This window comes from Aplidium turbinatum, chromosome 1, assembly GCF_918807975.1.
Source record: "Aplidium turbinatum chromosome 1, kaAplTurb1.1, whole genome shotgun sequence".
NCBI classification, from domain to species: Eukaryota; Metazoa; Chordata; class Ascidiacea; order Aplousobranchia; family Polyclinidae; genus Aplidium; species Aplidium turbinatum.
Genome location: NC_137472.1, coordinates 54,076,506 through 54,133,416, shown reverse-complemented (window position 1 = coordinate 54,133,416; position 56,911 = coordinate 54,076,506). Strand labels below are relative to the sequence as shown.

The following is a 56,911-nucleotide window of genomic DNA, read 5'->3' as shown; positions in this document are numbered from 1 at the left end:
AAGCGTTACGTAATATTTGAACGTTCCCTTATAGGAATTAACCTTTTTATTCAGAGATAAACTGAAGGCTACCGTACTGTATAACAACAAGGCTGATGCTGTAGTCTGCTCAACCAGTTGCCTACCACAGACCAGTAGACTGTAGGCTACGACAAACTAAACTAGTGCTGCCAATTCTAATATTAATAATCTTTATTTAAAGAAAAGTAATCTAAAAATGCAAAAATAATGTTCAATACATAAATAGTAAGCTGTTGCTATACTTAGCTACATTTTGCTATATTTAGCTACAGCTGTATAATTCCCACGAGCAAAGTCCCGCAGACTACACAAAGCCAACACTGTTTTCGCTTTAGCTGACTGAATGCAACAAGGGCCCAATTCCACCAGTTGGGCCCTTGTTGCATTCAGTAGCAGGGTGACCAATTTGGCTTTTTTGAAGCCAGATTTTGAGAATCTGGCTGTTTTTCAACTCCCTTGGCTTATTTTTTACAAAAAAAGCCAGAAAAATTAGGCTTTTTCTGGCTTTTTTTCATGTTTTATCGATTTTTTGTCAACTTAATAAAAAGCCAACATAATTTTGGCTTAATTTTATCTTTCCCGTTTTTTTTAGAAAAAAAATTCAGTCAGCGTCAATCGGAGCAGTAATTTCTAACTTATATTTGGTTGTAGTGTCCGACCCACAGAAATAGAATAGATATAGAAGGCTCATTCCCATTCACGCTCCACACACCGCGATGGCACCACTCGAGTTTGCCCGCCGCCATCTTTGTTAGCGCAACCAATCGTGAAAGCCTATTCAACCGGTACCTCTAAATACCCATTGTCAGGCATTGTAGGCATTGTCGGGCATTATCAGGTATTGTCAGGCATTGTCAGCTTTTTGGGGGGTTGTGGAGCATTTTCAGGGGTTGTCAAGCATTTTCAGGGGTTGTCAGGTATTGTAGAGTAGTCTAACTACTTTCAGGAATTGTTGGGAATTTCCAGGCGTTGTCGATCATTATCAGTGGTTGACAGGCTTGTGAGGCATTGTCAAACATTTTCAAGCATTATCAAACATATTCAGGGGTTGTCGAGCATTTTGAGGGGTTGTCAGGCATTGTAGAGAACGGTACGTAGCTACTTTCAGGCATTGTCGATAATTTCCAGGCATTGTCTAGGATTTCCAGGCATTGTCGCTCAATATCAGTGGTTGGCAGGTTTGGTAGTCATTATGGAACATTTTCAGGCATTGTCGAACATTTTCAGGGGTTGTGGAGCATTTTCAGGGGTTGTCAAGCATTGCAGAGTAGCTACTTTCAGGCATTGTTTAGGATTTCCAGGCATTGTCGATCATTATCAGTGGTTGACGGGTTTGTTAGGCATTATAGAACATTATCAGGCATTGTCGAACATTTTCAGGGGTTGTCGAGCATTTTCAGGGGTTGTCAGGCATTGTAGAGTAGCTACTTTCAGGCATTGTTGGGAATTTCCAGGCATTGTCGATCATTATCAGTGTTTGACAGATTTTTTAGTCATTATAGAACATTTTCAGGCATTGTCGAACATTTTCAGGGATGGTCGAACATTTTCAGGGGGGGCGGGAGGGGCGGACCGCCCCGGCGGCACGTCTGGGGGCGGCACTTTCAGACAACGATTTTTGATTTTGATTATAATCTGATAAAAAAACGCATTTCATTTTCACACAGGGCCGGATTTAGCTGATGGGGGCCCGGGGCACTTTTAGATCGGAGGACCCCGTTCAAAAAATTTTTCGCGAAACACCCCCTCGACGTCTACAGTAGCATTAATCCACCACTGCACAGCATTTTTCAGAAACTACAAACCTAAAAAAAAAAAAAATAACTCAAAATCACACTTTTTTCACGTATGGGGGCCCTTTAAAATTCGGGGGGTCCAGGGTACCTGCACCCTCTGCCCCCTTAAATCCGGGCTGGTTTTGCATGCTTTTTCTTGAAGGCGCGGCAAAACTTGAATCCGCCCCGGGCGGCACATTCCCTAGCTACGCCACTGCCGACAATGCCTGCCAGAAAGAATCTAAGGTACTTTTCAATGTCTGAGAACCCCTGACACCTAAAAATGTTCGACAATGCTTGAAAATTTCTGACAATGCCTAACAACAAGCCTGTCAACTATTCATAATGATTGACAATGCCTGGAAATTCCCAACAATGCCTGAAAGTAGCTACTCTACAATGCCTGACAACCCCTGAAAATGCTCGGCAACCCCTGAAAATGTTCGACAATGCCTGAAAATGTTCTATAATGCCTAACAAACCTGTCAACCACTGATAATGATCGACAATGCCTGGAAATCCTAGACAATGCCTGAAAGTATCTACTCTGCAATGCTTGACAACCCCTGAAAATGCTCGACATCCCCTGAAAATGTTCGACAATGCCTGAAAATGTTCTATAATGCCTAACAAACCTGTCAACCACTGATAATGATCGACAATGCCTGGAAATCCTAGACAATGCCTGAAAGTAGCTACTCTACAATGCCTGACAACCCCTGAAAATGCTCGACATCCCCTGAAAATGTTCGACAATGCCTGATAATGTTCCATAATGCCTAACAAACCCGTCAACCACTGATAATGATCGACAATGCCTGGAAATCCTAGACAATGCCTGGAAATTATCGACAATGCCTGAAAGTAGCTTATATACTCTACAATGCCTGACAACCCCTGAAAATGCTCGACAATCCCTGAAAATGCTCGACAATGCCTGAAAGTGTTCCATAATGACTACGGTACCAAACCTGTCAACCACTGATAATGATCGAAAATGCCTGGAAATCCTGGACAATGCCTGGAAATTCCCAACAATCCCTGAAAGTAGCTACTCTACAATGCCTGACAACCCCTGAAAATGCTCGACAACCCCTGAAAATGTTCGACAATGCCTGAAAATGTTCTATAATGCCTAACAAACCTGTCAACCACTGATAATGATCGACAATGCCTGGAAATCCTAGACAATGCCTGAAAGTAGCTACTCTGCAATGCTTGACAACCCCTGAAAATGCTCCACAACCCCTGAAAATGTTCGACAATGCCTGAAAATGTTCCATAATGACTACCAAACCTGCCAACCACTGATATTGAGCGACAATGCCTGGAAATCCTAGACAATGCCTGGAAATTATCGACAATGCCTGAAAGTAGCTATACTCTACAATGCCTGACAACCCCTGAAAATGTTCGACAACCCCTGAAAATGCTCGACCATCCCTGAAAAAGTTTTCCCTCAGCCCTTTTTGTGGCAATTTGTGCAGTTTATAGCTGCACAATAAGGCATTTTGTAAACTATTTGTAGCACGTATATCAACTTGAGAAAGCTCCAGCGGTGAATACCATGCGCTAACAAAGATGGCGGCTAGCAAGTTGCGACGGTGCCATTTTAAGCGCTCTATGAGCCTTCTATATCTATTCTATTTCTGTGGTCCGACCGAATGTCGTTTTGAAGCCGAAACGAGAAAATTTTCTAGTTGCTTATCTTTTCATTAACTATGTTTCTGCTTTGTCGCTGAAGTCAAAGTTCGGTGGAACACTATTTGGTTGTGCAATTTTAATATGTGTATGTTTAATGAATACTAATTGGCTTTTTCTTGGCTGTTTCAGCTATTTTTTACCGGCTTTTTCAGCTATTTTCTTCTGGCTTTTTTTAGGCTTTTTTTGTGACTAGGTTTGGCTTTTTTTGGTGAAGACAGGTTGGCAACCCTGTTCAGTAGAAATATTGACCGAGCATCATTTTGAAGAAATCTGATAACACAGGTTATTTTTGGTGCGTTAGAAGTTAAAAGTAATACAACTTTAAAAATATGGACGCCATTTTAAATGACACATAGACTCCTTTTAAGTCTGAAAACTGTCAAAATCTAATACTGTAAAGTAAATGGAGTTGGTTGTTTTGGGCATTGTACACAAAAAAGAAAATAAAATTTTTTTTCTCTGTGATCTAACACAGGGGTCCGCAAATACTTTTTGGTGCGACCCAAAAAGCAATCGTTCGAAATCTTCGCGACCCAAACGTTTTGGAATGCGCAAAACACTTTGCAAATTAATATCAATTCCAATACGGTCGTCCTCGCTTATTAAGACCACATCGGGACCAGACGATTTTGGCTTATTAAGCGGGGGACAATTTTCTACCACTCCTATACCTTCAGTTATTCCGGAATGGACCAAATTGGGCTTAATAAGCGGGTGGACCTATTAACCGTGTGCTTCGTCGTCGTGCAAGCCTCTTGGGCCGAGGGTCTACTCTATCCTTTTACCGCCCCAGATTCAAGATGTTCCCGGACTACACTGGAAGGCTACTAGAGAGCAGCCACTCTTTAGTTTCATCATCCATGATACGCAGACCTTCCACTCTGTTAGGTGGCTTGAAGATGGAGCAGTCATTGATGATGTGGTCTGCGGTCTGGTCCTCGGCACCACATTCACAAGAGGAGGAAGGGGCCGATTCCCCATTGGTGCATGGTTGAGCAGAAAAGCCCGACGCCCGTACGAAGACAGTTGAGGCGCACTCATGCTTGGCTTTGTAGTGTCAGGCCGATGGGGCATGTGTCGGCGTCGGGGATAAACGAATGGAGTCTGGTGGTCCTTGACTTCCATTCAGAATTCCATTTATGGTCCGCCCAAGTAGCCGCAGAGATGAAGTTTATCTGCTTTGTTGATCAGAAGTTGAGCGACTGGCACGAATGGGTGTCTTGATTTCAGTCGACGGGAGTGCTGGTTTGAGGGAGCAGAGATCTTGCGGTGGAGAAGATGGTTAGGCTCTAGTGCCCGTCGGCTAAGAAACAGAGCACTTGGCTGCCTCACGATGAAGCTCAGCAGGTTGGATGCCAGCGAGAATGGCAAAATTGTCCAATGGTGTGGGACGCAGGCATCCGGTAACTGTGCGCAGGGCGCAGTTTGCGGCAGTGTCGATGTTGTGGCTGTGAGCACTGCGAGACCAAACAGGTGCACAGTACTCTGCTGAAGAGTAGACAAGGGCTAAGGCTGCTATACGCAAAGTGTCAGCCCTCGCCCCCCCCCCCCCCCAGCTGGAGCCTGCCAGGCGCTTGAGTAGAGCAGCGCGGGATGTCATTTTCTTGCGCAGTGGCACCAAATGGTGGCAGTATGTATACGATCTGTTTAGTGCCTCCCCCAAGATATTTTGGTTCGGGGCAGAAGGACAGAAGTTTTCACTTGTAGCTCACGATCAGCTTCCCGATTGCGTGGGTGGAAAGCTGCCGCCAATGTTTTGGTTTCGCTGAGTTTCAGTCGCCAGTTCTGAAGATAAGCTCATGCCCTGCCTCAAGGTTAGGGTGTTGCAGGCGCCCCGACCCTCTCGGATTTTGCTTACCTTTTTTGTGGTACTGTGTTTAGATCAGTAGACCACAAATATGAAGTTTCATAAATTTTCATCGACGTTTACCTCCACCGCCGAGGCCATTTTGAGGCCCACTTTTTGAATTTTTTCATGTTTTTTGCCACTAGAGGGCAGTGTATAAGTTTTGCAATATTGGGGGTATATTTAAAAGATGCACTATGATGTTCTGAATTGTTAAAAAAAAAATTGGAGAAATGGGATAAGTATATCCAAAAATATTCAAGTTTTGTAACTAATTTTTTGCACAATACTGCCCCTAGTGGTGAAAAGAAAAATTAAAATATCTTAAAAACTACTCATCATATTGTTATGGAACTTGCATGTACCCCCCCATTTTCGTGGGTAAGGAATTTGATTTTAGCAATATTTTTGCAAAATATTACCACTAGAGGGCGGTGATTCTAATTTTGAACTATTTTTCTGTAAAAAGGCGATATTGTTGCATTTCTTGAGCTGTGCTATCTGAAGAATACAATTTCATGGCTTATGCACAACAAAATTTATTCAATTGTAATGAAACTGCATGCATGCCTGCACTATATCAATACATCCGAACAGGCAATGTGAGTCGTAGTTAACACAATTTACGCAAAGGCAGTAAATTGTGCATCTTCATTGTGTTGATAAACGACGTTTTCTAAGATTTGATATCCTTCTTTGATCCTCCTCCACCACTTGAATATATAGTTTTGCAGATTTTTTTCTTGTTTTGCTAGATGAAGAAAGTCGGATACCAGTTTTACCCTTCTCTCTGCTGAATCATTACAAACTCTGAGTGCACTTATGATACCATTAGCAGAAGCATAGCCATCATCTATTTCCCACTCTTTCAGGTGTTTGGCAAGAAAAGTTGAAATGTGCAAAAGTTCAAAAAACATTTTGCTGCTGGCATTTGCATAGGAGCACAATGACAATGAGTTATTATAAACAATGTCTGGCAGCTCTGGCTTACCGTATCCATTACCAAACCTGTTTGTAACCTGGCCATGGAAACTTGCATTTAAACGCAGCAGAGTTCTAGCCAAAGCTTCATTTTCATCCATAGTGACTTGTTTATCCCATAGAGCTAAGGGGATCAGCTCCCCAGTTGCATACCATGTGTGCCTACTTAAAGCAGCAACACTGATGATTTTGTCTATTGCATCATAGCTTTTGATGTCACTTACCAGTTGCAAATCTTCTCGGGGTGCTGATGCAGCAATTGGACAGTTAAACAACCATCTATTATAGTATTAAATTAATACAAAAGTGCAAAAGTCAACAAATCGCTCTATTTTTTGTATTTGTGACTTGGAAATGATGCCTTGTGGTAGAAAGCCTTGCAGCATTACTATCTTATAGCAATAGAGCTGATTTCCCATCCATCTTGCTCGATGGAGTACACCACATTTTCCAATATGTTTTCTGCATGCTAGGCAGAGAAGTGGTTTGTCTAGCTTTGTTTGAAGAGAAATGCATGCAGCATAGAGATGGCCTGAAAAAAAAAAGAAAAATTTGAAACAACAATACCCAAAACTTTTTCAAGCCATCTCTCTGAGCTGCATGCATTTTTCTTCAAATAAAGCGAGACAAACCACTTCTCTGCCTAGCATGCAGAAAACATACTGGAGAAGTTATAGTTACTCATGTGTGGGAAGCCCTGAAAGTCGAAACGTCAAGATCTCCAGGCATTGATTTAAAAGATTCCGGAACAAAGGATTCGATGCAACCCTACATGCTGCAGCTGTACTGCATACCAAAGATCCTCAAGAGTTGGGAGAAGTTGTAACAACCCAAAGCAGAAAAGTGGAAGCACTTACAAATTTTGAGAGAGATATGCAAAATTATCAGAGGGGTGACTACAAAGAACTTTTAGACCTGATGGCGGTGTACATTGGAATCAACAGCGGACAGTACAACTTCATGAAATGCGTTGCAGTCCATCGAGCAAGGTGTATGGGAAAGCAGCTCTATTGCTATAAGATAGTAATGCTGCAAGACTTTCTACCACAAAGAATCATTTCCAAGTCACAAATACAAAAATTAGAGCTATTTGTTTACTTTTGCATTTTAATGGATGGTGGTTCAACTGTCCAATTGCTGCATCAGCACCCCAAGAAGATTTGCAACTGGTAAGTGACATCAATAGCAATGATACAGTAGAAAAAATAAAAAGCTTTAGGTAGGCACACATGGTATGTAACTGGGGAGCTGATCCCCTTAGCTCTATGGGATAAACAAGTCACTATGGATGAAAAGGAAGCTTTGGCTAGAACTCTGCTGCATTTAAATGCAAGTTTGTATGGCCAGGTTACAAACAGGTTTGGTAATGGATACGGTAAGCCAGAGCTGCCAGACATTGTTTATGATAACTCATTGTCATTGTGCTCCTATGCAAATGCCAGCAGAAAAATGTTTTTTGAACTTTTGCAAATTTCAACAACTTTTCTTGCCAAACACCCGAAAGAGTGGGAAATAGATGATGGCTATGCTTCTTCTGCTAATGGTATCATAAGTGCACTCAGAGTTTGTAATGATTCAGCAGAGAAAAAGGTAAAACTGGTATCCAACTTTCTTCATCTAGCAAACAAGAAAAAAATCTGCAAAACTATATTCAAGCGATGGAGGAGGATCGAAGAAAGATACCAAATCTTAGAAAACGTCGTTTATCAACACAATGAAGATGCACAACTGCCTTTGCGTAAATTGTGTTAACTAAGACTCACATTGCCTGTTTGGATGTATTGATATAGTACATGCATGCATGCAGTTTCTTTACAATTAAATAAATTTTGTTGTGCATAAGCCATGAAATTGTATTCTTCAGACAGCATGGCTCAAGAAATGCAACAATATCGCCTTTTTACAGAAAAATAGTTCAAAATTAGAATTACCGCCCTCTAGTGGTAATATTTTGCAAAAATATTGCTAAAATCAAATTCCTTACCCACGAAAATGGGGGGGTACATGCAAGTTCCATAACAATATGATGAGTAGTAGGGTGTTTTTAGCGTAATACGCAAAATTCTAACCATTGTTAATATTAATGTACAGGGTGGTGTTCATTTCCTTTCAGTAAAAAAATCCTTTTGGCAAATTTTTGTTGAAATCCGTCGACATTTACTACTTGCGCAAGGAAGCTAAAGTTTAGGTTGTTTAGCCTATAATTTAGCAGCGGAATATAAGCAATTACCGGTACTTGTAGGCTACGTCACTTCACAGAACAAATAAAGCATTGTTACGTCACAATTGCAACACCTCGTAAAACTACAAAAATTACACTGTCAAGTCTGTTGTGCTGTTGCATTTATTTCAGTTTGCTTTTGCCTATTTGGAGTCGAGCACGAATTCCAACACGCCATCAAAACCATGTGATTAATCAGGTGAAAAAATTACACCAGAAATGGCAAAACTTGAAAAAATCTATCAATCGTAAGAGTGCGCTTGAGTTAATCAAACGGACAGACTTTAAGAAATCATTGGATCACCTATTCGATATAGCACACAGTAATGCTTTGGAAATGAGCAACATAGAAGAAGATCGCCAGTTCCTTCTTGCCCAGAGAGAAGAGGGACGCCTAGGTTCCATGGTTGGCGTTGATATGGTTCTATGCAGGAGAGACGAGCGAGTGAGGAATAGAGCATTAAAGGAGAGAGAGCGAGTTGAGGCGGAAGCAGTTCGTGTTGCCGAATCTACTAATTTAACCATACTGGAATCCAATGGTTCAGAAATGTATACTCAGCAAGAAGATAATCTCGACAAGTCTGGAGATGGGCGTCATCCATTAGCTGGTGGATCGACGTGCTCCGAACAGCCTGGGTCCAGTGCTGCAAGCTGTCTGCCGAAATTCCGACGAGGTAAAATTGCTGTAGTAACCCCCGAGATAGCAGCAGCATTGGACAGGACCAATTCTACCTCGAGGAAGGCCGTTCATATTTTAAATGCACTGGCGGTGTCCAAGCAATTGCTCCATCCAACCCGTGATCTGATGATTAGCCCAAGTTCAATTCACAAAGCTCGCCAGATCTATCGCCAAAAGCTGTCGGACGAAATTAGGGAGGCTTTTGACCCTTGCACCCCACTGACCATACATTGGGATGGGAAGATCATGGGTGATTATGAGCAATACAATCACATCAAAGTAGACCGTTTGCGAATTTTAGTGTCTGGCAAAGACGTTACCAAACTTCTGGCTGTACCAAAACTAGAATCGGGAAATCAATCGTCGAAGCTGAAACAGTGGTCTCCGAAATATATAGTTGGGGCATAGCGGATCTTGTACGTGCAATGTGTTTCGACACAACCAGTGTCAATACTGGCTGGCAGAACGGAGTTTGTGTTTTGATCGAAGCTTCTCTCAAGAAACAATTCTTGAATTTAGCCTGTCAACATCACATTATTATTAGATTCTGGACCGCTACACGGCTGACTGACACAATGTATTGCCCCCCCCCCCCCCCCTAATAAGCTTTCTAAATACGCCACTGCTTCTGATCATCTCGGTTATGGGTGAAACACGGTGTAAAGGTTGTTAGAGGAATAGTTGCTTTGTTGCTATATTTGCTTTGTTATCCTATAAACGTGCCTGAAATGCGTGCATATTAAAAGCACTGAATAAAGCTGGTTATTTGGTTGCGTGTTGTAAAGTTGCTTGTTTTATTGATTTTGCGAATTTTTCAACCTCTTTGCGCAATAAGGCGATGTGAAAATCAAAAAATTTTTAAAAATCAAAAATCGAATTATCACACAGGGTGACTATTGCTATGTAGAGTATTTCTGTAAAATTTCACGCAAAAATATTCAGTAACCTTAAACATGTAGTCGATTTTGTCTTTGGCATTTGTTGCCAGCACAGAGTTGCCAGGTACAAATTTTTTGAAGAAAAAACTTTGTTTATCTTTTTTAAATTGTAAAAATTTCCAACTTTAACAACCACAACAACAATTACATATGATGCGACTGCTAGTTGCCCTTTTAGGTAAAGGCTGGCGGTGTACGGCAAGATATTAAACAATCACCTGGCAACCCTATTTTTGCTTGGTTAGCAAAAACTGATGATATTAAAGCCTTTTTCACTTCTATGGCAAGAGTAGGAATGCACTGTGCATAAGATGACACTTTGGTTTTGTTGTAGTAATATGTATTACATAATCACACAACGCACTGCATTAATATTCGATTGTTTTCGCCGATTTACATTTGTTTTATGACAGATATAGTAACCGCAACTCTCCAATGGTAGCTTACACATCAACCAACCAACTTTATATGTGCTTGTAAAACGTGCACAAACGAATGAAGAATAAAGACAATGAACAAGAAACAATGGTGAATATCAAAACATTATACTGCAGCCAATGAAAGAAAGTAAGATTTCGTGTCTGCTTTCGGCAAGACCCTACGCGAAGCAATTCTCGGCCGAATGAAACCATACCGTCGTTGATGGCCAGCAACACTTCCACAGTTGTTAGTGACTTCCCAAATGATACGCTGCCTAGCCTGAGTATGGGCAGAAAAATGAGGGCATTCAAACTTTGTGTTTATCAAACCCTTTATTTCATCTATGGTCAAGTGTGAAGTAAGGATAGACTCAGTAAGCGTGGCATGGTCCCAATCAAAGAGAACAGTGAGTTGGCATCCAAATTTGATTTTGGTTGGGTAAAAGTGCGGACAGAAACATCACAAGAGTTACTGCCTTTGCGAATATTTTCTAACATGTTCACAGAAGAAGATCGCAGAGCAGGATCATCACTGAATACCAAGGCATTGTTACATTCAGATGTACCAGGTGCAGCTGGTTCGAAAGGAGGGTCAATTTCTTCATCAATTGCTGCAGAAAACTGCTGTTTTTTTCCAGTACTCTTCCTCTATCACTTGTGACTTCTTTGCTGCAGCGAAATCATCTCCTCGCTGTTGTTTGAGGCTCTTGAAAAACAAGTTTTTTGTGTGAATGATAAATGTAAAGAACACAAAATAATCCATGTAAATCGGTTCAGTTCGTTTTTATTTCTGACTATCACAACGAAAAACAATATATGCCAAACATAACTAATAATACTCTTTCGGACAAATGGCAGTAAAAATCAGTGATAGTCAAGAAAAATCTTCTCGCCATAGCACGACTAGCTTTAGTGAAAGCACAAGCTGCCTGCCTTTACAGACATAGAAATCAGAACATCTGAATCACTTTCCCACGAGAAAATGCTTTAGGAAAGCAAAAAATCCTTAAACCACCTACTATCTAGAGTTGGTTGCACTGCATCTGCAATGGTGAAGTGGGGTTGTAGAATTGGCAGTAACCCATTCTCCTTCTCATATGGCTCCATTCAACAAATGTTGTTAGAAGAGCCATGTCAATGACAACAACTGACCAACCTCAGTACACAACATGGGACATGTCTATGCATGACCCATTGACCCTGTTATCAAAGAATATACTTATAAAAGCCTCACATTTCATAGAAAATTACTAGACATAAAAGTTTGAAAAGATACCGTATGTAAGAGCTTACCATTTGTTAACTCTCTTTTGAAGCGTTTTCGTTGTCCTTTTGTCAAGAAGCCCAATTTGGTATAATGGTGTTTCTACTCCACGATAACGTTGGGAGAGGAGAAACCTCAATTGTTTTAGGAATGCGATCTTCATTTGAAAAGAGAATAGTAAACTTTTTTTCCAGCTTCCTGAAAAATTAATTCCTTATGAGAGCTATGTCTTTGCAAACGTGGAATTAATTATTTCAACACATTAAGGTTTTGAAAAGTGTCTGCTAGTTGGTTATTGTAGCCTACGTGTACTGTTCATTCATGCAAGCTATATGTTAGTATTTTTAACAACTACCCTTCATCCATACGAAGATATACGAGTTGGTCTATGTTTTATGTCACTACCAAGCTTAATTAAAACCGGTCAGAGAAAAAGTTGCAGTAATAAAGTACTTGAGTATCACCTTTAACAAAGTACAGAATGCAAGAACATATCGTAGTGTTGGTAAATCAGCAGTGGGAAGCTCCTTGGAGGGTCCAATGACAGAAGAGCTTTCCATGCTTCTTACTCTCTTTTTAGAACTTTTAGGCATGATTTAGCAGTTAACAATGCTACCCACAACAAGGTCAGCCTAATGAACTAAAGATAATATGTGAAGAGATTAATGTATTTTTTGAAAAATAAACATAGCCCACTTACAGTACACAGAACTAAGAATTTAAGTGCTGAAAACTTAGTTGTCTGAGCCTTCCGTAATACTATGAACTTTATTAGTGTCATTCTCAAAGCTACATATAAAAAATGCAGAACCACAAACAGCAACTTCACCTGAATAAGCAGTTCTTATTCCAGAAGACCTGATAATTACAGACACTGCCTCTTAGGCCTACTTTACACAATTTGGAAAACCTAGCCTAAACTAACTTTGAACCTAAGCCTGAATGATTTTTTAACAACCAAGCATAAAATCATAGCAAACATTTCGGCTGAACACAACTTCTTATCTGAATTTTGCAGCTTTATCTTCAATAATAATCAGCAATTCAGCATCTCAAGCTATAAATCTCTCAGCAGCAGACAGCAATCGCTTGCGCGCGCGTGTGTGCGGCACACAACGCGTTTTCCCTAACTAGCCATTCAGAGTGCGCTATCTGGATCACGTGGATTGATGCGTTGTGATAGCATTTTTTGTGGAATCACCTTGCAAGAATTAGAAAATACTAACCTTAAAACGCTTACATGTTTACGGATACTGGATTTTATTGCATAAAACTTCACAAAAATACTCTACACAACAGTAGTCACCCTGTGTGATAATTCGATTTTGTCCATTCAAATTTCACATCGCCTTATTGCGCAAGTTGTAAATGTTGAAATAATTTCTTGAAATTTGAAAGACATTGTTTTCTTACCAATTGTAACAACCTGGTGCCCTGTACAAATCAAACTTACGATATGAGAAAATTAAAAACACCCTAATGAGTAGTTTTTAAGATATTTTAATTTTTCTTTTCACCACTAGGGGCAGTATTGTGCAAAAAATTAGTGACAAAACTTGAATATTTTTGGATATGCTTATCCCATTTCTACAATTTTTTTTTTTAACAATTCAGAACATCATAGTGCATCTTTTATATATACCCCCAATATCGCAAAACTTATACACTGCCCTCTAGTGGCAAAAAACATAAAAAAATTCAAAAAGTGGGCCTCAAAATGGCCTCGGCGGTGGAGGTAAACGTCAATGAAAATTTATGAAACTTCATATTTGTGGTTTACTGATCTAAACACAGTACCACAAAAAAGGTAATCATGGTGAAACCAAGATTTAAATTTCATGGGGCGCCTGCAACACCCTACTCAAGATGTCTTCCAGGCTATATATATAACCGTGGGCTTAACTACTGTACTGCAATCGAAAGTATAAATTTTCTTGTAGCATTACCAAATTGTAGGCTACGAAGCTCAGCACATCAAAGATTATGATTGTATTTATTTTTGCCATACAAGTAATATTTATGGTAAGTTTAAACAGTTTTGCGACCCACTGTGGATGGTCTCGCGACCCACTATTTGCGGACCCCTGATCTAACAGACCACCAAATTTACAGATAGAAAAATCTTGAATTTACTTGCACAATTTCATATTCACAAAGTGATGTTACACAGACTACGGTGAAACAAAGTTGTTAAGTTTTTCAAAATGTGTCTCGACTTGTTGACAGCATGGCACAAAAAAGCTAAAGATTGATTTTTCATGTGCACGCCACACATCACATAGGCTACAGGTACTGTAAACATGGTATACTCAGTTGAGCCGCTTTTGGATGTACAAGCTAAAGCTAAGTCACAGTAAATAATAATACAACTTTAAAACACTACATTGTTAAAGCATGCGTACGAGTTGCAATAGCAGTTATTTCTGTAGTTTTGTTTGGATAAGCCCCTTTTTTAGAAAGCATAGGCTAAACGTGGGAAAGTGTGAACATCATATTTATCTAGGTTTTGGAACAAATAATTTTGGCGCCCAAGAACACTTCAAAACACCGCACTGGGGAGTGCTGGTGCTGCAAGTCAAGCTCGGCTTAATTTTTTTAAATTAATTTTTTTTTAATTGCATGGTGGTCTGTTAATACTGTTAAGGCTACAACCAACTTTAAAGTTTAGAGATGCCGTAAAAGATGTTGAGAAATTTGCTTATCTCTGTAGTTTGTTTACTCGGTAGGCGAACAATACTGCTGATTCAGCAGATCCACTGGTCCCCACCAGGTTGTGAACCATTGGTCCCCATGGCGGCCACTTGCACTTAGCATGGCATCAGTTGAAACTTGGACTAGACTTTCAGGTCTGCTATTTGCCATCACCTAACTAAAATGCAATGAGAATTTTTCCTATTAAACCACATTCCATAAGCACTTTGCTCTGGTACGAAATACAAATTTTATTAGATGTGAAAATTTTACTTTTTTGCCTCAAAAATCGTTTATACTGTCTCAAATCTTACACAGACTCCTGTCTTGTTCAAAAACTCGTAGATAAAGATGACGTTATATGTCGATACCACAGTCAAAATTTGAAATATCTATTTTAAATTGAAAGAGGAAAAAAGCTCCGGAGTCACTGGTCCCTATGATCCACTGGTCCAACATCTCCCCTACTTCTTACTCGGAATACCACATTTTAGATTTGTAAATGCTTTACATGAAAAGTTGTAAAGACCCAAACATGGATTAAAATTTAGATGCGAAAGCATTTTGAGGAACCTTGATGACTTTGAAGGGCTGTAATTTCTAAACGTCTCGAGATAATGAGCTGAAATTTTTTTGTTCTTTATACATCTATATGAAACTTTAGTGTGAATTTCAACAAAATCTAAGACGGTTGAGTTTGCAATTTTCCAAAAACCCGTTGAGTTCAAATGGAATGACCCAAAAGGTTGATAAACGTAGACTTAATAACGCTTGATTTCACATCATTGTTAGCAAAAAACACACATGTGTTGTGTATTATTAGTTTCTGGGCAGCCGATTCTTAACATGTTGTGCATTATGTTGTAAATCATTTCTGCATTATTTTAAGTTGAGTTTTCATTCTTGTGAAAAGGCCTTTGTCTGTAATGTGTGTAAAATCTTTTTTTAAGTTAAATATTTGAAGCGCCATCAGCTAGTTCAATTATGTGTTAGGCCTATATATTAGTTTATGTAACATGGAAATAAAAGACTTTTCTTTCGTTAAAAATTTGTTGAATATGAATATTAGGCTACTTTTCAAGATTTCACTTTTGTGCGCATTGTTTGTGCTTTTATGAATATTATATATAGTCAATCTGGGTAATGCGCAGCCATTTATCAATGTTGAGTACACTACAGTTCAAGCTTTACATGACAAGCACAGACGTCATTTGTAGTACGAAAAGAGAAGAAAAATAATTCCTCATACACAAAAAGGTACAAGCTGCCTTTGCCGGCGCAAACTTTTAACTACGTTGATTTAACGTCAAGAAATAAGAGTCGACAAAATGTAAGATTTTGCTGACGCACAAATAAACGATTAAACGAAGCGGCGTTCACAAATTATAACAAAATGGGCATTACATAGCTGCTTTAGCATCAAAACAAATCAGTTAGTTGAGGTCATTCGCCTAAAAACTCTGTTCATGGCACAAATTACAGGGGTTATCAATCAGTGGGGACATTCTTTTTAAATGCTCGAAACAAAGGAAATAATTTGTTTTCCTTGCTAATGCTTGAACCGTGAATGTAACACAAACAATGTGATATTGTAGGAAGATTTAGATAGGCTGGAAAATATGAAGTTATACCTTCCGTAATCCGTAGTTTATCTAACTAAACTGTTTTTTGTTTTCTTTCACAGTTTTATCTTCCGGAGTGGGACAGCGAAATTGTATCGCTATACTTCACATTAAGCCGCCGGCTTCACTGTTTTCGGTTGATTTACGACTAATTTTTGCTGTAATTGTTATTGTTTAAAACTTTAACATCTTAATAACACCGGTAAACTTTTAATTCTGTACTGCAACTGTCCAAGTCAATATTCTTAGTTAAGCGCGCTTTTACTGCACCGGACAGCAAATCACTCGTTTTTTACATTGATTCAACGTCAGCAAACGTTGAAGCAATTAATATACAAACACAACAGACCGAGCAGCCATTTTGTTTCACTGCCTAGCTCCTAATTTCAAAGCATCACGTGGTTACCACGCATTTAACGCGTGACTTGTTTTGTGGCCAAATGCGTAGTTTTCCATTTTCTTAAAGAAACAAAATTACTTCTCTATCATCTTTTAGTTTGAATAAAGGCTGGTGTGTGCATGATCGCTACACGTTGGAGCCGTTTTGATACAAGCTCTCTCTTCTTTGCAGCAGCGAAATTAGAAATCCGACTTTCAAAGTGAAAATGAAGCGAAAATAGGTGACGTATGAAAAGGAAGATTTTAGGCTGGATACCGTCCAATCCTTCTTTTGACTTGGTTTCCACTGAACAGCTGGGTAGTTTAGCTGTAAATAACCAACTTTTGAATATCAAATTTCTTTGTTTGTTTCTTATAAAGCGCATCGCTGCGCATTATCGCTGTTTCTCCTGCGCTGCGCATTACCCAGATTGACTATAGAATTTAACTTGCAAGAATTTTGGAAATCAGTATTCAACTATTCGTACTGTTCACCAATGTTGAATTTTTCACAGTTTGTTACCTATGTTTCAGGTTATAGGCTGTTTAACCTGCAATATTTTTTATACTTTGTAAGCTAACTGATTTTGTTTGGTCAACCATCGCTAATGCATCACTAATCCAAATCAATTATTCACTTCACCTTTTAACATGAATCAATGTGAAGCAATTCTAGTAAAACTTGAAGATTGTGAACCATATAGAATCGGCAACCAAGAACAAGTAGTGAAATTGAAAATTCATGAGAGAAATCACATTGGTGGTGTACAAGCCATACAAGTGTGATTTATGTGAGAAATCATTTCCTCAACGTAGTGGTTTAAATCGGCATAAGCGGATTCACATTGGTGAAAAGCGATATACATGTGACGTGTGTGAGAAAACGTTTGCATGGATCAGTAACCTGAAAGAGCATATGCGAATTCACACTGATGAAAAACCATATAAATGTGACGTGTGTGAGAAATCGTTTGTATGGGTCGGTAACTTGAAACGTCATATGCGAATTCACTCTGGTGCAAAGCTATATTAATGTGGCGTGTGTGAAAAATCGTTTGCACAGGTCAATAACTTGAAATGTCATATGCGAATTCACACTGGTGCAAAGCCATATAAATGTGAGGTGTGTGAGAAATCGTTTGCACGGGTCAGTAACTTGAAACGTCATATGCGAATCCACACTGGTGAAAAGCCATATAAATGTGATGTTTGTGAGAAATCGTTTGCACAGGTCAGTATTCTAAAAGATCATATGCGAATTCACACTGATGAAAAGCCATATAAATGTGACATGTGTGAGAAATCGTTTGCATGGGTCAGTAGCCTGAAAGGTCATATGCGAATTCACACTGGTGCAAAGCCATATAAATGTGACGTGTGTGAGAAATCGTTTGCACGGGTCAGTAACCTGAAAGATCATATGCGAATTCACACTGGTGATAAGCCATATAAATGTGACGTTTGCAAGAAATCGTTTTCATTGGTCAGTCACCTGAAACGTCATATGCGAATTCACACTGATTAAAAGCCATATAAATGTGACGTGTGTGAGAAATCGTTTGCACAGGTTAGTAACCTGAAAGGTCATATGCAAATTCACACTGGTAAAAGGCCATATAAATGTGATGTATGTGAAAAAGCGTTTTTGCGGGTTGCTTGTTAGAAACGTCATAAGATAATTCACTCTCTGGTAAAGTCATAAAATGCAATTTATTTGTTATTTCCGATTTCCACTGTGTTTGGTGAATGAATATTAAGAGATGTTTTGGTTAATCGAGATTATTTTATTAGCAATTCAAAGTATATCAAATCCTTTAATATGAATCAACATAAATCAATTCCTGTGAAGCTTACAAAATCAATAACCAAGATTATTGTTTGGATTATTTAAGTTGTGATTCGGATTTCAATTCATGTTTAAATAGTGCATCATGGAAATGAAAAATCGCATTTTCGCTTTTGAAAATTTGTGAAATAGTATATGTAAGGATTATATTTTGAAGCAATTCCAGTAAAGCAGGGGTTCCCAAACTGGAGGCCATGACCCCCTAGTGGGCCAAGAGCCTTTTTCAAGGGGGCAATGGAAAAATTTTAAAAATATTAATTGTTTTAATTTATCATCTCCAAGTACACTCCAACACTATATGTATGTATAATAAAAAAAATAAATTAAAGTTTAATAAATATATATATATGCTATAAGTTAACTGCATATGTAAAGCTAATTAATTTACTACTGTATCATGTTTATTGTGTGTTGTATTTATATCATTTTATCATGCTAATTACTGGTTACTGTATAAACAATTTTTTTAATTAAAGTGACATTCCCTAATTTTTTCAAATGGTTGAAAAAAATAGGGGGGCCAATGATTTTTCATAATTTTCAAATGGGGGGACGGTGTAAAATAGGTTGGGAACCCCTGCAGTAAAGCTTGAAGTACTTGACGATTTTGAATCACGTGGAATCAATAACCAAGAACAAGCGGTGAAATTGAAAATTCGTGAAAGTAGTCACACTGGTGAAAAGCCAGTGTAATTAAGTACATGTGTAATTTATGTGAAAAATCATTCCACAATGTAGTAATTTAAGTCGGCATAAGATGATTCGTCACTTCAGTGGCCTGATATCAGGAAGCCATGGATGAATCATTCTAGTTAAACGTCATGCAAGTGTGAAAGATATGTTTTTGTTATTTCTCATTTGAGATGCTGTTAATTCACTTACGTGAAGAGAACGCATCAATGTAAATGATGAAACAACTTATTGTACAAATGAAAGCCTTTGTAGCCATAAGTTGTGTTGGTGTGACAAGTCACTTGAAGATTATACTGTATTTCTTTTATATTGTACTAGTTGGTGCGTCATGGAAATGAAAGATCGTTTTTTCGCTTTTGAAAATTTGTGAAATAATGTTCGTTAGGATTATACTTCTGTGTGCGTTCTTTGTGCTTTCATGAATATAGAATTTTAAGCTGTGTTTCTTCTACAAATATGCTTGTTAGTATTAAAACTGTTGAGGAAAATGTGATAAATAGCATCATATAAGCTACTAATTACACAATGTTTTGTTTCCATGGAGGGTTAACATCCAACCCCATTCACCAACCCTTGCACACAACGTCATATGCAAGCATTAGCTGCACAGCATGCGGAAACATTGTTCATTCAACGTCCAACTGTGGTTCCTGTGAGTCGACTTGGCCAACCAAACCGATGTATGTTTGGCGAGCTGCATCCCAAGCCTTCGAGGGGTCATGCGTTCACTGGTTAATACGTTGTTTGCAAAGCAGTCTTAATTAATCGTGTTGATGAATGATAGTTTGCATAAAGTCTTCAAAAAAGCATAGAAAATCATGTGGAGTGCTGCCAATACAAAAAGACATTTTGACTCTTTTTTCATTTCTTCAATAATATAATAATGTCTAAAAGACATTATTAAAAAGTAACTACGGACATTGGCCAGTGTGTTGATCTTCCGATCTCTTCAGCATAGTAAAGTGAAGTCGGAAATTAAACAATTAAATTGATTGTCGTTGGCTTATTAAAATCACTCTTAGAAACTGCTATCTCAAAACTTCAACACAACTTTCCACTTTCACTTTACTGCGCTGAAGCAATCGGAAGATCGAAACACTAGCCACTGTCCGTAGTTGCTTTTTAATAATGTCTTTTAGACATTATTTTTAAAGAAATAAAAAAAAGAGTCAAAATGTTTTTTTAGACATTATTTTTCAACAAATAATGAAAGAGTTAAAAGTCCTGTAAATTTCACTTTAGAGGTTACTGTTATTATTTTTATTCACATGTTGATTTATGCATAGCAGTTTGTACCCTCTGTGGATCCTTTTCTTGTATCATGGACCAATCCTATGCAGATGTTTGCTGGTACACCCCCTCTTTTTCTTTGAATCTGGTCTAAAGCCCTGGCTACCAAGCAAGTACAGCCATGACAATGTTTTTTGGTGCTGGTTTCAAGGCAATGTTAATGTTTTGTAGTCAAGTTGGTACGGTACACGACAACTGGGCGAGACAAAGTGGGCGATACCAACCTGGGTGAGACCAGGTGGGCGACGGACCAAGTGGGCGACGGACCAAGTGGGCGACGAGTCAAGTGGGCGACGAGTCAAGTGGGCGACGAGCCAAGTGGGCGACGAGCCAAGTAGGCGACGGACCAAGTGGGTGACGAGCCAAGTGGGCGACGGCCAAAGTGAGCGACGAAGCGAAAGTTTAGCCGCTCAGAAAAAAAATATGACTTTTAATTTTTACTTTAAAATACAATGATTGAGTTGTGGAAGGGAGGCAATGAGAGTTCTCACGCTGAGTTTCACGAAGCATTGGAAGCAACATTTTCATTATATTTTGTAGTCTAGTAATAGCGCTTGCTGTTTGATATTAATTTGCATTGTGACATCATTTTGACACATTATTTTGCAATTTCCGGCGTCAGGGTTTATCGTGAAGCTTAAGAGAAACCTCTCAGAAAAGAGACAAACGAATGGCCATAGAGTGGTTCAAGTCAGTTATGAACGCTCCCTAACCGTTATCGAAACTTGTCAGTATAAAATATGACATTTAATTTTTACTTTAAAATACAATGATTGATTTGTGGAAGGGAGGCAATGAGAGTTCTCACGCTGAGTTTTACGAAGCATTGGAAGCAACATTTTCATTATTTTTTGTAGTCTAGTAATAGCGCTTGCTGTTTGATGTTAATTTGCATTGTGACATCATCTTTAAAATACAATGGTTGATTTATATATGTTTTTTGACATATTGACCGAATTGACTATATTTTTTTCGGACATTTTGCTAAAAAATTGGTCAATGACCGAAAAAACAGCGCACAATTAGTGTTCTTGACACTATAAATCATATGTGCACGGAAAATCCAATGTCTCATAGAGACTTGCTATTAACTTACATTTACAATGTTGTATGTGAAAGTACCAATAAAACTTTAATGGACAGGATCCACCACAGACTATGTGGGACTTCTCAAGAGGCAGAAGTCATAATTTCAACTTGGGCACTTAAAGGCAACTGATATTTTTAGACCGAATGCTCTAGTCTAGACCAGGGGTGTGCAACCTTTATTACAGGAGGGCCAGATATAAATAACTGGGTGAAACCGCGGGCCGCACGTTTATTTAACATATGATTTCTCGTAGTTGCAGGCACAAAAAAGTAGTTTTTTTGTTATTCATGTAATTCTTATGGCGTTATTAGGGGCTATCTTCTTTCAGATATAATAAGTTAAAACGCATAAATTTCTGAAGAAAACTGCTATTCAAATTTATTGTCACACCGTCTTTAAACGACTTCAGTGAGAAATTTGCAGCTGGCTTCTTTTCCCAACGGCTATTTTTCAAATTTAGTTTAATGGAAGTGCTCGCAATTCGAAGTCCATTTTCCAAGTGTTCGTCTGTCAGAACCGATCGATAGGGTGATGTGATGACGCCCATTTTAGAAAAAAAATGTTTGCACAAATACGTTGAGCCAAAAAGAGCCATTTCTGAAGCCATGAATTTTTTCAAATGTGGAAAGTCATCTTAGTTGAGATGTTTTCTGTGAAAATCGCCAAGATTTGTTTCTAAATACTTTGCTTTCAAATCCGTTTTTCTCTTGAAGATCAATAAGTTCAAGTTATATCTGCTATTGCTTTGTCAATGTCTGTGTTGAATGGCGAAGAGAACATACCAAACAAATGTTCATGAGATTTGAAGTCCTTGAAACGAGCCAAAGATTCATACAATGTTTTCAAGTTGGTCTGCAAATTCAGTTTTCTTCTCAGGATTCATTCCATGGTCTCTCAAAGTTGGAAAGTGAAAAAGATTTCCTGTCTGTACGTGAGCTTTCCAAAGTCGTAAATTGTTCATAATGCCTTTTATGTGACCATACATTATTACTTTCCACAAATAATTAAATACAATGGATTAGCGGTGGCCAGTAGAAGATTTCTAAAATGGTTAACAGAAGGTGTGAAATCTACAATAACCCGCTCCACAATGAATTTTTCACACGTACCAGACTAAACTAAATTGTAAATACGTTTCGCGGGCCGGACACAATTCAAAATTGGCACATCTTCGCGGGCCGCACAATTTTTCCTCGCGGGCCGCATTTCGCCCTCGGGCCGCACGTTGCACACCCCTGGTCTAGACGCTGCGGAGCCGCATCAGCAGTTTACAGAACACATTGTGACTGACAGTCATTACTAGGGCCATTTTGTTTATGACCTAAAAATTGAAAAATATGACTTTGTTTTTAGAGCATCAAAGTTATGCTAATCTCCGTAGTTAAGGATTCGTATGTAAGTTTTTACATGTATTTTTAACAATAACACACTCGAACAACTAACAAAAACTTCTGTTTCGATTGAAAATCACTACAAACATTCCAATGTCTAATGCATGTACCTACCAAACCAGCTACTTAGTAGTTAAGATCTCAGCACTGGCTGACCTAGTGACCTACCGCAAGTGTTTATAATATTCAGAAACTGGATTGTGTGTTGCAAAATAATGTGTCAAGATGATGTCACAATGCAAATTAACATCAAACAGCAAGCGCTATTACTAGACTACAAAAAATAATGAAAATGTTGCTTCCAATGCTTCGTAAAACTCAGCGTGAGAACTCTCATTGCCTCCCTTCCACAAATCAATCATTGTATTTTAAAGTAAAAATTAAATGTCATATTTTATACTGACAAGTTTCGATAACGGTTAGGGAACGTTCATAACTGACTTCAACCACTCTATGGCCATTCGTTTGTCTCTTTTCTGAGAGGTTTCTCTTAAGCTTCACGATAAACCCTGACGCCGGAAATTGCAAAATAATGTGTCAAGATGATGTCACAATGCAAATTAATATCAAACAGCAAGCACTATTACTAGACTACAAAATATAATGAAAATGTTGCTTCCAATGCTTCGTGAAACTCAGCGTGAGAACTCTCATTGCCTCCCTTCCACAACTCAATCATTGTATTTTAAAGTAAAAATTAAAAGTCGTATTTTTTTTCTGAGCGGCTAAACTTTCACTTCGTCGCTCACTTTGGCCGTCGCCCACTTGGCTCGTCACCCACTTGGTCCGTCGCCTACTTGGCTCGTCGCCCACTTGACTCGTCTCCCACTTGGTCCGTCGCCCACTTGTCTCGTCGCCCATCTGGTCTCGCCCAAGTGGATATCGCCCACTTTGTCTTGCCCAGTTGTCGTGTACCGGGTTGGTATTTTGCTTTGATTGCCGTCAACAATGAAACGCTGATCCGCACAGACACGGCGATACAAACGGCAGGAGTGCTGTTACTGCTGAGTCAGAAAATGATGGACATTCCTCTCTAACGGCAAACCAAAAAGGTGTGAAGCTTTATTCCAGAAACTTCAAGCCCCAACTGAGAGTCAGAAATTACATGAGCAAGTTCTTCCTCAGAGTTAGGTAGGAGGTGTTTGGCAGTCTGTTTTGATTTAGCATTGCAAATGGGTTTTGAGTGCAATTTATTTTGGCATTGTCCAATTCTGAAAAAAAATACTACAGAAACTGTTTCAACAGATTTGACAAAAGGTCGATTAACAGAGACTTAATATTGTTTGATTTCACATCATAGTGAGCAAAAAACCACACATGTGTGGTGTATTATGTTGTAAATCATTTCTACATTATTTTAAGTTTGAATTTTCATTCTTGTGAAAAGGCCTTTGTCTGTGGTGTGTGTAAAATCTTTTCTTAAGTTAAATATTTGAAGCACCATCAGCTAGTTCAATGATGTTTTATATGAGTTTGTGCAACATGGAAATAAAAGACTGTGCTTTCGTTAAAAATTTGTTGAATATGAATATTAGGCTACTTATTAAGATTTTACTTTTGTGCGTATTGTTTGTGCTTTGATAAATATAGAATTTAATATGCAATATTTTTGGAAATCAATAGTCAACTATTCGTAGCCTACTGTTCACAAATGTTGAATTTTTCACAGTTTGTTACTTATGTTTCAGGTTATAGGCTGTTTAACCTGCAATATTTTTCATCCTTTGTAAGCTAACTAATTATTTTTGGTCAACCATCACTAATGCATCACTAATCCAACTCAATTATTCACTTCACCTTTTGACATGAATCAAAGTAAAGCAATTCTGGTAAAGCTTGAAGATTGTGAACCATATAGAATCGGCAACCAAGAACAAGTGGTGAAGCTGAAAATTCATGAGAGAAGTGACACTGGTGAAAATCCATACAAGTGTGATTTATGTGAAACATCATTTCCACAACGCAGCAGTTTAAATCGGCTTAAGATTAGTCACATTGGTAAAAAGCGATATACATGTGACGTGTGTGAGAAAACGTTTGCACGGGTCAGTAACCTGAAAGATCATATGCAAAGTCATACTGATGAAAAACCATATAAATGTGACGTATGTGAGAAATCGTTTGCATGGGTCAATAACTTGAAACGTCATATGCGAATTCACACTGGTGAAAAGCCATATAAATGTGACGTGTGTGAGAAATCGTTTGCACAGGTCAGTGACCTGAAGCGTCATATGCGAATTCACACTGGTGAAAAGCCATGTAAATGTGACGTTTGTGTAAAATCGTTTGCATGGGTCAGTGACCTGAAACGTCATATGCGAATTCACACTGATGAAAGGCCAAATAAATGTGATGTTTGTGAGAAATCGTTTGCACAGGTCAATAACCTGAAACGTCATATGCGAATTCACACTGGTGAAAAGCCATATAAATGTGAGGTGTGTGAGAAATCGTTTGCACGGGTCAGTGACCTGAAAGGTCATATGCAAATTCACACTGGTGAAAAGCCATGTAAATGTGACGTGTGTGAGAAATTGTTTGCACAGGTCAGTATTCTGAAACATCATATGCGAATTCACACTGGTGAAAAGCCATATAAATGTGACGTGTGTGAGAAATCGTTTGCGCAGGTCAGTCACCTGAAACGTCATATGCGAATTCACACAGGTGAAAAGCCATATAAATGTGACGTGTGTGAGAAATCGTTTGCACGGGTCAGTCACCTGAAAGGTCATATGCGAATTCACACTGGTGAAAAGCCGTATAAATGTGAAGTGTGTGAGAAATCGTTTGCACAGGTCAGTAACTTGAAACGTCATATGCGAATTCACACAGGTGCAAAGCCATATAAATGTGACGTTTGTGAGAAATCGTTTGCACACTTCAGTATTCTGAAAGGTCATATGCGAATTCACACTGGTGAAAAGCCACATAAATGTGACCTGTGTAAGAAATCGTTTTCATTGGTCAGTAACCTGAAACGTCATATGCGAATTCACACTGGTGAAAAGCCATATAAATGTGATGTGTGAAAAATCGTTTGTACTGGTCAGTGACCTGACAGGTCATATTGGAATTGACACTGGTGAAACACGATATTTTGTGATTTGACACACGTGTGTGAAATTGTTTGTACGGGTCAGTAATCTGAATGATCGTTTGCACTGGTCAGTAACCTGTAATGTCATGTGCGAATTCACACTGGTGAAAAGCCATAAGTTATAAATGTGACGTTTGTGAGAAATCGTTTGCACGGGTCAGTGACCTGATAAATTATATTGGAATACACACTGGTGAAAAGCCATATAAATGTGACATGTGTAAGAAATCGTTGCACAGGTCAGTAATCTGGAAGGTCATATGCGACATCATTCTGGTGAAAAGCCATATAAATGTGACTTGTGTGAGAAATCGTTTGCACTTTGCACAGGCAGGGCTGCGATTTTTTGTTTTTTGTCGAACGACCAAAGTTTCTGCGTTTGTCGAATAGTAATATGACGTCACAAGAGTCAGATGAACGTTTGGCCGCGAGTTATCGCCTAAGGCAGCAAAATCTGTCATTTTTAAATTGGTTCAACGTCTGCAGACGTTTTCAATCGAGCGCTAGTTGCGTGATAGCAAAGGAGTATCAAACGCTAAGTTGTGTACCTACCGGACGTGTATATTATTTGTTTTGCTCCAGGAAGAGATTTGTTGCAAACGCAAAACTAAGGATCGCAAAAGAAAAACCTAACGCTATACCGCTGAAGTAACCTACTGCGTGATAGAGATTTTTTCCTTTGGCTTTTTTTTGGTCTCGCTTAATAGGCTACGTAGATGGTTGTGTACGTACCCGCACGCACACACGGATAGGAGCAAAATATGCAAGTCACCAAGAAACACAGCAAAGATAAAGCGAGAAATAAACTGCATATGTATAAAAGAAAACGGAACAATACTACGTAACAACGGCGTAATGTTACAGCGTTTAAGATGTGCCGAGAATGCAAACAAGCCTCTTCGTACAACATTGCAACAAACTAAATGCAATCACGTACGTTGCTGTGTTGCTACAAGAACGAATTAATTAATAACAGTGAAAGGAACGAACATTTGTAACAAGACAAACATTAATGCCAGAACATGGTTGCTGCTAGCTCTTGATTTGGCTGCCTCTGTAGTCTAAGCGTAAAACGTATTGACCTGGAATAAATTGCGACCTTAACAAATTAGGTATCGTTGGAAAGCTTAACTCCTCTAGATTAAGATTTTTACTCTCCTCCAACCAGAGACCCTAGGCAAAAAAGTTATGGCTGTTTTTTAAGCAGCACCTTGCGCCGCTAGTGGTGAAAGTGTATTTTCCCTTTTGCGCAAGTTTCTAGTCTCATTTTCAACTTTTTTCCCTACGTGTGTAAGAAAGAGACAACTCACATTTGACAAAATATTTTTATATTCAAATGACGTCACTCTGACGTCATCAAATTACAATTGCTTACCTATTACTACCAGCCCATTGATAATTGCAGATCCGATACATTTGTTCTAAAAGATCGTTTTTAGATAGAACAGAGCTTCATATAATGATTCAAGAGGGCATTTTGACCCCAGGTCCGGTTTAATGACGAAACGAAGCGCTACAAGTGGAGAGAGTAGCCTATATTATGGGCATTAAATATAGGGGAAGGTCGGGACCCATGATCATGGTGGGAGCCATAATCCACCCCCGTTTTTTTTAATATAAAGTACTTTTTTTACATTTTTTGACGCCATTATATTTTTTATGCTTGGATAACTTTCCCACAATCCTTTGGTCAAAATTGTACTAAAAATGAAGGTGCAAAGAGGATTTCTAGGTTTTGGGTTAAAAAAGTAAAATTTTTTGGCTAAATGTGTTTTAAAATAACTCATTTGTTATGCAAGAAATGTTCATGAACTTTTTTGTAGTGGTAGGTGATGTATTTATGATGAGATTAAGCTGAAAGTTTTTTAGGTAGCAATGTTAGTTCTTTTTCAGCTGTTTCATTTCTGAACGATCAGGTAGGGAGCCTTGAGTCACCTTGTGTTGGGACCTACAAGCCATGATAAGTGCCTGTGATAGTAGATGTTAAAGTGTCATATGACATCATTTTTTTGTTTTCACACCTTTCCATTAGGATATATCACAATTCTGACTTTTGTGTCGTTTTTTAATTATGCTATTTATTTTCATTAATTATGCTATTTATTATTAATTATGCTATTTATTTCATTAATTATGCTATTTCACATGAAAATTCTGACAACTCATCCCAAGGAATCATTTGAAAATTCTCCATCGTTTATTTCAAAATTTAAATCTTGGAAGCTGGCTTGAAGATTGATTTCATACATAAATAATACAACTATGTTTTAGAATTGTATTTTTGATATGGCGAAGTGATTTCTTTGCTAAAATACTACATTTTTTGGCTTATCGCAATTGTGGCTTATCGCTCCCCACATGTGGGGTGCGATAAGCCGCTTGGCGCATGTTTATGTTTTTGAGCGTAAATCAAACATTTGCTGAAATAATAACTTGTGCTTTTGCTGTAAAGTAGGTAGCACTACAAGGCATTGCAAAACCAATTTTTAGAGAAAAATGTTGAGAAACGTAGAAGATATGCATCTAAAAGAAAAAAGTGGCTCGCAGGTCCCGACCTTCCCCTACAAAAGTGCAAAATTTTCAAAACTTTATTTCAATAATTATGCCTTTGAGGAAATGGTTGTCAGTCGAGTGCCCAATGCGTGGCACTATTGTTCTTGTCGAAGGTGAAAATTCGACTCACTGCTAATGGATATGCCGTGTCTGAGGAGTAGGCTACAGCTCAACTATCCAGTGGAATCTTTCGGGTAGCCCAAATTTGGGCAATACACAAATATCCATCACACAAGAAAAATTGGCAAATCGTGCGTGGGTTTGGGCAACCATCCTATGTATTAACGCTGCAGGCGCCTTCCTGCCATAGGAGAATAAAGATCGCCATGAACTATGTGGTACCGTACAATTGTTTTCATTTGATATTGTTTTATATTTTATTATCATAAGCAAACTTAAGAAAAAAATTTCATACGTTTTCTAGCCTCATTTTCAGGCTCAGTCCAGCCTTTGCAGTAACGTCCCTGTATCACTTAATTGGTGTGAACTTCTATAAGGAGTATCTACAGAAGTGGATATGAAGGCTCGAAGCGATTGCCTTATTCTTGTCGGCAGCCGTGGCCGAGTGGTTAGCGCGTTGGGCTCGCAGTCGAGAGCGTGCATGTTCGACTCCAGCCACTCGCCACTTGCTGTTGTTTCTCTGGGCAAGAAACTTTACGATAATTGCCTCTACCTAGTGATCGATTTCGAGTAATGGGTAGTACCAAATTTAAAGTGCCCCTGACATGTTGGATCTAAGTATAGTAACTTTTTAAAGCATTTCCTAGCGCAGAATTACACTTGGCGAACTTTTTAATCTTAACCTCGTAGCTCGACTGGTTAGGGCGTAATTAATCAAACGACTGCTCCGCAGCGCCACCACAGGCGAAACTCCATATTTCACTGCTCTGGGACGACTTTGGTGGTATTACGTCATCCTAAGTGGACGTTGTTAGCAACGGATGAAACAAACGCTTCCTAGATGTAATTGGTGGATCACAGTTTGGTCGGAGTTGGTACAAGCGGTTGCTTTTTTCGAAGATTTATTGTTTTTTGCAGTTTAATAAAACTGTACTGGATGCGTTCCTACAAAACCTAAAATATACTTGAAGTGAAAAATGAAGAAATCGTACGAATCATCATTCATATTTAATTCATCATCACTATTCAAAAATAAATAAAAGTTCTCTCTCTCATAATGTGCCTTCAGTTGGCCATTGAAATCCTGTGTAACGGCCATCTGGAAAATTGTTTCGGATTCGCCAAACAATGCATGACTGCATCACAATCCGATTGTTGCTTCCGAGAGCATCACCTTGTAGTATACACTCCAACACATGCCTGTAGGCATTTTTACTTTAGTGGTATTAACAAAATCATCTTCAGTGAAGTGAACATATACGACTAGTTTTGTACGGCCCATCCCACTTTCGAACACTTGAAGAAAACTTTGATCATTTTCTTCTCAGTACCTTGTTTTGTGGAAAAGTGGGAAAAGAAAGCACACGGTCATTGCCACTGACAATGTCACATAAACAGCAATTTGTAGGCATTGCCTCAACCATAAATCAAAGGTGCTGTTTGTGAAATACTGTTGTTACACTGCAATTGGCTATAGCCAGATTAGGACAAATAAAAAAGTATGAAAATTGTAGCCCTATGAAACTGCAATTTCAATTGAATTGAGATGCTGTTTGATAAAAGTAAACTCAACCTATTTGATCGAAACCTGATAGTAATAATAAGTTCACTTTTTCATTTCGGTAATTCTTAATTTGCGCATGCTTTAAATCAACAGAGCCCCACACATTCACGTTTTGCAGTAGCCGTACCATACTTTACCAAGTCATCACAGAGAAAGAATGTATCCTTCCCGCTTACTGTGACGTCACAGCGGTGTTGCCGTCTTTATTTTCGCAAATGAATAAGTGCCAGATTCGCCGATGTCAACGAAAGTTTGCAAGCGTGTAACTTAGTAGCCTGTTGATATTTTTTACGATTTGCTGGTCAAAAAAGTTTGTTAGTGTCATCTTTTTGGTATCTTAGGTAAATTTAGCGAATTTATTTTCCTGTCAGAGGCACTTTAACCCTTAGAAGGTTGGGCTGCTGGAGTCTTTGCTCAGTTTGGGGGGGGGCTGTCGATTCTTCTTATGCTTTAGGAGTGATATCTCTGTTATTTTTTAAGGCACGGTTTCAAAATTTGGGATTCACTTTGTAAAAGTATTCACGCTGAGCATATTCAAAAATTAAAACTATGTCAATTTTAGAACTGCTCATATACGTTGAAATGTTGAGGTGACTTATGACTGTGATTGCAGCCTGAGTTTACACATTATTTTTTGCTAGAGTAATGAAGAACATGCATTGCAATGTTGTGATTAAATTTTTTTTACATAATTTTACATAAACAGTTAGGATTAACGAGACATGGGCCAAATTAATTACTTTCATCCAGCTGGTGGAAAAATTTTGAATAACAGAATATGAAATATTTCAAAGGATGTGCTGAGAAATGCATTATATCTCTCAATTTATAACTTTTAATCGCTCAAAATTTCAGCTCAATAGAGGTGAATAAAAGTTAGGAAAAGTCAAGAAATCTCGTAGTCGCAGCCTCAGTAGTTTTAGAGATACAACTGTTGATACAAAAAAGTTGAATTGACAGCCCCCCCCCCAACCTTCAAAGGGTTAAGTCATAAGTAAAGTAGACAAACGGAAACAGACATTGCTGTAGGCTGCAGGTGTATGTCGGAAGGCGTACACCGATGCATAGCGCTCAAGTCCGCTTTCCCGCAATGCAGGATAAAGATAAACAAACATTCTCATGACACTACCAGGGTGGTAGTTTGTAGTGCTTTAAACATGTGTTTTTTTTAAATCATAGAAAGTTTTGTAGTGCAGCTGGTACAATAAGCTACAGAAGACAGTTAGCAAATGTTATGTAGAGCATATTTAAAGAATACTTGTTTACAAAGACAGTTGAAAAGTTACCAGTAAGCTGTTTTTTTAACAAAGCCTGATGCGGTAGGCTAGATGTAAAGCAAGTATATGGGTAGTTGAATTAACAAATAACCATGAGCATGCTGTGATTATCCAGGCCTGATGCTAATAACGCAATGCAAGTTATCATAACAAGATTTATTAAACTACAGTAGAATTCGCCTATAGTGACACCTGAAGGGACCGCGGAAAAAGTGTCACTATAGACGAATGATGACGTCGTTGATAACTTCACTTGTGCAGTATCTGCGCATGCGTATCCCATGTTGGTTTAATTCAAACCCAGTCAACAAATCAATCCTTTATGGTTTAACCTCTGCATACGTTAAATCAATGTAAAAAGATGGATTTGCTAGCTGGGAACTAGCGAATGCTGATAAGGACAAAATATGATTCCAACTTAAACTGGAAATACACCGTAAAGTGTCCTTATACGGAAATTTTTGAGCCCAAGGGACAGAAATGTGGTGTCATTGTAAGCAAAGTGTTCTTATACACGAAGTCACTATAGGCGAAGTCATTTCTATGCAAAACATATGGTTTGCAAACGGGACTTTGCAACAGGTGTCACTATAGGCGAAGTGTCACTATAGCCAAAGTCACTATAGGCGAATTCTACTGTACTATCGGTGCCAAATGTCATTTTACGACAAACAAAAGCCCTTCTATTGTTAGACGTAATAAAAGCCTTCGCATCCTCTTTAGATATCCCTGACTTCTATGCTCGGTCGCTCATAAAATCAAAAGGGCAAGACGTTCCATTTTTTTATGAAATCATTTATTGAAACATGATCAAAATGTCGCAATCCTCATGGCAGTCTTGTACATAACTGAGATTGCAACAAGTTTCCCCACGACACTCTCCACATGCTGTTACGCACTTTAAGCCATGTTTTCTGCAGCTGCAAGACATTGTACCACATTGATTTTTTGTTTCTTCTTTGCATTTGCATCGTACAACGTTCAATAGCCATTCTGGTGCCGGATCTAAATTGGTCTTTATTGGCATAACTGCACATGCTGTGTCAGCTTTCCATCCCCACTGTGCGAGATCCAAAATTTCAGTGTCAAGATGCTTCCACTGACATACCTGAAACAACAGTTTTATATCAACTTAGATAAATCAAGTCTTGCTGCCATAAAATTTTTGATTTGTAGTGCACCACTTGTTTATGCTAGTCATGTTATAACGCAAGTTGTTTTGTTATAACTTGCATTTTTTTCCTTACGAATAAGTTACCTTCCTTACTATAAGTTACCGACAATAAACAATTCTTGAAAAATATCTTGAAGTGCTATAATCTATAGAGCAATGACGCTTTTACACTAAATGATTACCAGTATTGTGTTACAATACCATTAGGCTACGCACTATTATTTCACATGCAAATGTACTCTGAAGGAATGAAAACGAATTGCAGCTTCGGTGGGTGGCAATCTTTCAGGATGAACACTGAAAGGTGTTACAACCATCTGCATGTACTTGACATACGGTACCGTAGTTGGCCAAGTCAGTGGCGTAGCCAAGGGGGGGGGGGGGGGTTGGGGGTTACAACCCCCCTTTGGCACGAGTGTGACGTCACGATATTGAGAATGATGCTTTCAGTCTAAAAAAAATTGCCTAATTTTAAACAAAATTGCATTAAAAGAGCGAGTTTTGCCAATACCAAACATCTCAGCCAGGAATTAGCAACAAGAAAACATAGAGACTTAGCTTTATTTCCGAAAACTGCCGAAGAAAACATGATCTTATCCTTTTGCTATGCCGCCGGACAGGACCATTTTACAGGAATATTCGTACCCACATTTTTGTTGAAAATGCTCTTAGAATGCACTAAATTCAAAGTAATTTTTCAAAATTTTCTGGGGGAGGCCCCCCAGACCCCCCGCCGCTGGGTGGTCAAAACCCCCTCTTTCAAAATTCCTGGCTACGCTACTGGGCCAAGTGAATCTGCAGGTTTTGCACTAAAGCTTGATAGATCAACAAAATATTGCATTATTATTGGTGAATCTCATTCAGACTGGTACTCAGCAACATTTTCATTTCTTCTTATTTAATTAATTGTGCACCAATACAGTCCTAGTAACCAACCTTTTCAATAACAAATCTCTTCCAGCATCAGCTATTTGCTCACGTGTAGAATGTAATCTACCAAATACATCAGCAGATTGTTGACATTCGACCACAGTCTCTATATTACTAGTCTGGAAGGCTAACGAAAAAGGCAGTTGTCGTCGCTCGTGAAACAGCGCTCCTAGTGGTGGTAGAGTACATTATGAAAGCAAAGCACCAAAGGTATGCAAATACAGGCATATTGTCTACTATCAATGGTGAAATTGTGAAAGAGATTGTGGTTGCAGACTTGTTTTTAACTAATGTAGAATGTTTAGGATGTTAGTTACAGTATTTATCTAGAAAAATTCGTTTGGATTACTTTTCTGAGGCTTGGGTTAGCATGACTACAAGTAGTTAAAAGATGATGTAAGTTCAAATTATAAGGAATTGAATTTTGGCTTCTTCAGCAGAAGACCAAAACATAGGTTGTTGAAAGGCTGGTTAGTTGATAAACTTTTCTGCCAGGAATATTAGGCACTGGTTAGTTTAAAGGAAGGCACTTGTTGCCAATGAAAATTGACCTAGACTGAAGATTAAACAGTAGGCTACTTTTGTCTATTCAAAGTCTATAAATATATATGTACACTGTACAAGTTATTTATACTGAAGAATTTTTAAAAGATATTAATTACATTATGTAAATCTAGATAAGGCTATACTAGACATGTGCAAATTAGGCTATGATGCACTGGTCAAATCTAGGGATGGTAGAAGTAGGGGATTGCTCACTCAAAAAGAAGGTGGACAACTGGAGGGTCAAAGTGTTATGACAAAATTTGGTGCAACTACAGCTTGAGGTCTGCCGCGATATGTCGAATATCCAGATGCAGCGTATGCGATCTGGCTGCGTGTGCATAAAATGTGTATTGCCAAAATAAATGTATGAAAATATGTGATATCATGCTTATGTAATGCTGTACTAATCATAATAATGCAGCAATAGATTTCACGCTACAGTGGTAACAGTAGTTAACCTCACACTGCTGTAGCAAGGTTCTGTCGATATTCTAGCATCCTAAACCTCGCGCAAAATATAGCATTTCGTTTGTTAAAAATGAATTTACGTAAAAGCAAACAAGACTTTTTGCAGTTCTGTCAATTTTTTAATTTTGCAGTGACCCTCCAGCTGTCCATGTCGCAAGAAAAATCAATAAAGCGAGTTGTCTCGTTATTCCACTGTCCCTAGTCAAATCTATACTTGTCACAATCAACAATTTTGCTGTTCATTAAGAATATGTGAATTACAGTCAAAAAATTTCCCATTCTTGTGGCTAGTTTTCTAGGTTAGGCCCAATAAGTTTATTCTATCGGGAAGCTGATCGTGAGCTACATGTCCACAACAACGGAAAACCTCTGTCCTTCTGCCCCGAGCCAAGGTACCTTGGGGTGACACTAGACAGATCGCTCACATACCGCCACCATTTGGTGTCACTGCGCAAGAAACTGACATCTCGCGCTGCATTACTGAAGCGCCTGGCAGGCTCTAGCTGGGGGGCGAGGGCTGACACTTTGCGAATAGCAGCCTTAGCCCTTGTCTACTCTTCAGCAGAGTACTGTGCACCTGTGTGGTGCCGCAGTGCTCACCGCCACAACATCGACACTGCCATAAACAGCGCCCTGCGCACAGTGACCGGATGCCTGCGTCCCACACCATTGGACAATCTCCCCATTCTCGCTGGCATCCAACCTGCTGAGCTTCGTCGCGAAGAAGCCACTCTGTCCCTCGGTCGACGGGCACTGGAGCCTAATCATCTTCTCCACCACAAGATCTCTGCCTTCCCAAACGGGCACCCCCGCCGACTGAAATCAAGACACCCATTCGTGCCAGCCGCTCGGCTTCTGATCAACGAAGCTGATGAACAAGACATCTCTGCGGCTACTTGGGCGGACCATAAATGGAATTCTGAATGGAGGTCAAGCACCACCAGACTCCATTCATTCATCCCCGACGCCGACACACGCCCAATCGGCCTGACACTACAGAGACAGGCGTGGGTGCGCCTCAACCGTCTCCGTACGGGCGTCGGCCTTTTCCGCTCAACCATGCACCAATGGGGAATGGCTTCTTCCTCCTCCTGTGAATGTGGTGCCGAGGAACAGACCGCAGACCACATCATCAATGACTGTACCATCTTCAAGCCACCTAACGGAGTGGAAGGTCTGCGCGTCATGGATGATGAAACTAAAGACTGGCTGCTCTCTAGCAGCCTTCCAGTGTAGTCCGGGAACATCGTGAATCTGGGGTGGTAAAAGGATAGACCCTCGGCCCCAGAAGCTCAGACGACGACGAGTTTATTCTAAATTGCCATTGAATATTTATTGTTTGTCAGTTTACACTACAGACTGCAGATATACTGGCAAAAAACTTGTTTGTTTACTAGCCTACTGATAAAAATATAAAGTTGCATATGTTATCTCCTTTCTTGTTCCTCTTAAGATATTTTGCACCAAAATGAAGAAATGCATTTGACATGACACATTTGTAGCCTATATATTATGGGGTTCTTATTCATTACTATAACTATGGTTGATTTTGAGCCAATTCCACTAAAAATATGCTGGTGGTAATTCTCGTAAGCACACACATACGGTAAGCAAAATAACTATGTTTGAATTAAACACCGGTGGGCTAAAATATTGGTTACCGGTACTTCCTTTTGAATGCAAACAGCTAGCTTCATACAAAATGAAATACAGTATTTCTATATTTCTGATATGTCACATTTAGCATGTTACTCGTGGGCCACTCATGATATACAAAACAATTTATATGCTTAATACAAATAGAGAAAGTTCATAAATACAGTATATGTTTATTACAAACAGCAATAAGTGTAGAGAAAGGTTTTTTATTATATTGTTTTAAAAAGTCATTAAAATGTTGTCACAATGTATGGAGGCTCTTCAAGACATGAGTGAAGAAGAACTTATCGTACAATATTTTTTGATAAGGTATGTTAAACTACACTTAATATTTTTGCAGCTTACTCGTTAACAATTCTCCGCAACAGCATTATCTGTTAACCGGGTTATTGTGATTATTCTTGTATTTTTTGTTTTTGTCTTTTTGCATGTATGGTAATTAATATGGACTGATTGGTCTGATGCAAATAAATAGTACATAATAATAATATTATCAATATATATCAAATTTGGAAATATAGCCAATGAAATACATAATTGCAGGTTGAAAAAGTTAGCTTTCAAAAGCATAATATGCAATATACACCATTATGATGACAGTGCTACTTTAGAAGTGCATTAATTCAATAATTCCGTAGCTATATTTACATTTTGAGGTACCGGTAATGAACGTTCTTCTTTGGGTGCCAATTTTGCCTACTATATATAGCAATTGAACGTGACTTATTTTACCCAAAACATATGCATTACATTACTGGTATGCTAAAGAACTATGGCATCAAATGGTCACCCAAGTTCGGAGAGATTAATGGCACTTCATGAAGATGATGCATTACTGAATTTATTTGTATTTTACAGTTGAATGAAGATTTGGAAGGTGGAAATTCGCATATGACGGGGATATTCCCTTCGAAAAGTGGGGGTATTACACCGACATATTGCGCGCAATGAAGTTAACAACCTTAATTTGCCTAATGCATATCATGACTATTGTGAAGAAAGCTTATTGCCGGACTTGGACTGTGCAAGGTATACAGCAATCCATACAGAAACCCTCTACGAAGGCGCTTTTAAAGAACTTTTCTAGAACCTTACTATGTTGACGTGTATTGTTTTCGCTGTGATGGTCAGAAATAAAAAAAACTGAACTTAAGTGCTGTATACGTATGAGGAGTCATATTTTTTGCCACTACAAAAGCTGTGGCGACATTTACACTATAACGTGTAATAATTATCTCAATAGTGTTGCCAGATAAGGAATTCTGGTCTAATTTGAGAAAAGTTTAAAGCTGTTGAAAACAAAAGCCTGAGTTTTGTAATTTTTTTTTAGTCTTGGGCAAAGATGAAAACGCTAATCTTATTCCTAACCCTTACCTTGACCCTTCTTAACTTTAATCCTAACTCTGGCAACACCTGCTTGTAACCACGGCGTTAAGTGTGGAAAAATAGCCACTTCCAATTGAGTATATGGTGAGGAAAAATATGCAAACACTAATAAAACGTAACTTTAGTATTATAAACATTTCACTATAACGTTTTAAAATCATAAGACTACATGGAATCGCCAATAATATAAGACTGTATATATTCATTTTTTTGGAAAATTAAACAAAGATAATGAATAGGCCTACCGCTGCAACGCCAACATTGTTAGGCCTATGTGTTTCCGGTGGCTCCAGGTCCCCTGCTGCCATGGGCAAGCATATTAACCCTTGAAAGGGGGGTATCACGACTGCCACGTCGCTCATTGTTGCCTGGTTTCGGAAGATGTTTGAAGTTCCTTGATTGGGGTAGGATCTCTACACAAACATATAGAAAATCATGTAGTCCGGTCAAGCATCTATAGGAGCAGACAAACCTACACGATCAGCTAACTCAAACAACTGGGCATATTCCTCTGGTACGGTACACAGTCTTGGATTTTATGTACATTTATAATCTTGCACAAGCAATTCTTTGCAAGCCGAGCACTTTCTTCGGTGAGATACACTACGTCCAATGTGTCCACTAACAAAGCACGTAACATTAGCATCAACAGTTCAACATCAGATAAATCATCTATGCTAACTACAACAAAGAAATCATCAAGCCAATTGAAAGAGAAATTCACATTCAAATGACCGTCGCGACCCCCAGGTTGAGAAACGCTGCTATACCGGTATATGCTATATATACAAGTTAAATCTCAGAACTTTTAACCTTTGTGACTTTGTTGCTTTAAATTACTGAACCTGCATACTTACCAGTACCGTACTTAAAATTGTCTTGCTAATGCTCTTTGTTTACAAATTATTTTTGGGAGTGACTATTTTGAGTGCCACAGATTGAAACATATCAACTTTTTGTTGTAGGCTTATCACTAAATAAAACAACTTTATGCACTTTTTTAAAATATGTCAACTGAATTAGTTGATCAATCAATGTTTTTGGAAATGATGCTGGCTAAGTAGCATCTGCCAATTACGGTACTAATTTCAAGCCTAGCCTACTTCAGCTTAAAGCTTCCACAAATATTTAGTAATTATAAACCCTTCAATTATTAAGCTGCTGTATATACTTGGTACATTGAAACTTATGAACTTTAAAGACCACTACTTCAAACTATAAAGTAATCAATTCCTTAGCAATTTGAAAACTCACATCATATTTTAACTACTTGTAGTCATGCTAGATATTAACTGTAACTAACATCCTAAACATTCTACATTAGTTAAAAACAGTCTGCAACCACAATATCATGCAGTTTCACCGTTGATAGTTGGCAATATGCCTGTATTTGCATATTCTACCTTCCAAGCAGATTCTGTAATTTGACCACAGTCTCCATATTAAAAACTTAAGACCAACTTAGAAGGATAATCTGGTAATAAGAAAAAATAGCCTAGGCCTATTTAGCGGTAATCTGCAAATAAGAATTTAGCCTACTAAAAGTTAAAACAACCTGCAGTTGACATTACTCGGCTAAGCCTATACCTAGTGCCTAGACTTTTGGCTACGACTTGCAAAAGTACTCTACCAACACTTGAGGCGCTGTCTCAAATGCAAAGACACAGCCTTGCCTAGCAACGCCATTGAGTTTCCAGACTAGTATTATAGAGACTGTGATTCGACCTTCTTTAGGTAATTGAACATCTTTAGCTTTCCTAAGCAACAAGACAGATGAAATAATTAATCATTGTCACTAAATAATGTGTGCATACACTCCATACATTGACATTACAAACAAAAGTATTACATTTATTAGAATAATATTTAGTGGATTTGGTAATGACTGCCATCTGAATTCTTGCATATCTTTTAAAAGCTGATCAGAAAATGGTAAAAATATACTTTCAGACAAGCATGGTAGGCCTAAGCAGTTCAGAAATGAAGAGTGGGGAAATTCCAGAAAATACTGAAAGGAAGATTAAGATGCACTGCTACCCCAGCTGATTAATTATATTGGTACCTTGTTGATATATTGCAGAAGTTGTATCACATCCACTCCAAGCATGAGCAAACAGCAAGTAATTTGGCACCTCTAGTGAGTGGACAATGTCTGAAATCTTCCAGTAGCCTACTTCAGCTCTCTTTGACTAGAATCACTATTCCGATCAGTACTGAAGTAAATTGTGTTTTGTTTGTCACTCCAATGTTGACATAAAAGAACTAAGATGTCTGTATCATCAGCAGCCATAACCAGTACGGTGTTGATTGTAGATAATTGTAACACCCTATTCACAATCAGACTATCAGCATCATTTTGAGCTTGATATACAAAACAACCACGAGCTTTGAAATGCTCAAATAACAGTTTGATTAATTGCTCTTTGTTGTTTGTATTGCAAAGAAACATTTCACGACTCATTGTTACCAAAGCATCTTGTGAAATTGTTACATTTGCTGATAAATTGCTTCCATGCCTCCCTTGTTCGTAAGTCTTTGTTGACTTGTGGGATGAGTATCCACCAAACACAATGCTGATGATGGGGTATTTTTCATACCGTCTTTGTACAAATGCACAGCATTCTTTTAAAAACAACTTAGAAATCATTATTTCATAAAAACCTTTGTAAAGCTATGAAGAGAGAAAACTAACCTCAGACCTGGGAAAAAAATGGTCACACAGCACATTTGCTCTTTCAAACCAGGGATATCTAGAGAAGGGGATATAAAGGCTCGCAGCGATTGCTTTATTCTCATGAGAATCAAGTGACGGCAAATAAAAATCATGCAGAAGAAAAAAGTGTTTCCTATCGTTGTTAGGCCCACATTGACGACAGTTGTTTGCATGATTACAGTCCTTAACCATATGCAGGGCCGGATTTAGCTGATGGGGGGCCCGGGGCATCTGCACCCTCTGCCCCCCCCCTAAATCCGGGCCTGACCATATGCTGACGCAAACAATTCAAGCATTTTCCAGCTTTCACAATAACATCTCTCCGATCTTTAGGTGTCAAGCGCAAAAAATCTTTACAATTAGACAAAAAACGTTATTCAACTTGACCATGTGACGAACAATAAATACATGCCGGTAGGTCTCTTCGTCTGGTCTCACCACCGCGCGGTGCGCCAACAGCAGTCGAGTAGCCTACTGCGAACTCCCTGACATCACATTATCATGGAGTTTTACCGACGTCTGCCTAACCGGACATGGAGGCAATTTTCCTGTGTCAAACTTTTTAAATTACTCCGACTCACCAGAATCGCCCATTAGCATAATGCTAAAATCAGTCTTGCGCGTTTCCTCCCGTACTACAAATTCAAACAAACTCTGAAAAGTAGGCTCATCAGTGCCACCATACTGATCACCTAAAAAGTCAAGATAACGCTGCTTAGCGTCAAGCGGGTGTCGCTTAACCAAATCCAAAACAAAACGTCCTTTCAATTTATCACGCTGACCATAAGCTTGCGCGTAAAGCAGATGTGGTTATATTTTATTTAGCGTTTATTTAAGTGTAAATAAAAGAATGTGGTTATATTTATTTAGGTTATATTTAACGTATAAGAATGTTTGTTTATAAGCGAACTAATATTAAGGCTGTCTGACTGCCTGATGAAATTTCTATTTATCTAGTTTGGCTATCTGACTCCATGAAATAATTTCCACACATTTATTACCGGTATTCGAATTATAATTTTTAGTTATCAGAAGGTGTTCATATAATATTGTAGGTTTATAGCAAACATGAATTAATTGAATTTAAACATTGTAGAATGACGTAACAATAAAAGGTTACGAATTTTCACATTTTAACAGTTGTCCAAATTGTTACATACTAGGCTACATAATCTATTTAGCCTAATGTTTTATGAGCTCAGCTTGAGCTGGTCTGATGGAGCTTTTTGTCTCATTGCGCTTTTTGTCTAATTGAGCTCTTGCCAAATGGGAACAAGTTATTTTATTGTCAGTTCCCTTTTTTCTTATTTCAACAGTTTAAATGGAAAAGTACAATTCTTTAGGAAATTACGCATGGGTTGAAATGGTTCAATTTAGTTAAAGAAAGTCAGACTTATATGATGAAATAATGGATCGCTACACAGACACTGCGACAATTCATCTTTAAACTGAAACAATATCATGGATTGGAATGAAGCGAGTTTTTTCTCCAACTCCAAATTCAACCCATAGTTACAGATTTCTGATTTGTCAAAACGCGAAGTTGCAATAATTACCACATCAGAATCTACTGTTTTGACTATGGCATCGGATTTTCCATGTTTCACATGGAGAAACATAAGGGTGTCAGCCTCTTCGCGATCACACAGGGAAATCTCAGACATGTCCAATGTTTGATTGCTAAAAGCTGTATCTAACGATGTAACGTCAATCGTAGACAAGCTTGGATCGACTGAAGTTATCACATGTTATTTTTCAGATATACATCGAAGACAATGTCAACACGATTGTACTTTGCTGCCTTGCCAGTAACGTAAGGGATAACGATTTAAAAAATGTATTCTTCAAATGTTTTCACATTACCCCTCATAGCCACTCTGTCCCTCGGTCGACGGACAATGGAGCCTAACCACCTTCTCCACCACAAGATCTCTGCTCTCCCAAACGAGCACCCCGTCGACTGAAATCAAGACACCCATTCGTGCCAGCCGCTCAACTTTTTATCAACGAAGCTGATGTACAAGACATCTCTGCGGCTGCTTGGGCGGACCATAAATGGAGTTCTGAATGGAAGTCAACCGCCACCAGACTCTATTCGTTCATCCCCGACGCCGACACACGCCCCATCGGCCTAACACTACCAAGACAGGCATGGGTGCGCCTCAACCGTCTCCGTACGGGCGTCGGGCTTTTCCGCTCAACCATGCACCAATGGGGAATGGCCTCTTCCTCCTCCTGTGAATGTGGTGCCGAGGAACAGACCGCAGACCACATTATCAATGACTGCTCCATCTTCAAGCCACCCAACGGAGTGGAAGGTCTGCGCGTCATGGATGATGAAACCAAAGACTGGCTGCTCTCTAGTAGCCTTCCAGTATAGTCCAGGAACATCGTGAATCTGGGGTGGTAAAAGGATAGACCCTCGGCCCCAGAAGCTCACATGACGACGATGACATTACCCCTGGGTTTTATTATTTGCGTGAGTGCTGAACCGTCTATAACATAGACGTTGCAACCAGTGGCGTACCGTGACCACTTTGACAGGGTGTTCAGTGACGGCAAAGCAACAGCGGGGGATCTGGGGGGCCTCCCCCAAAAAATTGTTAAAATTAACATTGAATTTGGTGCGTTCAGAGAGCATTTTCAGCACAAATTCTGAACATGAACAGAACTGACAAAAATAATGTTGTCGGAATGGAGAAGAATACAAAATAGATATTTATTTGACAGCGCATTGAATGAAAGACTTAATAATATCAAACATTAAGTTGCATTTCTAAAGTCACATACTTCAGTTCACTTTTTATTTCCGACCATCAAAATGAACAATATTACTTGCCATAACACAGTGGGAGTCTGAAAAAACGCGAAAGTTAAAGCGTGCTAGAGATGGAAATGATTTACTTCATGCAAGGATTAGGCACGGTCGCAACACCTTGAGAAATGTACAAGCATATTAAAAACAAACAGGTGAAAGTTAAAACAAAAAACAATAGCAAAGCAACTCGATAATAAACAAGAAAAGAAAGTCGATTGCTATGTTGGTCGTCTGTACTTTTATCCGCCGTACTACTTAGTAAAAACGAAAATGTTTAACACCTCGACTACAGAAGGAAAATTCATCTATAGCATAATTCGATTCTTCTTGTTTGTGCAATAAATTTTTGAATTACATCGTCGTAGAAAGCTTGCTTTTGCTTCAGTTCTAGCAAAAGTTGTTTCCAACGCTGATCACCTCAAACTCTAATCCAACAAGCTAAAACTTGCTATTGCCTGGGATTCCCCCAATGACGCGCCAAGGTGTGCAGATCAGCGAGTGCACAGCCTGGCTGACCTAAAACCATTGCTGTTTTCGCTGCCTTGTGACGTCATTATTCTTAATTGTTTATTTTAAATAGCACTCGCCAAGCTGTCAGTGCACACTGCACACCCAGCTTAAAGGTAATGACCGAAAAAAATTAAAGGCAATGACCTCAAACGTTGGAGTATTAAAATTAAAAGGGGACGAGTTTTGCAATTGAAAAGAAAGCAATCAGCATGCAGCAAGTTGTTAGAATATCATGAAAGTAAAAAACATCGACAACCGATGGAAATTTTCTTTTTTTCTGGATTTCTTGGGGTGTGCAGTGCACACCTTGAACACCCTGAATATACGCCACTGGTTGCAACTTGGTGCAGTAGCCTACATTGTGGACATCCAAAGCGTTCTAAAATTGTGAGGAGGGCCAATTTTGTTGTAGATCAAAGAACCGTTTGCAGATAATGCTATAGGGTACAATGATACTTCGTGCTTAAAGAACAGCTTTAAAGCATCCTTGCCACAAACATAGCTTTAAACAAACACACTATATGAAGAAGGGATGATTTATATTTGACTATGGGTTGTGTGTTCTTCTTTGGTGTTCGCATTTTGCAAAATAAGTCTTACGATACTTTGGTTATTGGTTCTCCAAACTTTTGATCTTCAAGAAAACTAGAAGATACAAACGATTCAAATTTTGTTTTCCCAAAGTTATGAAGGTTTAGAAGCTGTTGCACACTTTCATTATTGGAAGCTTGCCTTGAGCACATTGTCAAAAGTTTTCCAGACGAGTCGGTGAAAGGGTTGCCAAGCTCTTCAAACGTTTGTACCAAGCAAATCAATTCTTCACCAAGCCTCTCGTGATAACCTTTGCTTTCTTTGTGATGTAGGCATGTAGCCATTGGAGTTTTTTGTCACTACAGCCAATTTCGTCATAAAATTTTGTCACCGTTTCTACAATCATTGGTTGGGAAATCATTTGAAATCCTTTGAAATTGGTTGAGAAATCGTTTCAAAGCTTCTTCGTTTTGAAACAAATCTATAGTAGCCAACCTCCTTTACCTTTAATTCCACTGCACTTTTAATGGCATTGCACTGCTCATGATTCTGGTCAAGTGCTATTGCAGAAAACCTCTTATGGGATTTTGTAACCACAAACTTCCCTTCATCAAAATGTGTCTTTCAAAGTGGAATCAGTTTGCTCTACTGCTTCAATATCACGAATGTGAACTGATGTCCAACGAGCATAAAGGTGCCGATTTAATGCAAAAACTTAGCGCAAATGCTTTTCAGATACTTGCAGGCTACATTTTCCAATTTTGCGTTTTTTCCAAATTCGCTAGTGATGACCTCAATAATTGCCAACCGGACAGACGTGTGCTAGAGAAGTTTTTGTGGCCGACAAAAGAACTACATGCCGTTCTGGGATGAGTGCGAAAGCCTCTGCTTTGACTTCCTCCACGCCCCCCAGGGCAACGACACCAACAGCTCAGCCACAGCCCTGTTGGCAAGGCTGGACTCAAAGAGGAAGGATTGCTGGACAGAAGCTGTTGAATCAATCGACTTCACGCACTCCAGCCGCATAGCATGGTGTACAATGTACATTGAACAACCTAACTGGCAGATCACGTGCCTCTCGTTAACAATGTTCCCGTTTCAGAAAATTCCATCGCCTCACAACTCGTGGAGAACGGGAAATATAAATCGAGAAACCGTGAATCAGACCGATCCGTCTTACAGGAAATGACGGACCTCTGGAGAGTAACAACCCCAGACGGGGACAACATCTCGGGTGAGTTCACCACGGAAGAATTTTCCGCCGCCCTCCAGCACATAAAGCTCCGGGCCCTGACAACCTATGCCCGGAGATGATACTTCATGCTGCTGCTTTCCTAAATTCCTGGTTAAAAGACTTCTTTTCCTACTGTTTGCGCAACCTAAGAATTCCCAGAATCTGGAGAAGAGCCCTTGTGGTTGCAGTTACTAAGCCAAAGAAGCCCCCAGGGGATCCGTAGAGCTACTACGACCAGTCTGGTGTCGTAGTTCCCACACCAACCACATTGATACCACCATCAACGATGCGCTGCGTACTGTGACTGGATGCCTGCGTCCCACTCCGACTGACTACCTACCCATTCTAGCAGGCATTCAACCTGCTGAGCTACGTCGTAAAGGAGCAACGATTTCTCTCGCTCGCCGCGCTCTGGACCCCGACCATCCCTCCATGCAACATTCAAGCGACCACCACCTTCAAAGCAGCGGCTGAAATCAAGACGCCCCTTTGTGCCTGCCGCACAACAACTACTTAAGAACACAGAAGAACTTGGTTTAAGTGCGGAACACTGGACGAACCACATGTGGAACACGGAGTGGCAAAACCATACCTCCACGCTCCGTGACTTCATACCCGACGCCGATCCCCGTCCACCGGGGATATCCCTTGCAAGGCTTGAGTGGGTCTGGCTTAACCGCTTGCGAACTGACATTAGACGCTTTCTTTCGGACCCGCACAAGTGGGGCCTGGCTCCTTCACCAAAATGCGAGTGTGGTGCCACTGAACAAACCGCAGACCATGTCATCCACCACTGTCTAACCCAACGGCCTCCACGCGGTGCGCATGGTCTGAGGGTCCTGGAAAACGAGACTGTTGAGTGGCTGATGATTTCCTGCCCTCTAATCTAGCCTGGAAAGATCTGCTCAGTGCTCATACGCCGATGATGAGTAGTTTTTTTGGTAGTTACATTCATGATAGGCCTATCATTCAACCTGTATAAAATACTGGTTATTGCCCACCTACTATACTCCTCTATAAGAAAAACATCTGAAAAAACAAAACAAAACTATGACGTCATTCATGATGTAATGCTGACGTCATATTTGAAGAGGGAATTATTTTAACATTGGTAACTTATTGTAACTAAAAAAGTAACACCAACAACAAACAAGCGACCACAATAAGAAAAAAAACAAGCAAAAAATTAATGTTATGACGTCACAATGACGTCATTAATAAAATAATTTTGCGTGATTTTTATCTCGTGTATTTTGTAGTAGCAGTCAGTCCAAATATAAAAAATAACGTAGGGGAGATGTGGGACCAATGATACAAGGGGACCAATACAACACAGCTCGTTTTTGATCCCTACTAAAAATTAACTTTTTTTTTGGTAATTATTGGAACGAGATTACATAAACCTTCTTTGCCACGAGGTTTGAAAGTTAGGTTGTTGCAAATGCAGAAATGAGACACAAAAGTATGTTTTTGGCAGGCAAAAGTAAAATGTAGTACTTCTGGAAAACTTTCAATATTATGTTCAAGTGTTTATTATAGCAAATGCTAAGTTTTTCATGTACTAGGTAGGAAGGTATTTTACAAGATTGGTAGGCTTTATGAGAAATAATAAGTCGAGTTTTGTGAAACCATCGTTTAATTCAAAGTTTTTGAGATGGGGGAGCTTTGAGACACTGTTAATTGAGACCATGTCTCAAAGGTCCCTGTCTGAATTTGAAAGTATTTTTTGCAGAAAATGCCTATGTTGAAGCCATCCGAAGGCTTAAAAAGGAATTTTTCAAATGAAGCTTCAAATAATGCTTTGCATGACATTGTTTAATATAACTTATCTGTGAGAATAGCTGCCAAAAAACATAAATTTGATCACACCACTCTTGGCAGATTCTTGAAGGATGGATGAAAAATGAGCCATTTTCTGAAGTGTTGTCACACTTCATTAAATTTATGAATTTCTCCAAATCAATCTAGGTATTTCTGGAAACGTAGCCTACAATGTGAGAATTCTGTAACTTCTGATGAGCATCACCAAACAGGAGAAACTGAGCCTTGTACCTCAGCTTCCTTACAAAAAAATGATTCGATTTTGTTATCTTCAATACGGCCATATCCAAAAGCAGTTGCAAAGGGAAGAAAGAGAAAATCACGAAGACGTAAATCAGTTGTGAAAATCTTCAGAATCTAACACAAGCAGTGTTGTGGAAGTTCATCTAGAAACTGACGTTGAGAGTGTTTGCACCGATACCAGTGATGTTTCATGTGAAGAAAATGCATTGCAAAACATAATTCCTGATTGTCTTTCTACTGGAACCTATGTAGTGGCCAAAGTTCATGCAAATGCAGATGTTAAATTTAAACATTTCATCGGCCAGCTTGCACATGGACCTGATCAAGATAATGACTATGAAATGGAGTTTTTAAAACTAAATTGAGAAAACATCGGACAAAATGAAGGACTGTTTTTTGTTCCCAGGAAATGAAAATGTGGCTTATGTGTCTCATTGTGATATTGTATGTCTTCTGCCAGACCCAACCTCGGTTGCCAAAACGAAACGCTTGTCTGGTGTTTTGAAATTTGCAATAAACTTGTCACAATATCACATTGCTGTCTGTGACGACCCCTCCCCAGCCAACTGTTACTGTTTAAACAATTTTGTATTGAATCAGCTTGTTCGTTCTTCCATCTGTTCATGTTCGTTCTAGAAACTTCTTGTTCTTTGCTTTTACACGAAATGCAATCTTTCTTCAGAAAAAGTACAGTTTTCGTGTAAGTAGTAAACCTGTCTCATTGGTCCCATTGGTGTGTTGCAAAGGTCCCACCCAGGTGGGACCAATGATACAAAAAAGTGAACTTTTAAAAAGTGAAATAATTTTTTAATCTGTGGTCCAATCCAAAGCCTTAGCTATGCATAAATACAGTAAGAAGATGTGCTTCCCTCAAACGCTTAAGTAGCCCTGTACTGCGAAAATCACGCGCGACAACGGAAAAAATACCCATTTTGTTTCATTGGTCCCACATCTCCCCTATCTAATTGCATAGAAATGCTGTAAAAAGAGCTCAAAATTGATTTGGGGGAAACCCCCGATTTGGGGATGATCACGTGACCCAAAAAGTTGCTGCACCCACTAAAATTGAAGTTAGATTCATCAACTACAAAAAAATGCAAAAAAACAACGTGTAACACGTTTAGCCTAAAGATGCTCATTTTTGCCCCTAAGGACCTGCACTATACCATACTTTTTGGTTAGGCTAGTACAATTTTATTAATTAGCCTACTAACTGTTGTCTAAAATTTTAGTAAACTTTTTAACATAATAAAACTCTAATTAAGTACAAAAAATTTATAGTAATGTAGCAACTGCATGGTTGAGTGTTGAAAACGTTTGCGCGACGTTCGCAAAGGACTTCGGTTCGACACCGCTCCAGAGTTTGCGCTGTGTCTCGGCAAAGACACTTTCATGCTAAAATAAGGATAGCAACTGACTCGACTACTATCTCTTCGTTGCTTCTTATTGTGTTGCATTTGTGATCGCAGTAAAGGCTACGTACTCTATGTTGTTGCAATGGAAGCAAAAAAGCGTGATTAGGCTAGCCTATTACTGGACTTCATGTCAACTATACTGGGTGGCTTATATGAAACTGGGTAGGTTAAACAAACAAATAATTGAAATCCTTCTGTGGTCGGACAAAAAGAACAAAACGTAGCTTCGATTTCACCCATTAACCGCTGACGTTGCGTTGCTGCAACGCTTACTTTGAGCCTCTATAAACGCATTTCAAAAGCAACTTTCTATCTAAAAAAATGAATATTCTTGTCATTTGAACTCTAAATAAAGTGTTTAAAACCTTATTTTAAAAAAATAAAAAAATTTGTATACTTAAAATCATCGTTCTTTTACGACAATTTTCACGCATTTTGAGCGCATTTTGTTAGTCGTATTTCAATATGCATTTATTCAATAAAATAATTTCAAAAATGAGCTTAAAGTATAGTGTAGTGATGCCAAAACATACCAGTGTAAGCGCATCTTCTAAATGTGTGAAGAGCCGGAGATATTTAAGTGCAAACTTTGCTGTACCATTTCTGCAACATCAGCGTAAAACCGATACTTTATTATGCATTATGCAGTGTAGTAGACACGCACCGTATTTCGTAAAGAGATGCTGATTACGAGGGAAAACTTCTGTTTGTTTGCTAACAAAGCATTTACGAAACAATAAATTGACAATTGACCTGATTTGCAAATGATTTTTGAGAATTACTAGCCAGTAACCAGTTGTCCAACTCTAAACGATACTTAGTTGTCTTACTGATGGCTTGACCGAAAAAGAGCTGGATTTGGTTTTCTGTCTCACACGGTAACTGATTGTTACAAGGAGCTGGCCGAGCTAATGCTATTTTTTTGTCGAACGCATTACGTTACACTAAATAATGTCTCGCCAGATGTTTTTTGCTGTAGAGGAGGTATTAGCCGCTTTCGAAGATATGGAATATTGCGAAAAAGATGAAATTGACATGGTCATAGCACCACCAGATCCTGCTGTAGTTAGCGACAAGGAGGGAATGGACGAAAACGATTTGACAAAAAGTGAAGCAGTGCTAACAGACGCTGCAGGAGAGATTGAAATTCATTGCAACCCAGTACAAAGTGATGCTGTGCCAACGACCCCAGTTCCGAAGAAATAACGCAGCTTATCGGAAGTAAAATGGAGTAGGAAAGAGGGTTCTGTCTTATTTTCTCTTGTAAGCAAAGAAGCTGACAAGCTGGAAGATTTGGAAAGGACATTGCTGGGACTAGAGTTTCGACGACAAGTGACTGTGAAACTTTTGAACTCCAAACGCTTTGCAATCTCTGTCACTGGCCGCCTAAGTGTTTTTGCTCTTGAATATAGCCGACCAAATAATTCTACATCGCACCACTTTCTAAAAACTATTCCATGCAATAAAAGACGTCGTTGCAGACAGTGTCACAGCCAAAAGCGTTTTCTTTGTGGGATGTGTGACGTTCTTCTTCATCAGCATTGCAATGAATTGTACCACAAAAACAGGCAATAATCCGCAGTAGATGTGTTCAAGGACATTGTGTTTTATTGAGTGGTGCATTTTTCGTGTACTTTTATTATTTGTATGTTTTTATGCCACATGATTTCGTTGTTTGCAATTGTGAATAGAAAACTATGTTTTCGCACTTGACTAAAATATGGTCTTAGATTTTTATATGTTCAGAGGAAAAAAAGAAAACAGTCAAAAGACAGACGCAGAAGACGCAAAGGGAAAGGAGTCTTAACACTCAATTAGTAAAACAAATACAATTTTTTTTATCGCTCAAACGCTGACGTTGCGTTTCTGCAACGCCTCAGATTTTGTATAAACAAACAAAAAAAATTCAATTTTTTTTTACTAATTGTCCAAACTGGAAGGGTGCTACCAACATATCAAAAAATGAAAAAAAATTAACTTCTAGAAATAGGTGCGGCGTTTAATGGGTTAAAGTAATCACCAAACTTCTGCGAAAATCCAGTTTTTATTGGATGAGTTTGGGCAAATGCGAAGTGCGTGCCCATGCGTCTTCATCAATAGGTTGACCCGTTAGGCAATTGAGCCAAAGAGCGGCCAAAACAAGATATAAGCCTAGCCTATAGTAGGCTAACAATAAATATTTGTCAGCAGCTGACTGTAGCAATAATTGAGAGCAATAGACACCGGTGTTTCGTGGTCTGTAGCTCCTGTGAGCTTTACATATGTCATGAATGGCAGTCTAGCTTATTAGCCTACTTCAATTGGTTCATATTCAGTGCAAGTAGGCCATAAGTGATACGCTGCATTGCTTTCACAAGTAAAGAAGCAAAAAAAGGCTACAAACTGACACCCACTTAGCCTACTTATTGTAGCAAATAAGACAGTAATTCTCACTTATTATTATAAGACATAGTAGCTAAAGCAGAAAGAAATTTCAAGTCTAGCAGAATTGCAGATCAACAGCGTTTTGCTCAGACATTAACACGCTACCGTACCAGCAGTTCCTTCAAGCCAGTAGTGCCGAAGTAGGGGAGGATGGGGGGGATATATCCCCCCCAATATTTTGGCAGCATCCCCCCCAATAATATAGAAAAAATATTTGCTATGAAGTTGTACTTCGATTTAGTTGTTTGCAAGCATCTTGCATTGCTGTTGTTTTTCTTATATTGATGTTTGATCACAGTTTTAAATTGTCTTAAATTTGAAGTTAGACAATGAAGGACCTTCATTGAAGGTATTAAGGACGAGTTGGACAAAGGGCCACCGAGCACGGCACTGCAGTAATGCTTATGAGGGTACTCATTGTTTTAATTTCCTGTGCAGGCCTTGTGTCTCTGGTATGCAATGGATTAATCTCCTGCGTTTAATCGCAGCTCCTAACTATAGTGTCTGCTGTTCTAATCTAAAATAGCTTAGGCTACCAGGCATTGTCCGAGTTGGAAAAACCTCTTTATTCTCAAATACTTCAGCTGATTAAGATCCTCTTAGTTTGCCAGGTAAGCATGGTGCTTGTAAGATGTCATCTTTCAATCTTCGTAGATTGAAAACTTTTCTGAGAAATACTTTGGGACAGGAGAGGTTGAATGCTAATATTATTTGCAACATTTACCAAAATATTCTTAATGACATCAGCATAAATGACATTGCTGATGAGTTTTCAATGTGCACTACCGTAAGACGCAACATGTTCGGTTGTAACAAGTTCTTGTTAAGTGTTTGAAACTTATTATTTTTGTCATAAATTTGCAGATGGTCTTCTGTAGTTTCGATTGTTTTCAGTATCCAGACTAGTGACTTTGTCTTACAGTGCACTAAGTGCAGTGATTCTAGTGAAGAAGAGGACAAGCAGAAAAGTAGAACTTCTGTTGTTGTTTTTTTGAAAAACTAAGTATTCGTTGGCAGCAGTGCTGTATTCGTAAAAAAAGCACAGGGTATACTGTCAGATTTGCCAAAATGATAAATAATAGGCTACACAACTTGCAAAATATTAATCTTTAGTCTATCATAACATGAATTATCAACATCACAATTGGACGAGAGGTAGGCTACCACCAAATTGTTTATTTTTCTATGAATACATTCCAAACAACCTGCCGAGAGGAATTTACATCTTTATCCTCTTTACAAATTTGGGATCTAGTATCCTTAGCTGATTGGTGGTTTAGCAGCCAGGATCTTACATATTTTTAGCGGTAAATTGAGCCACAGGTGGTCCATTGCAATTAATAAACATCAAACAGCTCACATTACACTGGTCAACAAAAATTTTTTTTTTTTCTTGAATGTGCTTTGAGAACTGATTTAGGGTAACTTTGGGGTGCTGAATCCGAATCTGACCTCAGATTTATCCTATCACGTCCGGTTTGTGAGATATGATAACAACAAATTACTACTTTTGTCAAAAGTGGAAGATTTGGCGTTGCGTTTAGGCTACCACCAACATATGCAGTGCTATAACGAAAGGTTAGTGTTAGACCGGCCAAAACAGCTTAAACAAGGTTAGGCTACTGATCAAGCATTGCTGGGGTCAGTTATACTTTTAGCTTTCCTTTTAGCTTTCCTTTTAGCTTGTTACTACTGCATGGTTAATACTGTTGCTTAGAAAATAAATTGGTATCAAATTTATAGTTGGTGGGTGTATTTCAGCTACTTATGTACTACATGGCCTGGATTTCTGGATATAGCACAATGTGTAGGCCTATGTGTGGTCACAGCGGTAAACCATAATCTCTTCGTGGGAAAATTGTAACATAAGATTCCCAAATCCGTTCGTCTGTATGTAATGACCGAAAAGAAACACTCTTCAGGAAACGTCTATTCGAGAATTGTATTTCTGTAAAAATAGGTTCAAAGCTGTCGAAAATGGGGTGCAACGCGATACACCACTAAAAACTTGTCACTACAGAACAGATTACTTGGATAAAAGACGGAAATTTTCGTCCAGCTGACAAGCACTAAGCAAAACAGTTAAACATGCGACCAACCTCTTCAAGCAGCAATTTTAAAATGACTAGAATAATTTGCGATATCTCAAACTCACGTAAACAGTAACTGTGGCGCAATAATGAAAGACATTGTCACGCAATTCTAACAGGTGTTCAAAATTGGTGATGCAATGTTTCATGTTTAAACAGGTTTGACACAAGTCTTACGAACGATGGTGCAATTTTGGCTCATTTTTTAGAAAAAATTCCATGACGTAATACGCTAAGATTCAGTAGACCTGAACGGTTTTTATATGACGTTTGATTAGGTGAACAATTGTCTGGAACATAGCGGCCCCTAGTTATGACAGTCTGACATGGCATAACTAAAAAAGAATTGACGACAATTTTGAGCCAATGAATAAAAACACATGATACACAAATTGTTTGAATCACTCACGTTTAAGTTAATACGCAAATACAAAGGGCATGCAACGAATGAACAGCAATACGAATAATACACGACGATACATGAAATTGGTACCATAGGTACACGCTAAAATGACGCTATGTACAATGGTTGCGATAATAACCGACTGTTCTGGGCTCAGACAAGTATCGGCCACCGCAGACAAAACCAGGCTCAAACCCTAACACTTAGGTGTTCTTTACGGGGGCGAGGCACGAAATATCCCTCAACACGTAGTCTACTTTCACTTTCCCTGTACTCTCATCATAGTTGCAGACGGCAACTTTAGCTCTACGAACCACAGGCTTCCCTTTCCTAATTTGTGGAACTACCTCATGCACCCTCCCAAGTTGATACTTCCCACGTTTACCAATGTCTTCAAAAGAACCCACCACTACAAGTTGACCAGGCTCCAAATTCTCGGCCATTTTTAGCCATTTTTTCCGGCCCTGAAGACCTGGCAAGTAAAAATCGATCTATTTACTCCAAAACTGCTGAGAAAGTGACAAATTGAACCGATAATCCCTTCTTAATTGGTCACGATCATGTGGTTTCCCGACAGCACAGTATGGGTCTAAGTATGGGGTCAAAAGTGAGGCAGGGGAAATGACAGTAAAATCCCTAGGGTCGTCACTCAAAGGTACCAAAGGGCGTTCGTTCACGATCCGAACAGCACTGCTTGTGTACGTAAGCAGTTCAATGAAATTGGGCTTGCGTATTGAAGAGTCCAGAATGTGAAAAAAGTACTTGGTCATATCGGCCACGAAACCAAATCTACCAAGCCGAAATCTAGCCAAGAGATCTGCCAGAGGGTTTAACAAATCAGGACCCGAAAACATTACATCATTAACACAAGTTCCTCGAAATTCAGACTTGCTATCGTAAACAATACGCTTTTTTTAATTGTGACGTCACAAAGTATGGTAAATACCATTCAAATCCCTTGACATTTCCTGCTTCACCAGCACGCTCAATATAGCCATTAGATTTAAGATCTTTCATGGTGTCAGTAAGGAAATCACGAAGTTCAGGTTGTTTTAAAGCCTTCTTCCTTAAAGCACCAGCTCTATCTGACGCCAACACAAAATTCTTAGGTAAATCAATATCTTCCTTCAACGGTACAGGTATCTCAAATCGACCATCTTTCAACTCAATATTCGGTTCAACAAGTTCTCTAGCCAAATTATCATTGCGAGACAATTCACAGGTTTCATTTTGCAAGGTCAAATCCTGAATGACTTTATTCAGGTCTGCTATTTCCATATCACGAGACTCAATTTTACACTGAAAGCCAGAGATGACATCCGACTCTGAAGACGTCTGCACTCTGCACACATTTTCAACGCTCTCATCTAAGGGTGACTTACCACCACAAGCCAACCAGCCGAGAGGAGTGAGTAAAGCATGCGGCTCACCACGATTTTCACCAACACGCTCTTCTTTGGCCCACATCAAATAAGCGTTGTCGTTGCCAATCATTACATCTACAGTACTACAATCATTCAAATGAAACATATTCACGTCATGAAAATGACGAAAACCACTTAAATCCTGTTTATGCGGTAAAGTTTTCACATCGTCAGCCCAAGCTGGGTTAACCACCGAAGTTATATCACAAAACAGTTCATCTGTCTCTAACGACTGGATGTTGAGTTTAACAAGGTTAGTACAAGTAGGTTTCTGACCAGCCAGAGTATCCATTTTAAACGACGCTTTATCATACGGTTTAAGGCCAAGTTTGCACACCAAATCACTCGAAACAAACGTCAACTGCGAACCAGGATCATGCTGACAATACACCAACTTCGATTTGCCAGTCATTGGATTCAAAACACGAGCAGCAGTAACGCGATTAAAGGCTGCTTTAACATTTCCAATCTTAACATTACGCACAGGAACTCTGGCACCAACATCATCTTTGCCGATCGAATCCAGAGAATCACGTGACGTCACATAAAAATCATGCAGAAGAAAATAGTGTTTCCTATCGTTGTTAGGCCCACACTTACGACAGTTATTTGCATGAACGCAATCCCTAACCATATGCTGGCGCAAACAATTCAAGCATTTGCCAGCTTTCACAATGACATCTCTCCGATCTTTAGGTGTCAAGCGCAAAAATTCTTTACAATTAGACAAAAAATGATATTCAACTTGACCACGTGACGAACAACAAATGCATGCCGGCATGTCTCTACGTCTGGCCACACCACCGCGCGGTGCGCCAACAGCAGTCGAGTACTGCGAACTCCCTGACATCACATCATCATGGGGTTTTACCGACGTCTGCCTAACCGGACATGGAGGCAATTTTCCTTTGCCAAACTTTTTAAAATGCTGTAACTCACCAGAATCGCCCATTAGCATAATGCTAAAATCAGTCTTGCGCGTTTCCTCCCGTACTACAAATTCGAACAAACTCTGAAAAGTAGGCTCATCAGTGCCACCATACTGATCACCTAAAAAGTCAAGATAACGCTGCTTAGCGTCAAACGGGAGTCGCTTAGCCAAATCCAAAACAAAACGTCTTTCCAATTTGTCACGCTGACCATAAGCTTGCGCGTAAAGCAGACACTGCAACAATTCATCTTTAAACTCTTTCAAATCACAGGAAAAGATCGAAGTCAATTTGCTACCATAGCGATACTTTCTAATTTCCGGTTCGGCGAAAAGATCTCCACGAACCCCAAAACGCTGGGACAAGCGAGCTAACGACATTTCTATCCTGTCTTCTTCTGACAAGCCAGGAGTGTCGGAAACCAAATTAGCAATCATTTGCGCAGCTGTTCTAACACAATCTGCTTGTAACAAAGTCAAACGAGTTCCTTTGAAGGGCGAAGCTGCCATTAAGGCCGCAACACGATTTTTAAAGAAGACAAATGGCATATTATTACCATCGTAACCAATCAAGGCCGCCTTATCGAAAAACGTCCTACTATTTTGGTATTCAAAAAAGCAATCCTGCTGTTGAGAACTCGATTTAGCGGGAGAAGACAAGCTATATCTCTTAAGGGGCTGAGGGGGCTCAGTCACGTGCACAGCACGATCAAGATCCTCACAAACGT

At 39.1% G+C, this 56,911-nt stretch overlaps 1 protein-coding gene and 1 pseudogene across 1 annotated transcript; both read left to right on the top strand.

The window, feature by feature from the left end:
* The first annotated feature begins 17,281 nt into the window (after nt 1-17,281).
* LOC145767260 (uncharacterized) lies at nt 17,282-18,202 on the top strand (annotated as a pseudogene).
* Nucleotides 18,203-23,775: 5,573 nt separating this feature from the next.
* Nucleotides 23,776-26,150, top strand: LOC145783041 (uncharacterized). Its single transcript, XM_082594810.1, has 2 exons — nt 23,776-23,980; nt 24,538-26,150. The coding sequence occupies exon 2, from the start codon at nt 24,655-24,657 to the stop codon at nt 25,882-25,884; it is 1,230 nt and encodes a 409-aa protein (XP_082450936.1). The 5' UTR covers nt 23,776-23,980; nt 24,538-24,654; the 3' UTR covers nt 25,885-26,150.
* Nucleotides 26,151-56,911: the final 30,761 nt, after the last annotated feature.

What these genes read in the sequence shown, in the direction of transcription:
- LOC145783041 (XM_082594810.1), top strand. Translation starts at nt 24,655, where the DNA reads ATGAATCAAAGTAAAGCAATTCTGGTAAAGCTTGAAGATTGTGAACCA.